This window comes from Ceratotherium simum, chromosome 7 (genome assembly GCF_057802395.1).
Source record: "Ceratotherium simum simum isolate JZ-2026a chromosome 7, ASM5780239v1, whole genome shotgun sequence".
Classification (NCBI taxonomy): domain Eukaryota; kingdom Metazoa; phylum Chordata; class Mammalia; order Perissodactyla; family Rhinocerotidae; genus Ceratotherium; species Ceratotherium simum.
The window spans coordinates 22575783-22647871 of NC_141906.1; the positions used below are offsets into that span (position 1 = coordinate 22575783).

General features: G+C 38.1%; 2 protein-coding genes across 7 annotated transcripts in view; one reads left to right on the plus strand and one right to left on the minus strand.

Moving 5' to 3' along the window:
• Positions 1–5194: 5194 nt before the first annotated feature.
• NLRP14 (NLR family pyrin domain containing 14) lies at positions 5195–36994 on the minus strand. 2 transcript variants are annotated; one of them, XM_014792139.2, is made up of 11 exons: positions 36639–36994; positions 35547–35618; positions 32238–33828; positions 28634–28804; positions 25987–26154; positions 18162–18332; positions 17567–17737; positions 15684–15854; positions 13204–13374; positions 6774–6944; positions 5195–6072 (listed from the first exon to the last, which is right to left on the minus strand). In XM_014792139.2, the coding sequence occupies exons 1-11, from the start codon at positions 36928–36930 to the stop codon at positions 5937–5939; spliced, it is 3285 nt and encodes a 1094-aa protein (XP_014647625.2). In that variant the 5' UTR covers positions 36931–36994; the 3' UTR covers positions 5195–5936. The 2 variants fall into 2 exon arrangements, with proteins under 2 accessions (XP_014647625.2, XP_087290118.1); XM_087433992.1 differs by lacking the exon at positions 18162–18332.
• A 13062-nt stretch (positions 36995–50056) lies between these two features.
• Positions 50057–72089, plus strand: part of ZNF214 (zinc finger protein 214) — a 25849-nt gene continuing 3816 nt past the window's right edge. Inside the window, exons 1-6 of one of the 5 annotated variants that reach the window (XM_087433277.1) lie at positions 50700–50724; positions 51409–51497; positions 52499–52538; positions 53495–53532; positions 67357–67518; positions 69162–72089. The exon at positions 69162–72089 is cut by the window's right edge and continues 3816 nt beyond it. In XM_087433277.1, coding sequence (XP_087289403.1) covers positions 67392–67518; positions 69162–70855 — 1821 coding nt within the window. In that variant the 5' untranslated portion in view covers positions 50700–50724; positions 51409–51497; positions 52499–52538; positions 53495–53532; positions 67357–67391 and the 3' untranslated portion in view covers positions 70856–72089. Of the gene's footprint in view, positions 50323–50665; positions 50725–51408; positions 51498–52498; positions 52539–53494; positions 53533–67356; positions 67519–69161 lie in introns of those variants that run through there. The other 4 variants (XM_087433274.1, XM_087433275.1, XM_087433276.1 and 1 more) reach the window with 4 other exon arrangements.

Genomic DNA, 72089 nt, shown 5'->3' on the forward strand with positions numbered 1-72089 from the left:
GCACTCTGACCCACTGGCTATATATAAATAGGTTCCCATGACCCTCTCCTCAGGTTTGATTAATTTGCTAAAGGGCCTCACAGAACTCAGGGAACCGGTTTACTTACTAGATTACTAGTTTATTAAATGATATTAATGGATCCAAATGAACAGCCAGATGAAGAGATACATAGGGTGAGGTCTGGAAGAACGGGAGCTTCTGTTCTCATGGAGTTTGGAGCCTGGCAGGTGAATGCACTCTAGTTCACCATCCTGGAAGCATTCAGAACCTCCTCCATTTTTATGGAGGCTCTGTTACATAAGCATGATTGATTAAATCTTTGGCCATTGGTGATGATTGAACCTCCAGCCCCCACCCCCCAGGACAGGGGAGTATGACTGAAAGTTCCAACCCTCAAATCAAGGTTGGTTCTGGCATCCAGCCCAGCCCCCCCACCCCCGCCCCAGTCCTTAAGGGATTTTCAAAGGTCACCTCATTAACATAAATTCAGTTGTGGTTGAAAGGGATTTATTATGAATAACAAGACACCCATTTCACCTTTATGGCTCTGAAGCAATTTCAGGAACTGAGGACAAGGGACTAAATATTTAACAGAAGATGCTCCAGTTGCTCTTATTGCTTAGGAAATTCTAAGGGTTTTAGGAGCTGTGAGCCAGAAATCTTGAATGAAGACCAAAATATATATTTACTACAGTCACTACATCACAGTAGGATATAGATGGTTGTCCTGACTTCTCCTTCCTCTTTCACCTTAAAGTTCATTTTCTCCCAGACTAAGAATCAAAGATATTATTAGTGAGACATAATTTTTCAGTCTCCATTTTATAGATAACTCAATTGAAGTATGAAAATACTAAATATTTGCCAACGTCACAGAGCTTGTAACCTGTAGTAACAGGACTAAATCCCAAATCTTTTGATTCCAGGTTCACTTGATGTGTGGAAAACCACTTGATGTCAGTTGCAATCCTCAGTTGTGACAACCAAAAATGATCCCTTGGCCAAATCACCAACCAGAGTTGAGATCCACCGTTCTAAGAGGTGAGCACTGTTAAGAAAAATTATCCAAAACTTAAAATAGGCAAAAGGGATTAGTGGGTGTCATTTTATTGTAGTGCTAGGCATTGTCTAGCAGGCTGGAGATAATCTGATTGTCTAGGGGTGTGTATCTTTATGTTAAATTAATTAAACAAGGAGACCATTAGACTGAGGTGATTCTAATACCTTAGCAGCCTGTGTAAGCAAACCAAAACGTAAGCCTATAAATGCCTCAAGGTTAAGAAATTGAAACCTAAGGTCAAGCAATCAAACACAGCCACCTAGGCTTTCCCAAATAAGGCAAATGCTTAAGCTATAGCCAATCAAAAAATTTTCTTGCTTTGTTTCCGCATCTTCACTATAAAAGTCTTTCCCCAGCTCTTGTTGGTGGAGCACTGCTAACCACTTCCCATGTGGTGCTGCACGATTGAGTCAATTTTTGCTCAAATAAATTCTTAAAATTTTTAATATGCCTCAGTTTATCTTTCAACAGTTCTTTGACTCTCAATTTGCTATTGATCGGGAAATTCACAGCTGTCTAAGGGTAGAGATTATCTTGTAGGAACCAGATAGCAGTGAAAATAATTCTTGTCAGCTAGCAGTACAAATTATTTCTGTATGATTGAAAAGATAATCAATCCCAAAAGTTATAATTTATTGCCTTGTAGGACATTAACCAGTTTTGTATTTACCTCAAAATGTTATTCTATTCTTTTTAAATGCCTTTTCTGATGGATATATAAACCCTTGTTCCTCAAATGCTTTTTTTTTTTTTTTTAAAGATTTTATTTATTCATTTTTCTGCCCCCCAAAGCCACAGTAGATAGTTGTATGTCATAGGTTCACATCCTTCTAGTTGCTGTACGTGGGACTCGGCCTCGCGTTGGACGGAGAAGTGGTGCCTCGGGGCGTGCCCGGGATCCGAACCCGGGCCGCCAGCATCAGAGCGCGTGCACTTAACCGCTAAGCCACGGAGCCGGCCCTCAAATGCTTTTTAAACCAGCATCTCACTGGTTCCCTTACTAGTGGATTGATAATCTTTGACAAGTGTTCTGCATTTGTATAAGAGCTATGATTTAAAATCTTTGAAAATCACATTTTACTATATCATTGGATCCACACTGGGCCAACTAGTCTTTGGAAGACATTTTAAACCAAAGCAGGGGAATAAAAGACATCTTTTCTCCGTGCTTCCTAAGCTGAAAGCAGGCGAGTTCAGGCCGCCCGGGACCTATTTCTACCACATTTACCCAATATCATAGGTTCAAAATAGCTAAAGCAAGAATTTAAAGTACAGGAAAAAAGAGTAAATTTCTCCATATTACAAGATTTAAAGAAAATCTTCTAAATAAATGATAGATTAAGCAGCAGAAATTATTACAAGAAGATTTGAACTCCATAATTAAAAAGCTTGATTTAATAGAGAGAGAGGGATATATGTTAGCACTCAGTAATGGAAAAGTACATATTCTTTTCAAGCACACAGAAAACTGATTATATACTAGGTCATAAAGTTTATTTTAACTAATTTCAAAAAATATTTCCATACAGAGTACATTATCTAATCATAACTCAATTAGGTTAAAAATCAATAACAAAAAGATAATTTAAAAGAAACCTTAAGTTTGGAGATTTACAAACATACTTCTATGTGACATATGGGTCACAGAAAAAAATATTCCAATGTAAATCAGCAACTATTTGAACATGAATGCTAATGAAAATACTCCCTATTCAAGCATGGGAATTCAGCTAAAATGTAAACAAAGGGAAATTTAAAGCCTTAATGCTTAAATAAAAGAGAGAGAGGGCTGGAAATCAATAAGGATCTAACTGAAGAAGTCAGCATGCCTATGGAACAAATTCGAAGATAATAGATATAAGAATTTACAGAATAAATTTATAAAAATGAAAACAGATAAAATGTAAAGAATCAGCAAAGCTCAAGTTTCTTTTGAGCACCCTATTTGAGTCTGAGTATCCTATTTGACTCCTTAACTACACTATTTGAAATTGCAATGCCTTCCCAACCTAAGGCTGGGTTTAGGATGAGGGGAGTGATTTGCCTGATGCCCAAAATTTAAGGAGATGACTAAAACTTCAGTAGTCAAGATAAATAATATTTTAATGGAATATTTTTAAAAATCAAAATTAATGCAAAAATATCCACATTAACCAAATACCAAAAATTTACATAGACAGTATCCAACCCGGCACTTGCACAACCCCCGAGAGTAAGTGCCTCACCGGCCACACTCTAATTCTGGCCCATGGATTATTTGATAGCAGTGATACCAGACATGTGTTCAAAATTTAAATGGCAATGCTTCTAGTATAATTTTAGTTTAGGATAAATATTCTTTATCACGTTATGGAAGTACCTCACAAAAAAGACTGAATTTTATTAAATGCCTTTTCAACATATATCAAGGTGATTATTTGCTCTTTCTCCATCAACCAACTGATGTCATAAATTATAACATTCCTTCTAATACTTGTCCTCTCTTACACTTCAGTTATAAATTATAATAGTAATGGTATATTTTAATTGAACGCTGGAATTAATTTTCAAATATAAATATTTGGTCTTTGCCTATGTATTCATAAGTGACATTCAAATTTCTCTATAGTGCTATCTTTGTGAGGTTCTGTTATCTGAGTTTTTCTAGCTTTATAAATGAAATGGTAAAGTTACCTTCCTCTATAATCCTTGAATGGTTTCAAAAACACCAGAATTCTCTTTGGTCTGAAAGTTTGGTAGAAATCACCTTGATAAGAAGCATCTATCAACTCCTTGGTTGGAGTTTTACTTGGGCAGCTTGGAAACCCTGTTGTCTGTGACGGAAAAGATGCTCACTACAGTCCGAGGCTGCCATGTGCAAGGAATGCCACTTCTCTGCTGCATACTTTCTTTTCCGCTAGCTTTCTCTAGCCAGCATGACTGTCATCCTGGGCATCAACCTCAGTAATGACCCCTCTCGAGGTATCATCTATGTCAAAAGTCAGCCCTTATCAACAATGATAAGATATCAGCTCCAGTAACATTACCTGTAAATTTTCACATGACTGCCATCTGCCCCCCTCTGCCCCCTTCTAACTGCCATGGTCCACTTTTTTTTTTTTTTTTTTTGGTGAGGAAGATTGACCCTGAGCTAACATCTGTGGCAATCTTCCTCTATTTTGTATATGGGACACCACCACAGCATGGCTTGTTGAGCAGTGTACAGGTCCGCACCTGGAATCTGAACCCACAAACCCCAGGCCACTGAAGCAGAGCATGTGAACTGAACCACTACACCACTGGGCTGGCCCCTGCCATGGTCCACTCTTATCTCTAGTCCTGCCACCCTGACTCAGGCTTTATTATACCAGCTAAGAGGCTTTTTTTTTTTTTTTTTTTTGTGAAGAAGATCAGCCCTGTGCTAACATCCATGCCAATCCTCCTTTTTGCTGAGGAAGACTGGCTCTGGGCTAACATCCATGCCCATTTTCCTCCACTTTATGTGGGATGCAGCCACAGCATGGCTTTACAAGCGGTGTACGCCCAGGATCCGAACCCAGGCCGCCAGCAGCGGAGCACACGCATTTAACTGCTACGTCACAGGGGCCGGCCCCGCTAAGAGGCTTTCTTATCACCTATAGACAGGGAGAAAAAATTGATAGAGTTTGTGGTGGACTACGGAAGGCCACAAAGTCTTTCATACTACTCTCATCAAGAGGTGACTGATGTTGAATCTGGACTGGCCTAGACTGTTTTGACCCATGGAGTATGACAGAAATGATTTTATGCCAGTTCTGGGCCAGCTTTTAAGAGAAATGGCAACTCCCACTTGGCCTCTTCAAGTCCCCCATCAAAGAACTCTACCTTCCCTGCTGGATAGAGCATGTGGAGAGGCCTTAAGACTAGAGGGAGGAGGGGCTCAGTCCAACCCACCCTTCCAGCCATCTTGCCAAGGCACCAGGCATGTGAGTCAAGTCATCCTGGAGCCTCCAGAGCAATGTGGCTGCCAGTTGAATACCATCAAGGGACTCCAAGGATGTCATGTGGAGCATAAGAAACACTTAGCTGAGACTTTTCTGAATTGTAATCTACCAAGTCATATGATATAATAAAGTGGTTATTGTTTTAAGCCACTAAATTTTGGAATGGTTTGTTACATAGCAATAAATAACTAAAACAGTCTCACAGAAAGTGTTATTGTGTCATGCTTGTGTCAAAGGGAGCAACTGTTTTTTTAGCTCTAACCCCAATAATCTTATATCTCCGTATTTTTTCACAATAGGCTATAGAAAATGTTCACTGCAGAAGTGGACTCCCATTTCTGTTGAGACTAGTGATTCTTAAATATTAATGCACCTAAGACTTGCCTGGGAAATTATTAAAAATGCCAGTTCCTAGGACCCTCACCCAGATATTCGAATTCAGTAAGTCTGATACAGGGCTCAGGAATCTTCATTTTAAGAAACACCCAATGGTTTTTACACTAGTGGTCCCAAGGGCATACACAGAGAAGCATTCAATAAAACGTGCCCGAGATGGTGAGGCTGTGAACTAAGCCATGCAGTGGGAATGGCAAGAGAGGAAAACAAGGAGCTTTAACATAATCTTCTCTGGCCCCATCCCCTAGTCTCATTTCTAGGCTTCTCTCATCTGAATTCTTAAGCTCTGCATTCAATTAAAAAACATCATGTATATGTTTTTCATTTTATTTTAGCGTCTCAACTCCCATGTGAAATAGAACAGACATTTTACAGAGAAGTGACTAACCTATATCTAACAGACATCAAATGCAACAAGTCTGAGCATAGAGTATCTAATGCTAAGAATCCCAGGCCTTGTCGCTCTGAGGTCTTTATTTTATTTTACTTTTTAAAAGAATATCAGAGGTTCTTCAAATCAGAAACACCGCCACCAGGACCCATCTTCTTCATTATGATCATCACAATCATGCTTAATGACTAGGTGTGGATTGCCACCTCCCACAGCTTCCAGCAGCTTCTGGGCTTCCTCATCAAATGCCTCTTTGCACAACCTGAGGAAACAAGGAAACATCTCTGCTTGCACTGTTTTCCCACAGCCCTTTACTTTCTGCAGAGAATTTATCTCAGGGGGAAAAAACTGATAAAGTAGAGAGAGAATGTTATTAATGCGGCCAGGGAGTGGGAAAGGAAACTATGAGGGATACACTGAGGGAGATACAGCAGTTGAAGGAAAATGGAATATAGAAGAGAAAGAGAGAAACAGATTAAAATTTAAGAAGATCCTCCAAGAGCCTTTTTCTATACAAGCAAAATAGTACTACTAATGATGATGAGGAAAAGAGCTAACACATACATTGTTTATGTGCTAGGCACTGTTCTAAATACTGCCTATACTAAGTCAGGTGATGGATCCTCATGATAACCCTATGGGTAGATATTATCATTTCACCCATTTTACAGCTAAGGAAGCCAAAACACAGAGAGATTGGGGACTAGCACAAGTTCAAATATCTAGTAAGTGGCAGGGCCAGAATTCAAACTCTGGTAGTCTAGCTCTAGAGTTCTCGGCTCTTAACCACCATGCTACGTTATGTCTCTCAAAATTCAGTGTTCCATGGGAGAAAAACAAACAAGGGTCTTGAAAATACCCAAGGATACACAATCAGGTTGATCCTGAGGCCTGCAATAAATGAGTGCTCCCCAAATCCCTCATTACAGGGAACTTTCCCCCCTGAAGCCAATGAAGACTTACCCTAGAACTTGTAGTTTACATTCAGGAGACTTCAAGACTTCACATAACTTCCCAATTCCTTCATACCCTAAGGTATTCTGTGTCAAGTTTATTTTTATCAGTCTTTGGTTGCTGCTAAGCATAGAGGAGAGATCCTGACAACAGAGAGAGGTCAGACCACAATATTCCAACCTGCAGGGAAGAGAGACTAAAGCTAAAATTAACTTTATGCCATGAGAGAGAGCAAGCACACAAGAGATCTGTGAGTATAACTCCAGAAGCTATTAAAACAAAAAAAAAGAGCACAATTAGGGTAAATTTAAGGAACATAAGTACTTATGATATTACTAGACACTTACAGGCTGAATATATCCCTTCCTATATTATGAATCACAAATTCACAATTATAGTTCAGGGAATAAATAAAATATGGAAGCACACTAAGGAAAGCTATGAAGCAGCTGGATCCTTGAACAGCATTAAAAATATAGCAAGAATAAGTAGATTTTAGAAATATGGTATTGAGTATTTAAAAAGCAAGGTATATAATGAGGCTTCTAGCACCACACCACTTAACACAAATAAAAAGGCATACACCAAAAAACATTACATCTTTTACAAGGATACTCACAATTCTATGGCATATTTCAAACACATTAGGTCATTTGCCTATAAGTGGGAAGGAGAATGGTTAATGGAGATAAATTAACCAACTAACCAATCAACCAACAACAGTCACTCAAGGGCCCTTTCATAGACCAATGATAATATAATATCATGAACTGAGGAAGTATGTTACACTCAACCTTCTACACCAGGTGACCCCTCAAACCAACTAATTTTAATTTAATTTTCACCTTATGTTTACCTAGTCATTCAACAATTGAGTGCCTATACAGGTGCTGAGTATACAAAACTTTTTAAAGTTGCTGCCCACATGGAACTCACATTAATGTGGTGGAGCAATAATCCCACTAATATGACACAAGATAAACAAATATCACACAAAATAAACCTTAGGATAAAAAGCATTATAAGATATAAAAAGTTATCAAGAATTCATCAGCTGTTGGGTATTTATCCAAAGAACTTGAAAACACCAATTTGCAAAGGTACATGCACCCCTGTGTTCATTGCAGCGTTACTCACAATAGCCAAGACTTGGAAGCAACCTAAGTGCCCATCAAGGGACGAGTGGATAAAGAAGATGTGGTATATATACACAATGGAATACTACTCAGCCATAAGAAACGATGAAATCCAGCCATTTGTGACAACATGGATGGACATTGAGGGTATAATGCAAAGTGAAATAAGTCAGAGGGAGAAGGTCAAATACCGTATGATTTCCTTCATTAAGTAGTAGATAATAACAACAATAAACAAACATAGGGACAGAGATTGGATTGGTGGTTACCAGAGGGGAAGGGGGGAGGGAGGAGGGTGAAAGGGATAATTCGGTACATGTGTATGGTGATGGGTTGTAATTAGTATCTTGGTGGTGAACATGATGTAATCTATGCAGAAATAGAAGTACAATGATGTACACCAGAAATTTTTACAATGTTATAAACCAATAAAAAAAAAAAAAAAGAATTCATCAGGCTACATAATCATTCTAAACTAGTAACAGTCTTAAAATACAGAAAAAAATGAACAGAACTACAAAGTGAAAGACACAAATCATTATCATCTCCAATTAAAATGGAGATCTTAATGTATTTTTCACAGTAATTAACTGAATTATCTGGAAAAAAATCTCTAAAAATATAGATGATTTGAACAACAGAATTAACAATCTTAACTGATATAAAATGCTACTACCAACAACTCTTCATATTCTTTTCAAGTGCACCATGAAACACCTATCAAAAGTGACTGTGCTGGGCTATGAAGCAAATGTCAACAAATTTCAAAGAATTAAAATCCTGCACAGTATGTTCTCAGAACATACTAGAGATTAAATATAAAAAGATAAGAAATTCCTCTTACATTTGAAAATTAAGGCGTACACTTTAAAATAACCCATGGATTGAAGAAATAATCATAAGGGAAGTAAAATATTTTAGACTGAAAAATAACAAAACACTGCATATACTATCAAAACTTGTAGGATGAAGTTAATGGAGTGATTGAAGGAAAATCATAACCTTAAGTATGTGTTGGAAAAGAAGAAAGGAAATATTTATGAGCTAAGCATCCAACTCAAGAATTTAGAAAAAGATCAGTAAACTCAAGGAAAGTAGAAGAAAAGAAATAAGATAAAGACAGTAATTAAACATCATTAGATCTCTAAATCACTAGAGATGATTTAGAAATTAAGCAGATTTTAAAATCTTAGACACTTGCCAATAATTTTTAAAATTTAGATGAATTGGATAAAATCATAGGAGCAATATTACTTACCAAAAATTATTCAATAAGAGAAAACCTACATAAATTCATAATTATTTTGAAAATTGAATCAGAAGTCAAAAAAACTCCACACAAAGGAAACTCCAGATCCTATAGCTTCACTAGAAATTTCTAAAGTTCAAGGAAGAAATAATTCAAGTCTTACACAATCATATGCCAAAAACACACACCTGATTCGCTAAAATTTTAAAAATTAAGTCTGACAAAATTGGCAAGAACAGAGAACAATAGGAACTATTACACACTAGAATAAATTGGTACAATCCTTTTGACAATATCTGGTAAATCTGAAGACATATTCCCCATGATATAACAATTTCACTCCTAATTATTTACCTTAGATAAATGTATACACATATGCCTCAGATTTCATGTATTAAAATATTCATAGCAGCACTACTCATAAAAGAAAAGAAATGAAAAAACTCAAAAGTCCACCTACAATAGAATGGTTATATAGTTTATGGTATTGTCATTTGTTGAAACTTTTACAGCAATAAAAATGAATTAACTACAGCTACATGAAACAACTGGATCTCTTACAATTGCCACATTGAGCAAAAATATCATAACAGAAGAATACATCAAGTACGATTCTCTGTATATAAAGTTCAAAATCAGGCAAAATTCAACTATATTGTTTAGGATTACATATACTCATGGTTCACCATACAGGAAAACAAATAAATGACTGCCATAAACATCAGGATAATGGTTAATTCTTGGGGAGGAGGGAAGAAGTTGTGATTTGGAAGGGATGATTGAAGGGAATTTAGTTTATGGGGAAATTCAATTTCCTGACCAGGGTGTGGTAACACACATTTGATTTTTAAAATATTATTCACTTTTCTGTATGTATTTTACATATAATAATGAAAATATTTATTTTATTTTTTTTTTATAATTTTTATTTTATTTATTTTTCCCCCCCAAAGCCCCAGTAGATAGCTGTATGTCATAGTTGCACATCCTTCTAGTTGCTGTATGTGGGACGCGGCCTCAGTATGGCCGGAGAAGCGGTGCGTCGGTGCGCGCCCAGGATCCGAACCCGGGCCGCCAGCAGCGGAGTGTGCGCACTTAACCGCTAACCCATGGGGCCGGCCCTGAAAATATTTAAAATATGATTTGGCAGAGCTTAAAAATAACAGAAAATAAAAATAAAAATTATAAAATGAAGGTCACATAAGAAGCAAAAAGGAGATCACAGCGGCTGAAAATACACATAGGAATAGGTAGGATGGGTTAGGAAAAAAAATCAAGCAAAAGAAGAATGAGCTTTAAAAGATTAAAGAAAATTTCAGATAAGACAGACCGACAAAAGAGATCCAATATAAGCATAATTAGTGATTCTGAAAAAACCATTCAACAAATAGATAAGCAGACATTAAAGATAGGAAACCCTACCAAAAAAGAGCAAAATTACAGATTAAAATGGCATACCATTTCTCCAGAAAAATAATAATAAAATTCAACAGGACAAATTCTTGCACCTAAGGAGCAATTGTATGAACATCCAGGCCAAAAAAAAACCAGAAAGGTATTTTTAACCAATAAGTACACTGAAGGGGAAGAATCAGCTGATTTCAGACTTTTCTACAACTAGATTCAATGCTAGCGGGCAGTGTACTCTCTGTGAAACTCTCAGAAGGATGACCAAAATATTATGAACACAGCCAACCTATCATTCAAGTTCATAGAAAACTAAGATATTTTCAGATATGCAAAAAATCAAGGAGAAGTATAGTATCCATGTCCCCCATTTTGAAGAAACAATGGGCCAACAGTCAAGGTATTCAATGAACATTCCACGGTCCCTACCATCCACAGGCATCTAGTATTGCCAAGCTCTGGTATGGCCCCTCAAAATTAAATCAAAAAGATTTCTGACTACCTCCCTCACCAGCTCTGGTCAACATACCTTAGCAGGGGAATTTGGTCACTAAATGTGGCTATCCCTTGAAATGGCTATCCCACATCCTGGGTAATGGGGGTGGAAAGTAGCAACACCAATACCTGGGAAAAGAACATCTTAGAACTGGGGAGGTATAGGGAATGGGGAAAACAATTAAGACTCTCTTTTTTCCCCTAGAGCCAACACTGCCACCTGGCAAAATAATGACGTGGTCTGCTTGAGCCAAGCAGCAGCTGCAGCTGGCAGTCTGACCCACTGCCCAGTTGTCATGATGTCCACATGCTATGAAAACAGAAAATCTCATGTGGACAGGGCAGGCCTTGAACTATTCTGCTGTGCCTGAGGCCATCAATGGCAGCCCCCAAATGTGGACCCCTCTCACATGTGTACAAACAGAACAAGTGGTACAACCTTGTTTCAGTCTGATACAAATTCATTAAGCTTCTCTTGATGCTGGAACAGCCTTGGGTTATGCCATGTATGGCAAACAAGGCAGCTGTAACTATTCAGTTACACTTCTCACCTGATATAACCAAACCACTGTAATGGTGACCTAAATCAAATATAACAACAAATTCCACACTGGAATGACCTGTGCTCCTTTCGGTTATATGTTTGTATGTGGGCAAGTGTGGACCACTGAATGTCTCTTTATTGGGGATGAGGTTGCTTTTGGCCAATTTTTTTGACCCCTATATTTATTACCAGTGACACCAAGATCAGCAGGTCATTCTAAACTCCCTTTCATGAGTTGTAATGGATAACAAGACCTATTGGTCCCTGGGTCTTATCTTCAGCCCAGGCCGCTGGGGCACAGTTGAAATCAGTATTGCACTTTGACCTCATCCTGTGCTTGGAGTCCTGTTGATAGTGGCCTTAATTAAAAGATGTATGAGAAAAATTGAAAAGATTTGGGCCCAACCTCTGCTGATCAGATTGATCAGAGTGGCCATGGAGTGGCATATCCATGTGAATATTCACCAGAAGCCATGACTGTATTGTGTAGGAAAAAGGAGTGGATATTGTTGGGAGACATCCTTCCATGGGTCTTTTGCTCTCCTACATGTTTTGCTGACAAAAATGCAAGACCCTGACAACTCTTTACCTGGGACATTTCCTAGGGTGTGTATACAATGAGCAACCTTGAGGGATGAAGTAATGTCTCTCTCCAGGGCAAAGAGCAGGCCTGTTTACTGCTTGCTATAAAATGGTGGGTCCCCCAAGCTCAATGTTCCTCTCTTGGGATGCAACCCACTGTATGTACAGACATCCATCTAGGCCTTCCACACTGACCCTTTGGAACTTGGGAGATAAGGGAAATTGACACAAACATGCTAATATTTATGCTGATTTGCTATATGAGTAATAAAGTCCTCTGTCCTGATAGGATTCTGCCAGCATCGATGAAACAATATTAGGCTAACTTATTAGGTTATAAGCAGGATAAAATTAAATTTCAGACCCAAGAGTTACAACATCATCACTGTTGTGATCAAGATATATAAACAGTCAATGGAAACACAGGAAAAGCAGTACTTTCTTGGAAGAGTTGGGGAGACAAATTTCTAAAGGATGAGACATATAGTGTCAGGGATTCCCACATATAGAGCAAAATTCTTGACCCAGAGGTCAACAATTCATGCTATAATATCAGTTCAAGATTTAAAAAGAAAATAAAAATCTAAACAATATATTATTGAATATAGAAAGTACTCAGAATATAGGACAAGATTTCATTACATTACAAACTCCTTGAAAGCATAAATAGCATTTTTCCAGATAGAAGGTTGTTAGTAAAATATTTGATTTAATAAGAAAAATTAATTCAAGGACAGAGGGAATATCTGAAGGATGACAGAATATGGAAGACCTAAATCAAGTACCATTTACTTAATATATACCCTGTCCAAGGCACTAAGGAGGACTAAAGAAATGTGAAATATGGCTTTTATATTAACAACATGCAATACATTGATCCACATATTTGAGATTCAGATTCTTATTTCTGAGAGTAACTTACCTTCTAGTCCCATTTATTTTTCATCCTCTCTCCATATACTAAATTTCTTCTAGGTATAACAGTCATCAAATGGGTATCATTTTCCTAATAAAAACTGAACTCACCCAAGCCTCTGAATATTACAGTTTGGATGTCTCAAAGCCTCCAACAGGATTTTTACTCCATCATCCTGCAAGTCATTGTTCCCAAGGTCCAGGCTCCGCAGGTTTCGGTTGTTCAAAACAGCAGAAGACAGATCCAGACAACACGCACTAGTGAGAACACAGCCCATCAATCTACAAGAAATACACAAGGGAAGTGAGGTCTTCAGTTGTGAGGCTTAATTAGGCTTAATTCTTCCTAGGAGAGATGTCCAGGCATTTGACCCTTTTTTCTGGCCCCTCCCTATCTACTATCCAGGACACACATGGGAAGGTCTAACATCACCAGTAGAAACAGATGGGATTTCTTAATGAGCAGAAAAAACCAGCAGGTAAAACTTCTTTTTCCCACAAACAGGTTGTTATCCATCAAGCTTCCCATCAAGGGTATAAACACTTATCTCTACCAATAATTAAAAAAAAAAAAAAAAAGGGTGGGGGGGGCAGGTCCTAAGTTTTCCCAAGGGACCCACAGATGTCTAAGCTTTCAGTTTCTAATATATTTTTAAAATAAAAATGCTTCCCAGGAATCTATCTCAAAGTGTTATCTCCAAAGAAGAAAGAAGCAAGCTACACAGATTTTTTTTTTTTTTTTTTTTTGCTGAGAGAGTTGCCCTGAGCTAACATCTGTTGCCAATCTTCCTTTTTTTTTTTTTCTTTCTTTTTTGACATGAGGAAGATTAGCCCTGAGCTAACATCTGTGCCAATCTTCCTCTATTTTGTATGTGGGTCCCTGCCACAGCATAGCTGACGAGTGGTGTAGATCCATGCCCAGGACCCAAACCTGTCCCACCAAAGCAGAGTGTGCCAACCTTAACCACTAGGGCATGGGACAAGTCCCACAAAAGAGATTTCTTTTAGGTCCTTTGTACAGTGTTCAAGAGCATTCATAATCTGTCTTCAAGCGCTCTCTTTCCATACTCTGTCACCCTATCCTCCAACCACACACATCCATTTTTTACCAAATATACCAGATCAGTCTTCATTCCTCTTCTTTTCTCTCTCCTTTCCTTCTGTCTAGGATATCTGCACATAACAAAATCCTCTTTATCTTTCAAGCCTAAAGTAACTCAGTCTCCTCTGTCCCACTCATTGCTCCCTGGAACTTTTGCCATATCCTTATAACAACATATGGAATATATTATAGCTGGCTTTCTATTTATTTCCCTGTCATCTGCATTTTGTGAATTACCTGAGGACAGGAGCATCGCCTTAGCAATAACCTTTATTGTCTAGTGTCTAGCTCTCAGTGTCTAGCTCATATTTGTTGTAAATACTGGTTGAGAGAACTGGCATGGCCTGCATAGAGGCTATGAAGGTAGCTAAGAAAGCACAAATGTGGCTACATGTTTACAGCAATGCTAAGGAGAGAAAGTGGGCTAAATAAATATCTTGTGTGTATACGTCACTTAGAAATTATATCTCTGTAGCTGAAATGAAGGCATTGGATTTAACGATAATGTTTTCCAATTGAATAATAATCAAGGAAACATCAGATACCCATATTATATATGTTTCCCTAAAGGAAGTACAGGTGACTATTGGAACCAAGAGTTCAATCACCTTAGTGTTTAATCACTATTAAACTCATTTGGAAATTCCGTTATCATGAGTCAGCCCAGACAAGCCAAATACCTCTGGGTATACTAATGATTTTGAGTTTATAGTTCTAAAAAAAACAATGCTGTGTTAGACCCCTAATGATTCACCCAGGCTACTAGTCCCATGGGAGGCTTAGTGGGAAAAAGAGCTGAGATGCTAAGTGATACCTCTACCTTGCTTCACTCTAGCCACAATATTTATATAATGAAATATTAAATATCATGTAGCCATTATAATAATCAATAAGATGACTGTATATAAGTATTAAATGTGTTTCTGAAATACTATTACATGAAAAGGAAACCTCAAAGTCATGTCTATACAGTAATCACAATTACATATCCACGTATCATGCCTGTGTACGTATACCCACCCACACACAGAGTAAGAGAGAACATGACAGGAACACAATTGGTTGCTGTTTAAGAATGACGGGATTGTAGGATGTTTTTAAAAATTCCCTTCTCAGTTTCTTTAAAAGTTGACCTAATTATAAGCCCGAATTTAAAAAAGAAAAACTAGTAGAGCACAATTTCAGCTTCATGAATGTAAGGTGGAGGACACACAGTAGCCTCACTGGGGCAAAACCAAGGAAAAATAAAATGGCTACTGTTCAGCCTGATGCCTCTGGTCCTCCGTCCCTGAGGGAAGTTAACTGTAATAATTGTGTAAGGAAAATCGGATGAACAGACTTCTCCAGCTTGTCTGAGGCAGAATGAGAGAGCGGGAATCAGCTGTATATTTTTTTTCTGACAGATACTCATCTCTCAGCCTTTATTCCCACATCTCCCTGCCCTCAGAGTAGTTAAAGCTACACAAAAGTGAGGTCACAGAAAACCTACTCCAGGTCCTGAAGGTTACAGCTTGGATGCCGAAAGACATCACACAGAAGCTTTACTCCGTCGTCTTGTACCCGATTTGACCCCAGATCCAGATGCGTCAGGCTCTTGTTGCACAGGAGAGAAGATGAGAGATGTTCACTGCTAAGTGAAGTGAAATGGCAACGCCTCAGCCTATAGGAAGGACAATGTGAGGAAAGATGGAATCATTACTGACCAGAGATTTACACCTTTTAAAGGTTTCATGGTACGATCACATATCTACTTGTCAACTCTCCATCTCAGGTCAAATACCCTCTTCCCTCATTGCCTTTTTGGCTGTCTCACTTGGGATTCTTAGGTTTGCACCAAATTGGGCTACAAACTAGATACATGTTCTTCAGAATCTTTCTTACTGCAGTCATGCTCTGCATGATGATATTTCAGTCATATGATGGACCGCATATACGACAGTGGTCCCATAAGATGAGTACCATAAAGCCTAGGTGTGTCGTAGGCTATACCACCTAGGTTTGTATAAGTATACTCTATGATGTTCTCACAATGACGAAATCACCTAATGATGCATTTCTTAGAATGTATCCCTGTTGTTAGGTGACACATGACTGTATAAATAAACTGTTAACCTCTTTCCATTGTACACAGATATAGTACCCTACTGCAGAAGCAGCTGCATGGAGCAGAGGAGCAGGCAGATGGAGTAGATAGGGAGTGCTCATAATCAAGTCAGTACTTTTTGTACATAATAAAAGTGGCATTTCTGATCAGTAGGGAAAAGCTATGCCATCAATGATTCTGGGACAACAGACCTGACATATGGGGAAAATAAACTTAAGCCTTATAACAAAGTTAATTTGGAATAATTTAACATTTAAATGTTAAAAATTAAACCATAAAGAGTATGAAAAAGATGACATAAGTGGAGTTTTTTTTAAAAGAAAGGTATTTCCAATTAGGACAAAACTTCTCGAAGTCAGGAGGGGGAAGATAATTTGACTTCACAAAAATTTTCAACTTCTATATTCTAAAAATGAGCACAAAGAAAGTTAGAAATACAGCAACATGCTAGGTAAATTATTTATAATAAATTAAAAATAATAGTAATAATGTAGATGTGATATTAATAACCATAATATATAACATATACAATAGAAAACATCTAGAGGAAAACTTAGCCTATGAAGAGGCAACTCCTGGAATATTAAAGGCCAACAACATTTGAAAAGATGCTCAACATCAAATAATTTTTAAAGTTATTTAACTGTCTAATTAATGTTGATCAAGAAGATTATAGATACTCAGTGAGGGTAGGCTAGACACCCTGACTGCTGAGGGACTACAATCAATTTGGAGGCGAATCATATCTGACAAAAGGAAAATTTTGGCTCATCAATTCCACATCTAGGAAATCATCTAACAGCAATGAACAGAATAATCACACTGTGATCCAGCCATACCATGGAATGCTATATTTCTGTTGAATGGTATTCATATATATTTACCTGTTCTGAGCTCAGAATATGGAATTAGATAGGTGGACTTTAGTCCTGAATCCATCATTTTCTTGTAAGCATTAAGCAAATTGCATAATCTTTCTAAGCCTCACATTCTTCACCTGTACAATGAGGCACTTAGAACTCAGGTGGCCAATTTGACACCAACAGATACCTTTGTGCAAATTAAACAAATTTAGCACAGGACCCAGCACAGAGTAAGGACACAATAAATGGCAGTTATCAATATCATCATCTTTGTCGTCATCATTATCAGTAAGGATAACAGTAGGGAAAAAGCAAGGGACAGAATATGTTCATAATACTTTCCCATTTCAAATATATTTCAAAATGTATATTGTATTGGAAGGTTTAAAACTAGCAGACACTTACACAAGGCTCTGTAGAGTGCACTGTGGATGTTTCAAGGCATCACTCATAAGCTTTACTCCACCATCTCCCAAGATGTTGTCTGCCAAGCACAAATGTGTCAGTCTTTTATTGCTGATGAGGGCCAAAGAAAGATCCTCACAACCAGCTACTGTGAGGCCACAGCTTTCTAAACTGAAGGAGAAACACAGATAGGAAGGGATCAGCCAACTCCCCAAGTTCATGCTTCTCTTCTCCTTCCCAGGAAAATTAGCTGGTACTTACAACCCCCATACCTCTACCATAGAATCAACCTCAGTAAACCTACTTAAATTATGAATTTCAGTGCAGCTATGTACAGGGTATGATGAAACAAAACATAGGAAGGGAGAGGAGAAGCCCGGAAAAGAATGAAAATAAGAAGTCAACCATAAAGAAAAGAAGTATCTAAAAGTCAAGTAGAAGAGGAAGGGCAGTAGAGGAAGAAAAGGAGAAGCTCACCAGGACTGACAAATGAGCCAATTGGTATCAAGACCCAAGCAGTTTCCCCATTCAGATCATAATTAAGCTACACAAGACTGAACACAAAGACTCTATAGGAAACAAAACAAAGACTCACGACAGTCTCTCTAGGTAACACTTTGGATGTCTTAAGGCCTCGCACAACAGCTTCACTCCATCATCCAAAAGACTATTGGTCGACAGATTCAGAAATACCAGGCTCTGGCTTTTTATGAGAGCCTCAGAGATATTTAGACAACAAAGTGTAGTTAGGTCACAGGATTCCAAGCTGGAAAACAATACATAAAAATAGGAATGACCACTCCTCCGAGAAGAATTATAACCACCACTCACACAGCCAGATGGTGTGGTCTCCCATTCATTGGGACCCATTCTGAAAATCAGCTTCCCTGCACAGAATGATAGTTATTTAACCAAAGCACAAGGCTCTGATAGAGAGTTAGGAGGAAAAGCTGGGGAGCTTGTCTCATCGACCCTCACCTCTCCAGTTCCCTATGAAAATATGTATGAAAGCATTCAAAAATATTTTTAAATGATGATCTCTTTTTATTCTGGGAAGACTGTCCTCTAACTACAACATGGAAGAAGGTGGATTGAAGGATGGCTGTATCCTTGCTCTCTCTGACTTCTGAAACAGATGGGCAGGAAGTCAGGAGCAACAGCTGTGATTCCCACAACTGTCTTGCCAAGGGCTCATTTATTCATGGGAGTCAACCCATGTTTTCTGAGGAACCTAGTCCTTAAGAGCAAAAGCAAGAAGTAAATCAGAAATAAAATCGTTTCTAAAAATAAGTAAAAGAAGAAGGGAAGAAGAAAAGAAGTGCATGTAGAGTCCATATTTTAGAAACTCATATTTATATGAGGCAGCTTGTGCTTTGGACATGGCTGAGCCTGATACCAGCTGTTTGTAAGAAGAGTCAGGCAGGGGCCGGCCCCATGGCTTAGCGGTTAAGTGCACACGCTCCACTGCTGGCGGCCCGGGTTCGGATCCCGGGCGTGCACCGACGCACCACTTCTCCGGCCATGCTGAGGCCGCATCCCACATACAGCAACTAGAGGGATGTGCAGCTGTGACATACAACTATCTACTGGGGCTTTGGGGGGAAAAAAATAAATAAATAAAATCTTAAAAAAAAAAGAGTCAGGCAGCAGCAGCGTTCCTGGAACTTGGAGTTGTTCTAGTCATTCCATGTAATCAAGAACTTATCAACTCAAGTCCCTCAGGAATTGGTTCTCTTCATCAAAACCAGGGTATATAGAGGTAGGACAGGAGAAGCTCCCTCCTCAGTCCAGAATTAGACCTCAATGGATGGCCTAGAACATGGCCTATGGCTGAAAACCTCAACTTGCCCTGAAAAAGTGTTATGGACTGAATTGTAGTCCCCAAATTCATATGTTGAAGCCCTAACTCCCAATGTGACTGTATTTGGAGATGGGGCCTTTAAGGAGGTATTAAGAATAAATGAGGTCCTAAAAGTGGACCCCTAATCCAATAGGACTGGTGTCCTTGTAAGCAGAGGAAGAGACACCAAGAGTGCATGCACACATAGAAAAGGCCACATGAGGACACAGTGAGAAGGCAGCCATCTACAAACCAAGGAGAGAAGCCTCACCAGAAACCAACCCAGCCAGCACCCTGATCTTGACGTTCCAGCCTCCAGAACTGTGAGAAATAAACTTCTGTTGTTTAAGCCACCTAACCAGTGATATTTTGTTACGGCAGCCCAAGTAGACTAATACAAAAGGGTATTGTATCAGCAGCCAAGCAGGCAGATAGGGAAGCAAGGAACATCTTACACATTGTGTTTGGATAGAGCTCTTTTAGACAAAAAAAGATTCCAATATTATAAGACTTGTGGATAAAATATTCAGGTTTACGAGAAAGAGAACATTACACCAAGGGATAGAAAATAAGCACATATATACAAAACAGAAAACTAGGAAACAGAAGAAGATGTTTAGAAAGGCTTGCTTTACATTTTAAAAGTACATATAGGAAAATGCAGACTACGAAACAAGAACAGCACATCATAAGTGGAGATCAGATTGAGAAAGGGAGCAGGTTTAAGAAAAAAGAGTGCAACGAAATTAAAAACAGTAGAAAACTGAAATCTGCGTTTGAAAAAATAAACAGCAAAACCAATGAGAATAAATTTGAGAAACTCCCCAAGAAGGAAGGGGAAAAAAGATTAAAATGACAAAAGATAAGTAAGATTTATATCAGAAAAGAGCTACAGCCAATGACTAAAGGCTGTTGAAAAACAGAGAGAGAGTGAGAGAGAGCGAGAGCGCGAGCCCTGAAACCATTTTAAAAATCTAATTTAAAGAAATCATTTCTGAGCAGAAAAGAAAAAAGGCTGCCAGCAGATCAAAAGTAATAAAATGCAAAAGTAATTAAAAAAATATCCTGACAATACTAATGAGAAAAAAGAACCCATATACTGGGAAGGTGAGAGGGAGTTGAGGGGCTGAAGTGTCAGGTTGTCCTCACTTCTCTTCAGAACACTGCATGTTAGCAAGTCATAGAGCAAAGTCAAAGTGCTGAGAATAAAGTGGGGACCTAAGACCCAGATAAGTTGTCATTCATCTACGAAGGCAATTGAAGGATATAAAGGAAGTTGTAAAATATATCATTCATATACATTTCATGAAAATGTTAGTTTAAAATTGTACCAGCCAATAACGCAATGAATCCAAATTAAGATTTTGTAAGTGGGAAAGGTGAGTTTAAGAAAACAAAACCTAGCAGTATACATTGATAAATATCAACTATATACAATTAAGTCTAAATAATTGTTGTATTCCTGTGCCTTGCAATGATAAGAAGTCAGAAAAGTTTTGAAAGCGTTCAAAGTGTAAAATATCTAGTCCCTGTAATCCTAGATTAAACTAACATACTGGAAATTGTATGATAGAGGTATACACTAAATGTGTTGCCTCAAACAAGGGTTTTTTTAAATGTTTTAATCCTTTTGAGTTTGATCAAGCATATATGCGGCAAAAAAAAAAAACCCTGAAGGGTAATAACTAATAGTCACCAATTAAAATAAAAACTGGCACTATAACTTGCAAATTTCTGGACACACATGTACACAGAACAAAAATGAAACAAAATGTAGCTCATTTGTGCAGCAAAAAATAGAAATATTACTGAAAATAAAAAATGTTTTTAACTGGAGATATAAATATTACATGCCCCAAAGTCCTTTTGTTCCTAATCTATTTTGCTCTTATCCTTTCCATATTATAAGTTTGAGTTTCTCAGGCTTTCTTCTTTTTTTCTTAGTGCTAATTAATAGAATTTTAGCTATGGACCTCCTAATTCTTGATGAATGAAATTGCAGCCTCATAAAAAGAAAATGTTTCCTCTTTTCCTTGCAGCTGCAAAGAAAAGTAGATGATATTACAAATCAGAAAATATTTTATATGAATAGTTTTGCTTTGTTTTATTTTTGTTTTACCAGAACAAGTGACTCTTACAAGATACCAGCACTTTAGATTATCGCTGTGTCTTATGAAAACAACCCTTAAGTCTGTACTTTTGATTGACTATCTTATTTAATAATGTGTCACTCTTGTAATATTCAAATTGGTATTTCTAAATTGCTAAATGTCACAAATATTGAAAAGATTTTGTCAAATCCGAACAAGGATCATTGGCACTCTCCTCTGCTCTCACGTGCGTAAGGTAATAAAAAATACAGCTGTTTCTTGTTTTTCTAGAGTTTGAAGGTCTTGTCTCATTTATATTAATATATAACATCAATCACCAGTGATCTATCAAAAGGGAAGCTGAGAGCTGAGGTTTGTAGCTTCAAATTGACCCCTAAATATGAGCCAGAAAATGGAGGAGATACATTAACTTACGTCTGGGTCCTGCTGGGGAACTGGCCCAACTCTCTCTTAATAGTGTCACTAAAATGAGGCCCTTGACTGAAAATTTCCAAAGGCCCTTAAAAGTCAGCACATTATACTTTTGTGGTGGTTGTTCTTTTGATTGCTGTCTGTGGCTCTGACCAGCTGTCATGGGGTACAGGGCCACAAGGCAGTCCTCACTGCAGCTGACTCAGAGGAGGGAATCCACGTTCCTAGAATAAGCATCTCTTGGGTTGAGAGTTGGTCAGGGAAGAACTTGATCTGATGCAAGATGCCAGAGTCTTCTTTATGAGCTGAGGCCCAGTGGAGTAAGCTCTCCTGTGCTGCTAGCAGATTAGGATCAGAATCACCTGAGAAAGCTGCCACTCCTCAGTCAGGAGGAACTATCCCCGAGGACGAGCTCTCCAGGGGCTCAGAACAGCTGTGTGAATGAATGTATTTTTCTTTTCTGAAAATGTCTGCTGTATAATTTCCAAGTTGCCCAAGGATTTTGTAATTTTGTTGTTGTTGTTGTTGTTATTTAAGTGTGAGATTGTTTTTCTGATGTGAGTTACAAATTGAGAGTTGGCAGAAGAGAGTTCTTGCTAGAGCAGTAAGGTTGCAGAAGTTGTCTGTTCCCTGCATAGCCTATGAACGCACCACAGGTGACAGAGGAACGGCGCTCACAAGAGAAAGAGCCTTTCGATTAACAGGATAGGCTTCATGGGCCTATTATAAATCTAGGTAAATTATCAGATAAATTAATCTGTTTTGCAATTTGAGGCTTAAAAGAGGGCTAGCGCATTTCTCCCTGATTTTACTACAGTGAGAAATCAAAATGTAAACACAAGGCTTTGTATTTCTTTAACAACAAGTCTAAATTAAAGAATTTCCTAAATCTCTTACAGTTCCCTTGTAGGTCAAATGATTATTACTTATATTAATATTTAAAAGCATATAATACTGGGCATATAATTGAGTTAAATAAATGATCAACATCCTTATAAACTAGAACCTTGTAAATGGTAGAATCAGACAATATTGCAAATATTATGCCATCTGGGTGAAGTTTTGAGCTGTCTTACTGTTTTACTATCTTCTTAGTTATTAACAGCGGTTATATTATCCTTAATGTTAACTTAAATATAGTTTCCGAACTTATTGATTTTGGAAACTTGGAGTGATATTTTAAAAATTAGTTAGTAATTTGTATTTATCTAAAGATTTCTAAAGAAGTCAAACTTCAAAGAGAAAATAAATTACACTCTTCCCACACAATTTATTACCATTTGTTCTTCATACTATTTAAATTAAGATAGAAAAATCAATGTATTGTCTTATATTTCATATTATTTGTGTTTAAAAAGTTAGAGCATAAACCTTTGTGATATTTCACTTAAACCTTGTTTGGTTTAAATGAACTGTGGATAGATACATATCAGTTTATTAAAGTTAATGAATAAAAGAGACATTTTTGTAATAGACAATAGAGGACCGGTATTTCCGTTTTAACTCAAGTCTCTGTCTACTGGGTAATCTGTGCAGGAGGCAGAACTTCTGATTTCAAGGTGTGTATCCTCGCTTTTCCAAAGCCCATTCATATTGTGATAACTCATTATGCTTTTGAGCCCTTCATGATTGTAAACAATTGTAATAAACCACAAGGGTTCCTCCCTCCCAGAAGAGCAAAAATTTCTACTGGTCCACATGCTATCTACCTGTTACACACTTTTTTATTTTTGTTAATAATACAGTCAAGGCTGTAGGTATCTGTCGTTCCCAGGCACCTTCTCTTATCTTTATCAACTCATCAGTTTCTTCTGGCAACTATTTTAGATGCTCCCTTCTTAAATCTTAGTCCTCTAATTCCAAATCTTGGAAGCTGTAGGGAGTGTTGTGCATTTATACCATTTTGGCACTCTTCAAGTGGCTGTTTGGTGGAACCAACGATGGTTCTCTCACCTTGCTTGTAAACCCCAATGGCAACAGGCAAACTAAGAGAAGTTCTGGGCACAATGAACCATTACTAGTATGCCCAAGGTTTTGTTTTGTTTTTTTCCCCCTATTTGCTCAACATATTTTAAGAGCTACCTTATTATCAGGCCCACAATGTGGAAAAAGTTATCAAGACACGGAGAGTAGATCCTTCTCCCCTTCTTGACGGGAACTTTTAGTAAATATTATAGTGAAATATTCACATGAAAATTAGTGATTGTGTGTACCTTTCCAGGATGCTCATGTATAAAGGCTGATAGGAGTCTCTCAGCAATTTAAAGTTTTCTATACAAAATACTGTATTTCTAAATTTGCAAAGTTCCCACATTAACTGGGGATCATATTTTGTGAGGCAGACTGGCAAAAGCCTACTAATTTATCAACACTTTCACTGCCCACATCATCTAGAATCAGTAGGGAGAGGAAGACATCAAAATGCAATTCTACAGTGTTACACTCAGCATGATCTATGCACAAACCAGACTGACGTGGCCAGTCAACTGTCCATAGCTCTTATAACATGAAGTCTAAAGCAAACATAAAACTGGAACTTTCCACATGAAAGGTTAATAGGAGGTCTACGAGACTATTGATTACTCCCCAGTGGCTACCCACACTGGGAGAACATCCAGTCCTACATAATGTAGTGTTGGATTATTATAAAGCTCTGATGACTTCTGCCGCCAAAACATTCTATTCACTGCTGCCAGGAGCCCTACTAGTTGACCCAGAGAGATGGTTTCCTATTTGAAAGCCTAGTAACTTGGGGCTACCTCAAAGTTTATCAGTGGAACACATTGTTCAAACCTCAACTCATGAAAGGGATCTTATCAAGTCTTGCTGGTCTGTCAAGTGCCAAGGCATTTTGTCTTGGATCCATGGCTCCCACTGTAAGCATCTTTCCCTCCATTTAACAGCTTTTTGCTACTAATATGTTTTATTATTAGATAGAGGAACCAACGACCCACTTCTCACCTGGTTTCCAGACCAGAGAGAGGCTCCAGGTTACAGAAAATTTCTCAAAATGTCCTACAACTACTTCATAAGCAGGTAAAACCAATACTCCAAACTGGCCTGCTAATAATTGAACTCAACACATGTTCAAGAATTATCAAACACCTTTCAAAACATACAAGTGAATTTTATTCTGTAAAAACTGGTGAGACAAAAAAAAAAATTCCCAATGATAACAAAATTCATCTTCCTAGTGTCAAAAAGAAGGTCTTGTTTCAGATTTTACTTGTTTTTTCTACACATAGATTATAATTTGCTTCCCACAAATACAGACCTACCTTGACCCTTCATGCATCAAGGTTTAGTCTTGCCCACTCCCACCCCACTGCCAAATGAGTCCAGGGATAACAAAAACTTGTAAGGTACAACTTACTGTAATGATTTTTTGTTTTGCTTTTGTTTTTGTTTTATTTTGTCAGAAACTGAATTAAATACCTTTCATTGGAAAATAAGATCTTTCTTGAAACCTGTCACACAATGGGGAGAACAAGTATGATTGCTGATCCACTCACTTTCACGGAGAAAGAAAATCAGGCCCACCACTAGGGTCAACAGTGTGTGATAGCGGGCGAGCACCTTGACAACTGACAGCTGCTACACTGTTCCTCCTCAACTTTCTGTACTCATCACTGAGTTGCGATTATAAGCAGAGGGGGATTTGCTATCAAAAATTAAGTAAAACTGAGCCTGCCTCAGCACTGCCCCCAGTTACCATTAGTGCATTCTTTTCTGTGCGAGTTTAAGGATATAATGAATATACATATTTCTGCATTTAAATATGAAAATTTTTAAGTGTTTATAAATGTGGGTCTGTTCTCATTTTTTGTTTCAGATTGAGGAGATGGAGACACAGAGAACTTACAACGAGGGGTCTTCAGTCGGGGAATGGGAGGAGTTAGAAGTCCTATCAGGAGGAAAATCAGCCTGAATCTCCTGATCCCTGCTATACCATACCATAAAAACAGATTTAAGCTAGCCCTATGAATAACAAGTCCAGGCTGTAAGAGTCTACTTAGGCAGACAAAAGTCTCAATTATAATAAAAATCTCATGATTTACCTCAGATTCTGTAGTTTACACTCTGGGTGTTTCAAGGCTTCACATAATGACTTTACTCCGTTGTCCCCTATATCGCTCCCTTTCAGGTTGAGATGCATCAGATTCCGGTTATGAGTCAAAGAATGAGAGATATCCTGACAACCATCAGGGAAAGAAATAAACCTCAACCTTTGGAAGAAAAATACACAGGAGAGGTCACAAAATCATCTCTGTCTCTGGTTACAGCATCCCTTTCTTTTCAAACTCAGCTCTTAGATATTATCTAAATAGTCCTGCCTCTCTCATCTTACTCTGGGTATCTCATATTCCAGGTCAGGTCATAAATCCAAGTTTCAGGATGTGGCTTAGGAAAATAACTGGGTTATACCTTAGATGCCCGTTATATCCTGATAACTGATACTCTCAACTTTTTTTGACCTTGAAGGAAAAGAAGTAATAACATCAGGAAAAGCAGAAGACAAGTTTGTGAACTCTTAATCCCAGGAACGACTACCAAAAATTATTGGGGCTATTCCAAATACTGCAATTATACCATTAATTCACAATATTTAATCCTTTAAATAACCCTATGGTGAGTTCATAGTTAATATCAACTATTTGATGTGCATCATTAGCAAAACCCATTGTTGCAAAATATGCCTTGTCATCTTGTGGACTTTGTTAGGTGTACAGAGACAGCCCAAAGCAAAACATGAAGTTAAATCTGCCAATTTTTCTTCCTATTTTCCATCTCCTAACTCAGTCACTGTTAGCTATATCTGATTCTTCTGTAGTGCCTCTGCTAGTCCCAATTGCCCTATGTTCACACTGCTCAACAACTGTTCAAAACCTCTCTGTGTAATATCACCTCCCCTCCCTTTTGCCCACCACTCACCCTTCATCCTCACCCCCCTTCCAGCCAAGCACATTCAAGAAAATTAAGCTTTTACCCATTTTGAACGCTAACTATCATCATCTAGTAAAAGTGTCTAATGCACTCATTAAATATAAATTGAAAGCACAATCTCACTTGTTAGGGAAAAGGGACCTGAGTAAGGCCACATTAAGGTGGGAAAGACCGAGAGCCATCTTCATGGTGTCATCCCCCTCAAGGAACCCTTGCAGTCTAAAAGAGGAAGCCATTTAACTCAAAAGAAGGCATTAACTATTGTTAGGACTTAGATTGGTGACATGCAGTGAAGGGACAATGTGGGGGAGATGTTTGGGGGTGAGTGAAAAGGACTTCCAGGAACCCCTTAATCATAACATATATGCAATTGCCTACCACATCTATATGCGAAAGCCTATCTAGTTACTTGAAATCTAAAGCCAGATCTCACTAAAAACACTGAGATTCTAAGGGAAATATTTAGAGGAAAGCCTGTTGCCCCCAAAAAAGAAGATTAATCTTCAATGCTAATGCAAACAAGCACTTATCATTGTTCAGTATTCAGTATGTATTACTGAGCACCAATTAGGCCTTGGGCGCGTTGATGGGCACTGAATACAGAAGAAAATAGGATCAGTCCCAGATCTTAGTAGGGCCAAGAGACAAGAGGGAGAGAGACATGTAAATAAGCAAAAAAAGTGATAGGGTATCTAGAATCAAATTAAGAACTAATAAAATAAAAGACTGAAATAGCAAATGTTGGCAAGGATGAGGAGCAGCTGGAACTTGCATATATTGCTGGTGGGACTATAAAATGGTACAACCACTCTGAAGAACTGGTTGGCAATTTCTTTAAAAGTTAAACATACATCTATGAACTAGCAATTCCATTCCTATGTATTAGCCCAAGAGAGGAAGACATATGTCACAAAAAAGATTTGTACAAGAATATTCATAGCAGCCTTATTCATAATAGCCTCAACTTGGAACCAACCCAGAGGTCTATTAACAAGAGAATGAATAAACAAATTGTAGGATATCATACAGTGGAATGCTAATCAGCAGTAACAAGAAACAAACTATTGAAACATGTGACATGGATAAATTTTTAAAAACATTTTGTTGAGCAAAAGAAGATGGACACAAAAAATACATACTGTATGAATCAATCTAAATGATTTCCAAGAACAGACAAAGCTAATCTATAGAGAGGTTAGCAAGTGACTGCCTTGGGATTGGACAGGGTGCGAGGACTGAATAGAAAGGAGCACAAGGAAACTTTCTGAGGTGATGGAGTTATTTTCTGTCTTGTTTTCTATGTCTATGTTTCTGTCTGTGTCTTATTTTCTGACTATTCGCAATAGTCAAAACTCAATGAACTAAACACTTAGTATTTGTGCATTTTATTGAATGTAAATTATTCCTCAATAGAAAAAAAAATTCAAAAGAAAAGATAGTATGTTCCAGAACTTGTCTTTGAAAATGCTTTGCTGACCTGCCTAGAATGCCCTAGCTCTGTGCTCTTCTTCATTCGGAAAATTCCTAATCAAGCCTCAAAAACCCATGTCAACAGCTACTACGCTCTGTGTAATCTTTCCCAGAACAAGTTAGTTATGCTCCCACGTCCCCAGGTTTCCACAGTGCATGTTCTTAAAGTTTTTTACACAGCGGATTTTAAGTATTTGTTTACTATTGGTTCCTTCCAATAAATAGGAGTAGGGGGTGGGATAAAGAAAGAAATTGGAATAACTCCATTAAATTTTCTCATGCCAGACTTACAGTAGTTTTTGTAGTTTACAATTTGGGTGCCTTAGTTCTTGATAAAAAGTCTTCATTGCTAATTTATCAAGGTTGCTATGACACAGGTCCAATTCTCTCAAGTGTTCGTTTGTATGAAGCACAGAACAGAGATCTTGCCAGCAATGAGTAATGCGACCACCATCCCTTTGCCTAAATAATTGGAAAAAGAAAAGATCAATAAATGTATTTGAGCCCAGGCAACTCTCAGAACATGGTACCAGGTGAAAGTAAGTATACTTTGGAAATGGCGAGAGCATCCAGTGCAGCTCTGGCTTGGGCACAGTCTACCAGGAGGCCCTCGTCTTGGCACTACAGAGGTTTCATTTGCCCAATAACTCCCCCACCCCACACTCCCTCAATACACACAAAATAAAAACTTCCTTACTTTGGAGGAAGAGACTAAGGAAGGACAAGAGAGAAGTCTTCAAATACCCAAAGATCCAATACCAAGAAGAAAAATGATATATGACCACAAAGAGTAAGATTAGGAATAGTGGGTAGACATTAGGCAACTGTGCTATAGATTAAGAACCACAGACTTTGAGCCAGCCCCAGTCACGTCTGTTCCACGCACTCTGAAGTTTTCTTCATCTGCAAAAGGGAAATGCCATCTCCCTTTAGAGGGTTGTGAGGATTTAATAGTCAATTTTGGTGAGTATACAAAAGCACTCTGTAAATTTTAAAATGCTGTATAATTTAATTATTAGGCATATTATCAATGGACTCATTACAAACAAATAAACGGTAATAATGAATGAAACAGAGGATAGCCTAGTGATTATAAGCATAGACTCTAGAATGGAACAGTCCTGAGTCCCAACTCTGCCCTTCACTAAACTGGGTGATTGTGGCACCATTACTAACCTGTGTGAGCCTCAGCTTTTTCATCTTAAAAAAATGAAGATACGAGTAACTATTTCTTAGGATTACTGTGAAGATTTGGTAGACAATCTATAGAAAATGCTTAGCAAATGTTTCACATTGTAAATGCTCCTAGAAATTGATAGCTCCTATTATTTACATTAAAATATATAAAAGTATAGCATGTTGCCTGATACATAATAGCTACTATCGGGGAGGAAAAAAATATCTTTTTCCCTCCGCTCTCCTAGGTTCTCTGGCTGGGGCCCTGTAAATTAGACTGAAAAAAGGCAGATTAACAAAGAAAAGCATACACATTTTATTAGCATGTGCATCATGGATACAAATGGGAAGAACTCAGTTATGAGTAACTCAAAGGAGTGGTTCGAATTTGGGGTCTATATACCTAAATTAGTAGGGGAAAGGCAAGAGGAGAAAGGACACTTGGGGAAAAAGAAATGACTTTTTGGAAAGATAAATGGGTCCCTGGGGTGAGGGATGGGAGATATGAGAGTTTGTCACAATGTCTCTCTGGGTGTGGTGCCAACTTCTGTCTCCAAGAAAAGAAGATTAGAGTTGCTCCCAGGGAGGAGTTGAATTCTTTTGGGAAGCTCTACTTTTAGGCAGATAAGGGATTTCAGGAACTCAAATGCCTTCAGCTCAAACTAATTCTTATACAAAAGCTGCATATTTTTGAGTGGCATATCCTGATCACCTTCACTACTCAATAAATTTTGGTTCCCCCATACCTTACACTTAAATTGGAATGAATGACAGTGGTCTCTACATCACCTGAGGTCTTAACTTTGAGAAAACTAGGCAATAAATCATTCAAGCATTCAAGTGCTTGCTATATACAAATACTATGGATAAAATGGTGAACAAGACAGGGGGCATAGTTGTTAAGTTCACATGGTCCGTCTTGGTGGCCCGGAGTTCGTGGGTTCAGATCCCAGGCGCAGACCTACACACCGCTCATCAAGCCATGCTGTGGTGGCGACCCACATACAAAAAGTAGAGGAAGACTGGCACAGATGTTGACTCAGGGACCATCTTCCTCAAGCAAAAAGAGGAAGATTGGCAATGGATGTTAGCTCAAGGTCAATCTTCCTCACCAAAAAAAAAAAAAAAAAAATGATGAACAAGACAGAGATCCTGCACTTGTGAAGTTTATCACAGTGTTGTAGAAGAGATTAAGGTCACCTATATGTTGTAGAAGAGATTAAGGTCACCTATATGTTGTAGAAGAGATTAAGGTCACCTATAATATCCCTTTTAAAACACTGGGTTCTCAGACTCTTTTTTTTTATTTTAGCAACAATGCCAACTCTACCATTAGAAAACACTGCAACATAGGTGAGGAGAAGGTAGCGTGAAGACTGGCAATATAGTGCCTAGAATGCCTTCCTAACATTTATCATTAGGCATAAAATACATTCTAATGGCCTAGGTTCAATCATGTCTTCTATAAATAGAACTATTAAGTCAGAATTAAGAAAACTGACTGAAGATTACTCACGACTCCACAAGGACAATAAAGGTCATAGGACCCAGCTTACAATTCCTACTCCCAGAGTTCAGAGAGAAATGAAGTATATGTTCTTAAGAGGAATGTTTCTACAATATATGTAATGGCCATGAGACAGCCTGGGGAAAGGTGAAAAACCAAGGACTTATCAGATGTGTGACCTCAGTCTAGTTATATACTTCCTTGGTACCTCAGTTTTTTAATAAGTAAAATGGAAATAATAGCATCTACCTAGGATTCTTGGGAGACTAAATGAGTTGGGACTTAGAAGGCAGTCAGGTATGTGTCAAGCAAATGTTAGCTATTATCCGATGGGTGTTTGAATCAATAATTGTACACTTATTTTCTAGGTGAACTTCTCTGAATATCATTTTGTTAATCTTAAAAATAAATTGTTTTGACCAGCATTAAACTGGATAACGTTAAATATCCTGTGCACTATATAACTGTATACCACATACCAAGTCCTCAATTTTAGTTAAATCTGGAACTAATTTCGTAGTTCATTTCTCCCCCTAGACTTAGATGGGTAGTCAGAAAAGGCAAGTTGAGGAAGGGGAGAGGGTAAAATAACATGCATAAAATGCTGAAGGTCCATTTATTCTTTCAAAACATTCATTCAGCACCTACTATTTCTTACCCACATCTGACTCTCTCCAGTTAGGTGTTAAAGGGCTGAGACCTTTAACCTTGAACTGTGTCAAGGTAATGGGCAAGGTGAGCTAGGTCAGCAGAGTACAGTGGAACAGAGTCCAGAGAGATGACCTACATACACTAAGTTCAGCAAGAAATTCCTGCTCCCTAATCTTCTGGAGGCCATTTTAAAAATTAAATATCTGTACTATAGTGGAGTAAGTTTGCGCTATGCCACATCCCTCCTTGAGGACTGAAGCACTCATTCCCTAGTTGTTGTGAGTGTTGACAGCTGACAGCTTTCAGCCAAGTCCCTCTCTTGGGATTGCCCTCAGGCCAACAGAGCCAGTTCAGGCAAGTTTTTGCCACTCCTCACCAGCAGCCATGACTAGTCAATAAGATGTTTCAGTGCCTAGCCTTCTTGCCTCAAGGTGGGACAACTCTGAAAAGTTATCCCGGCTCTAGGCCCTCAGCTAACCAACTGCTCCCCTCCCTCTGACAAAATCTACTTCCTTCACTCCCTCACAGGGCACTTCCAGGGAACTGACCTAACACCCTTACCAAGTTTCAGCTGAGGGGCTTGAGTTGAACATCTTCTTCTCATATTCCACCGTCACAGACAGTTTAATGGTCCGTAAACACCGGCAATGCTTGAGGCAGAATGAAGACACAAGCAAATGGACTTTCCCACAAATATTAATGACAACCTTTTGGAAGTATCTCATTGCCTGGCTTATAAATGCTTCATCTTGAGTCTCATACAGATAGTGAAACAACTCTAGAAATCCCAGCCGTGATGGAAAATAGTCACTGTTTCCTAATATTTCCATCCACTGAAGTATCTTCTGTTTTATCTCCAGTGACATTTTACAGTTAAAAGTTCCCTCCAGTTGTTTTACTAGACCTTCATTCAAAAGGCCAAACAAAAAGCATTTCATCTGCGTCAAATGGGGGTCTGTATAACTGCTGCTTTCAAGTAACAGCTTCAGGTCTTCAAAAGACTGAAAAAAATGGTTCCCGGTTTCCCCACTGTCTTTCAACATATAGAACATAGCTGCAAAAAACTCCTGAATATGTAAGTGGGTAAACACATAGCAGTTTTCATATTCTGTGTCCTTTTGAAGAATATTCAAGTCCAGGAAAATCGAGACATCAGATTTAGTTAACCCATGCTTTCTAAGATTTTCCCTGTAAAACACATATGTCATAGTCCATACTGCTTTGGCAGCCAAGTGGCACAGGCTCCTCAGTTGGGTTTGACTGGGCAGACTAGGACAGCTTCCATCTACCGGTGTGCACAAGCTAGAGATATAGCAGGTAAACAGAGCCGTGGTGGTTTTGCAAGTCAATGTGACACCCTTCTCCATTTGCTGCTCCAGACCAGTACAAATGACTCGGCACACTAGTGGGACTCTGCACATACTAAAAACCATCTCACTGTTTCTTAGTGAACCGAATGCTTGTACAGCCCGCTTCTTGTCTTCAAAGCACTGGTAAATATACTCCTCTCTTGCATCGTCAGACATACCTAGTAGCTCTACAGAACGCTGACTCTTCAACAAAGGCTTTAGTTTCTTAGATGCTGTGAGTCTCGTTGTCACCAGTAAGGACGACTCAGGGAGCATCACTTTCCTCAGCAAACTACTCATGAGGAAGGACACTGGGTGCACCTGGGTCCAGTCTTCGCACAGCGCAAACTCAGGTTCCTCAAAAGCAAAGTTCAGTTCATCAAAACTATCAACAATAAAAAGGAGGCTACTGGGCTGGGACATAATCCTTTCAATGGGGCCTTCTGTGCTCGGCCAGTCCTTTGATATCATTTGAACAAAGCTTCTCTCTCTCAACTGGTTAATTTCTCTCGCATTGAGATAAAAAACACAGGTAAATCTCTGCTGATAGAGGTTGCCCTGTGCCCACTCGAACATTGCCTTTCTCACCAAGGTTGTTTTCCCAACCCCAGGAGCCCCCTGAAGCACCACCGTCTGTGGCTGCTCCCCGGTTTTAACATCCACATCAAACAAATGTTCCAACAGTTCTCGACCTTTCTGAGCAATTTCATGACAGAAATCTTGAGGTTCTCCAAGCAAACACTTCTTATCCCACATGATGCAAAATTTTTCCTTTATTCGAATTCTATATTCTGTTCCGTCACCTAAGTCAGTTAGAATGGAGCAGGAAAAAAAGAGGCACATGATCAAAACAAATTCTATGATTTCAATGTTAAGAATAGTGGACTTGTAGTTAGGAACAAGAAGTGATATAGGCTGAAATCAAAGTGCAGCTGCCTTAGGTAAGAAAAGAATGTAAGTAAAACAAAAATATCCCTGTAAATTTAAAACCTATATTAGAAATTGTGGAAAAACAGAACCGACAATGCAGAAAAATGAATTTATGACGGAAAATAAAAATTTGGTTCGTTCTCAAAATATTTTCTTTGTACGTTTCCTCTACAGAGAAAAAAAGATGATGTATGTGATCAACAGTCATCATCTAGATAAGAAAAGAACACAGGTAATAATTAACAATAATAGCCAGAGAAGATCTGAAGGCAGATCTGAATCTACAGATCAAAACAACCCACTTTATACGGGTAAAACAGTAATAGAAATGAATACTGAGGCATAGCCTGAAGACTATTTTAAAGAAAAAAATTCTCAAGTGTCCAAGTAGAATGCAAGTATAGTTTCATCTTTACCTAGTTCAGTCTGATTCCTTCTTATGTCTCAATTTAAATGTCACTATCTCATAGAAACCTTCTCTGAACCCCAACGCTAGAATAGTTCTCCCCCATATTCTCAAAACACAGTATATTTTTCATTCACATCACATATCCCAAGTTGTAATTACTTTATTTAATTTTTAAAGCAAATAACTGTTTTCTTTGTTCTACTAGGGCATTCTATACAAACATCTAACACAGTTCATATCACACTAAATTATGCTTAGTTCTCCCCCAGGGGAAGGTATGATATTAAAGGCAGGAACTCTTTCTCTTTATGGTATAATATCTAGTACAGTCCAGCACTTAAAAGAAAATTGAGATTATAAGGATTTTTACTTTCTTCATTAAACTTTTGCCTATCTTCCAAATTTTCTAACAGTAAATTTCTATGGAGGTGGAATGCTGGTTTCCTAAATTTATGGCCCGTTATACCACAAGAATAAACTTCCTTATATTGAATCAGAAATTAAGGTCAGAGTGGGAAGTTATCTTCAAGATCATTTAATACAATAAGCTAAATTTATTTATTAGTGCCTAGAATGAAGTACATTCTCAATTATTTCGTGAATGAAATAATGTGGCCCATTAGAAAGCAGCATAGTTAAGAATAAGGTTTCTTACCTGGTCCAGTTTTCTTTCTACTGTAATTCCATTTATATAAACTGGAATTCATCTACATAGAATTTAAAACAAAGTAGGGGAAATAGAAATGGTATTGAATTAAGACTTAAAGCCCTGGTTCTAGAAATTACATTTTATATGGACTAGTTGGTCACCACCCCTGGAACTCAATTACAGCATCATTTCTAAAGGAAGGGAATGGATGCGAGAAACCAAATAGTCCTTGCCAACTCAGGGACTCTTTAGTCCATAAAACACAGACATGAATATACCTTTGTTTGTTAGACTGTCAACTTTTGATTGGCATTTCCAAATACTGCTCTCTCGAGGTGCTGAATTAACATGGCCCTGATTCTGACTTTGGCCAGAGAGCCAGAGTTGTTGACTCTTTTTGAATGAAAGATAGAGGACAGGTAGGATATTAGAAGTTATGAAGAGCTGAACAAAGGTCCCCAGGGAGATGAAACCCCGTCATGCTTCAAAAGGTCAAACTCTTCCCAAATCTGACAAAAAGCCCATCTACTCACCCAGCACTGCCTCCTGATCACCTTGTGCCTCTCCGGCCCTGGTGGCCTCTGGTCCCATGGTCTGGGTTGTCCCTGCAACGGGTTCCAACAGGATCATGAGATTTACCAAAAACACGGAGAGCTTTGGTGATGGCCAGAACTCTCCTCAGTGGTCCAATTCTATGACCATCTGGGTTTAATAAAACTAGAGCCAACAGAGGCTCAGACTCCACCAGCTTAGCTGTGGGAGAAGTGATGTGGTATGAACAACACTGAAGTAAGAGACCTCTGGCCATGTGCCCCGCCCTCTAACTCTAGGCAAGTGGTCTAGTCTAAGCCTAAGTTACCTTATCTGTACTGACCCCACAGGGATATGGTGAGGCTGAAAGGAAATAATGGATATACACTTAGTAGCTGTAAAGCCTTGAATATGAGTAAGGAATTTTATAATTTTATTTATTTATTTATTTTTTCCCCCAAAGCCCCAGTAGATAGTCGTATGTCATAGCTGCACATGCTTCTAGTTGCTGTATGTGGGATGCAGCCTCAGCATGGCCAGAGAAGCGGTGCGTCGGTGCGCACCCAGGATCCGAACCCGGGCCGCCAGCAGCGGAGCGCGAGCACTTAACAGCTAAGCCACGGGGCCAGCCTGGAATTTTAGATGTCTACAATATTTTACCTGGGAATGACTCAAAATACTGGCTTGGCTTATGTCCTTTAATAATTTTTTGTCCATTCCTCATATTTCAGCAAAGATTTTAAATCATATTTGAGAGTACTTCAAATTTAGCCTGACCTATGACTTTGTTGTTTAGGCAAAGGAACACTAGATGGGACAATTCGTATCACTCAATTCCTTTAATTATTCTAATTGGAACAAGATGGATGAATTACCCCCAATTAAGGAGCTAGGCTGAATAATAGTATTCAGAACGCTCCTGCCTCTTCACTGTTCCTCAAATGATCCAACAAGCTTCCAATGTACTTGACCACCATGGAGCTTGTGTCCCACAGAACGGTTTAATCCCTAAGTCCCTTTCGTAGAATCATTCCAACGGGCTCCAGGAAGCACTTCCTTCTCCCTATCCCAGATACGTCCCTAGCATCACTCACAGTTGATCTCTGCTTTTGCTCTCTCACACAGATCCTTCAGGTTCATCTTGCCAAAGATTTTGAAAGCCACATCCCAGGCCTGCTCTCCTGGATAATATTTGCTCATCAAGTTAGCCAGATCCTCCCGCTTGGCCTTCTTCACTGCAGCCCAGGGTATCCGGCAGTACTCAGGTTCCATGGTCTCATTCCTCAGGAGTAACTTGAATTTATTTAATTCCTCTTTGTTTAGCTCCTCCAAATACAATAGTAGCCCAAAATCAGGAAAGAAGGAAGACGACAAAGGATCTGTCATCTTGTCCACAGATCAATATACAGGCTTCAGTGAGGAAAAATAATCAAAAGAATGTGGAATAAATGGGACCTATGGAAAAGTAAGATTAGAAAATGAAATACCTTTAAAAAATATAAATTAATTCAACAAACATTGTTGAAGCCCACTGTATTAGGCTCAGTACTGACCTAGTGTCCTCTGTAATACATTTTCTATCATAAAGGCATTCCTCTAATAAAGACCCCTGTATACTTCTTCCACCCTCCCAAGAGTTACTCCCAGTCCCACTACTTATGAGCTGTAAGAAATAAAGGCAATTCACCTTTCTGAACCTCAGTTTGCTCTTCTGCAAAGTGAGGATATCAGAATCAACCTCAGAGGACTGTGGTAAGGATTGAATGAGGTAGAGTTCATATATCACCTAGCACAGAACAGGCTCCTACTAAACGTTGGCAACTTTCCTCATCCCTTCTCTCCCCCACCGATACCCAACATATATCTCAGCCTGTAAAACATTGTTATTGTACCCTTACCAATAATCATTACTCTTGAAGCACATGCAATTGGAATATGCCTCGATTTACCTCTTCTTGTCATGTCATCTCTGTCACAAATCCATACAGTCACTGAGGGTCTACATTCCTAGCTCACAAGCTCCTTTCACATCCACTCCCTAACACACAATTATTCTGGGTGAGTTCAAAATTAAAGCCCATCCAAAACAGCATCCTCTCACATCCTTGACCTCAACTCCCATGACCTTATTTCACTCCTGCGTTTCACTCTGATGCCTTCTGATGCCCTTTGTCAGCAACGACCTCTCAAACTCTTAAACTGCAAAGTCCCATAACCCACTCTCTACTAATACCTTCCAGTTAATTGAGCAGTTTCATGCCCTCAATCCCACTGTGATAGTTCTTCAAACTCTATCAAATCCTAGTCTTTGAGTCCTGTGTTTTCCTCCTATTTATCAGCCATCTTAAAGAGGCTTATTCAATTTCTTATTCAACATGGGCACTCCAGTTAATCACTTAAACCATTTCTTCAAGTTCCTCATCTCCTCTTCAGTGATTTGTCTCAAGACAGAGCTAGTAAGTGGTACAGCTGGAACTCGACCTAGATCTTTCTCTAAACCCTCCCCTTTCCAATCTTTCATAATGCCTCCCCCTATTCTTGCCAATGGGATTGGAAAAGATGGATGGGGGAAATAAAAATGTACCGAAGGGAGATTTCACTTCTTAAACAGACAGTGAATTATCTCAAAATTACATAGCAAATCAGGACTTTATCCTACAGTAATTGGTGAGCTATCAGCTATGTTAGGGTTTTTTGTTTTAACTGCACTGCAGAAATATTCTAGATTACAGATTAGAATGTGACCAAAACAGATTCCATAGTAATTTTTTAAAAAGAAGCAAAAAGGAATAAATTTGAGGAAACTTAAAAGGAACAGTGAAATTTCTCCAGGACATACAGACTATGGTAGGTGAGGGAAAATGAGGCATAGGACACAATACCCTCAACTTTCCACCTAGAAATGGATATCACTGCATATGGGCCAATCTTTTTCTTCTTCTTTCCTGTAACAAAGGAAGGGAGCTCTCTCCCTTTTTCTATTGTTCATCCCTCCACCTGTGATCTGAATTTCATGAGCACCCAATTATTAAGGGACTTAATCCATGAGTGATCTCTCTTCTCTATTTTCAACTCCTCCCTGTCCTCTAACTCCTTCTCATTAACACTTAAACACGCCCAGGTCTACTATTGTCTTTTACAAATGTTCCCTTTACTCCACGTCCCCTTCATCTTCACAGTCAAACCTCTTCAGAGTCTTCTCTACTTTACCTATTATATCTCCTCAATCCTCTGCAATCTAACTTTTGCCACCACACTTCTGCTGAGATAACTCATACCAATTACCACCATGTTGCAAAACTCAATAGGTATTTTTGGATTCAATTTTAGTATCAGTAAGCAGGAAAATAACAGTACCTACCTCTGCAAAGATTAGAAGCTAACGCATGCACCTAACTTACAGAGTGCCATACGTATGAGAGTCGTTATTTTAACCATGACTTAATTCTTGATATTCTCTCTCCCCTTTGCTCTCATAATCCTCTACTTTCTCATTTCCCTCTTGCTTTTCTGGGTGCCCCTTTGAGCCAAGATCTATATGGTTCTGAATCCTACCGGGTCTCTACTCAATGATGTCTATAATTCTGATAGAAAGTACAATATACTCTGGTCTCCTTCCTAAAAGTTTTATGCTGTTCTTTGAAGGAATTGTTTTTTGTTTTGTTTCGTGGTCTTCCTTTGTTCATATTTTTGGGAAGAAAAAAACAGATGTTGTCTGCTGTTGCTCCTCTTATGTGAAGGCATTCATCAATTCCAAAATGTTCTGAACTAAAATGGGAACCTGTGGTTGAAGAAGATTTATTTCAATTTGCAAATTTATTGATATGCCACTTATAATAATGAAAGCACACGTGTTTAAAGTACATTATTCATTCAGCACATATTAATAATGGCCATATTTGTTGAGGATCTACTATGTATAGGTTCTTGATGAAAATTTTCTCTAGTCTTAAAAGTAGTCCTGAAAGTTTAGTCTTATCCACATTTTACAGACACAAGGACTCGGAAATCACGAAACTTGCCCAGGTTACAGAGTTGACAGGTAGCCTATCAGACGACAAAGCTCACTCTCTTCCTACTAGGTACCGCTGCCTTTAAATTTCACTTCATTTTTCAAGGCACTGGGAATTAAAGGTTAAATGAAATCTGTGTGGCCATGTTCTGTGATATCTGACCCTGTGCTGAACACTGGGCTAGGGCAAGAGGAAGCCCTCTAAATATATAATGGCAATCTTCTGAGCGATGGTAGTTCTAAGAGAACACAAAGGAAGGAAGGATTCTCTTCTGTAGAGGGTAGAGATGAGAAGGTCTTGGGGAAGTGACATTTTATCTAGGAAATAGGATATTCCCACCCTTTTCATACACTTCTGCCTGATTTCCTTTCTTGGTTGGTCTAATGGAATCTCCTATAGCAGTTTTTTTGCCAGATAATTCTTTATTTGGGGGACACTGTAAGTGCACTGGATGATGTTTAACAGCTTTCCTGGCCTCTACCAACTAGACACCATTAGAACCCTCAATCTCCCACAGCTGTGACAAACAAAATGTCTTCAGACATTGCCAAATGTCCCCAGAGCAGCAAATTGCCCACAAATGAAACCACTTCCAAAGCCATACCCTCTACCGCTGAGTGTACAACTCATCAATCCTTCTCTATGATATGACCATAATAAACAAATCAAAGAAACAGAGTAGATATCTCAGAGAAAGACATTTCCATGAGATTATAATGTATGATAGAAGAAATACTGTAATTGGGAAGGGAAGCACTCAGTGCAGATTATTAGGACAACTTGTAAACCATTCACACAAAAATTAATTAGTATCCTCACAGAATAAATCTCAGATATAGTAAATCAGTAAACCATTAATACTTCAAACCAGAGGGGAAAAACAGCAGAGAATATTCATCAAACCTTAGGAAAGGAGGGACCTACCAGCTGGGGCACATTAAGGGAAATGATCAAAAATCAGGATGAATATTAGGAGATATCTTGTTAACTATGTTGAAATTAAAACCTCTTGTCCATCAGAATTCAAACACAAAAGGAAACCACAAACAGCAAAAATGTTTATAGGAAATTTGACAAAGAGTTGAAGTATAAATTAGTAAAAACATTTTAGAACTGTCGGCATTAACTACCAAAACCGGAGACAGGCACCCAGACCCAGATTTCATTTCTAATACCATTCTCCAATAAGAGGAGTCAGGGTTCTATGGAGAAATGGCTGATTCTAGGACTGGGGCTGGGAATATATAAGATGAGCCTAAGCTTCTTGTAGTGCCAGAAATTAAGGAAAAGAAAAGGATGGAGTATGTCAAAAAGACACAGAAGCCAACCCAAAAGAGCTCCCAATGGCCAAAATGAATAAGGCAGTATTGGATTATAACCCAAAGTATAAAGCAAATATCCATGAGTCCATACTGATATAGATAAATGACTGAATGAATGAATAAATAAGTGGGGAGAAAGAGACAAATGTTTCTCGCAGAATAATTCCAAATACTTTATGTCGATATTTCCTCCTCCGGGAGATGGATCTTAAGCCCAACCTCACGCCCCCCCATTTGTTAGTGCTTTGTGCTTAGTGACTTGTTAAGTGGAGAAACCTGACAAACCCCGCTTTAGCCTGGTGATCAAGGCTAATATCATCAGTCACAAGTCATTGTTGATAGTATGTACCATTGATATGATGTGATGAGAATGGCATGTCACGACTGTGATATTTCTCTTCAAAACCCATAATTCCAGTATAACCATGAGGAAAACACTGGACAAACCCAAAAGGACAGGCTACAAAATACCTGACCAGTACTTCTCAAAACTGTGGAAGTCATCAAAAACAAAGACAAAGAAACTATCACAGACCAGAGAAGACTAAGGAGACAAGATGATACTTTGGAAAGGATCCAAGAATAGAAAAGAACTAGGAAAAAACTACTGAAATCTGAATTAAGCGTGACGCAATAGTCTTAATTGCTTGCCTTAGTTCTAACAAATATACTATAGTAACTCAAGATGTTAAAAACAGGGAAAACTGGGTGAGGGGTATATGAGGACTCTTTCTGTAAATCTAAAACTATTCTAAAATAAAATGGTTACTTTTTAATTGGAGATATGCATACCCTATGGCCTAACAATTACATTCCTCAGAATAAAACCAACAGAAATGTGTGTGGAGGTATACCAAGAAACATACAAGAATAGCCACAGCAGCATTGTCTGTAATTCCTAAGCGCTGGAAAAGATCCAAGAGTCCGTCTATAGTAGAACCAATAAATAAACTGTGGTAAATTCATACAATGAAATCCTATGCAGAAACGAGAATACATGATCTGCAACTACATGCTACTAGATGAATCTCACAAACACAATCAGTGAGAGAAGCCAAACCCCAAAAGATTATGTACCATATAATTCCATTCATAAAAAGATCAAAATTAAAAAATTAAAAAATAAACTATATTGTTTATGGATGCATATACAGATTTTATTTTTATTTATTTATTTTTTAGTTTTTAATTTTTTGTTTATTGCAGTAACATTGGTTTATAACATTGAAATTTGTACAGGTTTTAAAGCCATATTTTTTAAATGGGCTAGGGGTAAGGAAGTAACTACCATATAAGTCAGTTTAGTGTTACCTCTGCAGGGAGGGAGGCATTTATGATCACGGAGGTGCCCCTGGGGCTCTCCGGCACTGGTTATGTTCTCTTTCTTGACCTGGTGATGGTTTACGTGGATGAGCACTTGGTAATCATTCACTAAGCTGCACATTTATGTTTAATGCACTCTTCTATATGAATTATAGTCACACTGAAATATGGTTTTAAAAAGGTTCATATCACCAGAAAGACATAATACAAATAGACTGAAAAGCACTAAAGGCAAATTATTGCTAATAACCTATCCATAGAGGGGAAAAAAAGGTAAACGACTAACAAGTATTTCAGAAAATGTCGAAACTTAGGCAGATACCGAAACTAATACAAACCAGGTGATATCATTTCACAATTATCAAAATGGCAAAAATAAGCTTTAAAAAACAAGAGAATGGAATGGAGCAGATATTAGTATAAATCTTAATTGCTACACATTGGAAAGCTGCATGTCCACAACTATGAACAACTTGAAAACCATGCATGACTTTTCAATCAGTAACCTCTCTCAGGGAAACTATCCACTGGAAAGAATCCTAAATACAGGAAAGAAAGTTTTGTGCATACAGGTGTTTATTTAGGGTAAAAAATAATTGTCGACAAATTAAAATTCAAGTATGACTCATGAAATAAATGCATAAAATAAGGCACACTTGATTTCAGTCATTAAAATGACCTCTTCATGCAGCAATATGCAACACGTGCAGGTTTAAAAGCACATAGTAAGAATGAGGACTACAACTAAGGAATTAAAACAAAATCTCTGCATAAAAAAAAGAAAATATACCAAAATATTAACCATGGTCATGTTTTGGGTTTAGGACAATTTGTGACAACTTGAATCAGAATACATTCCTTAAATAAGTGGAGAAATAAAAAGGTAAAACGAAGGCAATGTCAATTTGTCAAATCCCAGAGAGAGAAAGACACGAATGCCTGCCAAGTGTACTTGAATTTGGGGAGTGGGAGCTCATTGGTATCCTCCGTGGAGAAGGCAATTTTAGGTCACTGCTGGGGGAGTGGGCGTGGGAGTTATAAAGCCTCACTACTATGAGAGGAGGTGACCGATGCAGGGAGCAAGCATGAGCTATTCTTTCTAGAACTTTGCTAGGAAGAGGAAGAAAGAGAAACTGGTAGCGTGGAGCACAGGGTCTGTAAAGTTTTAGGCTGTTTCGTCTTCAGTCGGAAGACAGGCTTAGAGGAGATACAAAGCGGAGGACGGCGGAGCACAGGGGGAAGGAATATCCTTGGACTGAAGGACGAACACCTGCTCCCGTGCAGGGAGGAGAGAGGCGCGCCCGAACTCATCAGGACTGATGAAAGTGGGGATAATCATACCACTTAACCTCACGAGAGTTAAGAAGCAGGCACCGCACGCGAGCTCACGGCCACACTAGGTTTCCGCCCGAAGTGGACTCCTTACCCACGTGCGCACCCCAGTCCCGGGCTCCCCGCCTCCCCAGCTGACCAGGGACTCGCATGGGGCAAGGGGCCCCTCCCGCCCCATCTTCGCCCGCGCCCGCTAGCCATTGCGTTCCCCACCCTGGGGGTCCTGGCAGCTCCTCCTCTCGGGCCTCGGCCGGGGGTCCGCATCCTTCCTTGTCTTCCACACAGAATATGGGCGCTGGAAAGACTCTCACGGGATCTAATTTCCTATTTTAGCGCGGGCAAAACACCCCCACAGAAGGGGAGGGTCATTCCATACCTTGGTCACAGTAGCCTCAAGGGGGAAGGTAAATCCCAGCGCTGAAAGCCAGGAACCAAAGGGAAAGGAAAAGGTGAAAGGAACAGCTCAACAGGTATTGCTGTTTGACGCGAAAGGGGGAACTCACCGTTTTTCCTTTTACGCCTCACCTCCCTCCTCTGCTGCGAGCCCAGCAAACGCACGCAGAGCTGCGTGGGCAGCCAGGCGCGGTTGGACCCTCCCAGCCCGGCCCGGAGAGGCTCTCTTCCCATTGGCTGGCAGGACAAGAGGCACTGCTCCCACGCTCGGCCTCGGAGCCTCTGACTCGCACTACCGCGCACTGCTGCTGGGAGAAGATACTTTGTTTAATATAGGATCCTCTGCGTGCAGCATAGCTGGGGGCACACAGCCTCCTTCCTTTCCTGATCACCAGTAGCATATAGGGAAGAGGGGGTCTGGGAGTTGGACTCTGGCTTTCGAAGGCATTTCCCAGACTGGCTGACTCCCAATAAGCAGCATCCCTTTAGTCATCCATCCAATAATCCATATAATTATTGAGCACCTGCTTCGTGCCTGGCAGTTTTCTGGGCCCTCTCTAGCAGTGAATAAACATCCAAAGTCTCGCTCCCCTGCCTTCCGTGGAGCTTAACATTCTACTGAAGGAACACAGATAATGAAGTATAGTGTATCAGATGGTGATCATTGCTGTGGAGAAAACAGTGGGGTAAGAGACCTTGTGCTGGGGGTGGGGGATAGGGGGTGGGTCCTATTTCTCTTTGGATGGAAAGGGAAGACACTCAGCTAGGTGACATTTGCAGAAAGTGAGGGCATGAGCCATACAGATATCTGGGAGACGGAGCATTCCAAGAGGAGGAAATAGTAAGTGGAGAGGCCCTCAGACAAGACCCTGCTTGATATATTTGAGGAACATGTGAGTCAAATCAAGCGTCAGGGTCACCATGACTTTGTGTTGATATATGGATAGTGCAATTTCATCCAAATCCCACATGACTAGAACTGCTCTTTTGTGGATATATGGCCTTGGCCACTGAAAACAGGGCTCTCAAAGTTGGCTTAGACCACAATAGGTCCAGCAGCTTCAGGAATTAGAATTGTCTAACTTGCAGATGACAGGCCTCTAGATCAAATAGGCAAATGTGTGTCCTCTTAGGATGGCTTCCTTTTTCTCAGAATTACCCATTCTAAAGACCTATTCCTATTGACATAGCAGCAAGATTTGGGAGATTCTCGAGTTGTCCACAACCTTGTTTAAAGTAGCATTTCTCCAGCTGAATCTTCATGGAGAGCTTTAAACTTTATTGACAAAGCAGGAGCCAGTATTCATTGGTATTAAGCAAATTACACTCTAGGCAACTGATACGAAGGGCTCAGGCATGCTAGTTAGCAAGATGGATCCAACAACCTCAATCACAGAAATCAGAGCCCTAGATTATAAAGATTCATATAAAAACTAACTCAAAAGGATAAGCAACAGAATAGAGGTGAGAGAAAACAAGATAAACTCTCTTGGTTTGGTTCCAGCCTACTATATTAATTGGTTATATGATAGCTATTCAGGTAATGTGCTGAATATTTTATTCACAAGTACATCTTAAGAGAAGCCAAGAATGTTACAGGTTTTAGTTCTAAAACCATTTCTAACATGCTTATAAAACCATGAAATAGAACATATTTATTCCATGAAAAATAAACTGAGGAGATTGTTAAAGTAACAAAGTTTTAGAACCTGAGGGTCCCAAATTGTACCTTAATAAAAATAAATTAGACATCTTTTTCATTTTAATTTAATTTACATATACCTGACCATATTTAATTTTACATTTATAATATCATACATTTTAGTACAGTTTTTTTCTTTTGATTTAGCTCTCCTGTGGAAAGCAACCCTTGTGAGGAAGAACATTGCTTGCCCCTTATTGCATTATTATTTTAAAAATTCCATTTTGTCTTTTCTCTGTTACTTTTACTAAAATTTAGTTTTTCAGGCTTTCTTTTTCTTAAAATGCTAAATAATAAAATGGAAAATGCAAGTCTTCTTAATTAACAACTATTAACAAAACGGCATCAAAAAAATTTTTAAGATGTCTCTTCACGCCCCTGCAGCTGGAAGGAGAGACACCATTCTTCATAAAACTACACTAATAAGGTGTGAAGTTAATAAGGGCAATTAAAAGCACATTCATCAGCTGGGGATGAGGATGGCAAAGCTCATAATTACTTTTTGTTTATTTTCTATGGACATTTTTTATCAATATATAAACTCTATCTCTTTGATTCTTAACTTTCGGTTAGTTTTCTGCAATATTGAAATTTCTGTTCTTTTTGTTTGCCTGGTAGCTGTTTCACCAACTGCACAGGTGTTTCTTGTAAACAGCATATGGATGGATTTGGTTGCTTGACCCAGTCTGACAGTCTCTGCCTTTAAATAAGAAAATTCAATCCATTCACCTTTCCAACATGCAGTGACAATTTATTGCATTGTTTGTATGTTACTTTAGGTTTATTATTTATTTTACATCATAGTGTTGTTTCTTTTTCCATAATTTTTCTGAGTTATCTCTGTTTTTTAGTTTATTCGCTATTTGAGTCCTTTCTTGATTGTTTCTTTCAGATGGGAAAGACCTGAGTGATACAGACTCTGCATTCTTGCAAATCCTCAAATATTTATTTCACCAGCACAGGTGACTATATTTTGGCTGATGGATTGCAGCCCCTTTATTTTACCAGTCTATAGCTGCTATCTAACCATTTTCTAGCTTCAAACATTACAAATGATAAGACTAATATCATTTTTCTTTTTAGATAACTTGCCCTTTCTGCCTGAAAGCTTATGAGTTTTCTTTTTATTCTTAGCATGTAGGAATGATATCTGTATATGCCTAGTGTGAGTCTTTACTTATTAATCCAGACTGGAATGTTGTGAGTTCTTTAGATCTGTTGATTTAGGCCTTTAAAAAATTTTTCAGCCCAGAGAAATTTTCTATGATTTTGTTATTCATTTATTTCTTCACTTCTGTCCACTCCTTTTTCTCCTTCTGGAACTTTTGTGTCTGCATATTAGGTCTCACAGATTTATCCATTAAGCCTATTATCTTTTCTCTTCATGATTTCCATCTCTATCTTTTTTCCTCTGTGCTTTGACATATTTCTTTAAGTCCTCTAGGCAACCTCTTGGGTCGCAAAAGTGACCATCTCTAATTCAATTGCTAAATTGCTTGATTAGAAAGAGATAGGGACAGATATAGATATCTTGTCTTAAATTTTAATTTAAATTTTAAAAGTATTATATATACTTTTTTAAATTCCAAAAAGTCCTTATGCTGTACTTGATGCTCTTTTTTGTTATTCATATTGTCATCTGCTGTTCTAGTAGTTATATTTCCCAAGATGCACATTCTGTTTGTTTCTACCCATCATTCTCTGGCAACTGGATCCCCTTGAGTTTTTGTTTTGGGGATTTTTTTTTTTTGGTCAGTTCATTGAGGTTCAGATCTGGTTAATGGAGTATTTTAAGTGTTAGCAGTCCCACAGATAGGGAAAGACAAAGAGGCAAGGAGGTCTTTACTGCTGCTGGCTGTTAAATAGAAGCATGAAGCCTGCTGTTTTCCTACTGAGGCACCTGGATAAAACCCTCTTATTCGCTAGTCTCCTTATAATCTCTCAGACTCAGCATAGGGGACAGTCAATCTACATGTTCAGCTTCTTCTTGGCCTCTTGGGAGTCAAAGAACCCTAGTATATTTATACAGGTCTCCTAAGGGGGCCACGGATCTGAGGTCCAGGCTCTTTTCAAGAAACACCACGTTCAAGTCTCTTACCTAGGCTTTGATGCTGTTCTCCACAATTTTATCCAGCACATTAGCAAGGAGGTGGAGAGAGGTCCAACATCAGGTCTCTAAACCACTGCTCTAAGCTCAAGGTTTCTCTCCATAAGCCCCAGTTCTCTGATTTAGGAGAAGCAGACAGGTAGAGCAGGGAATAGAAGAGCTCATTAAGCAGCCGTTTCTCAGAGTCTCCCCCATGATCCACATCTAACTTTAACAGAGAGCTACTGCGAATGACCTTATGAAATGGGAGATGTATTCACTTTTTTTTGTGTGTGAGGAAGATCAGCCCTGAGCTAACATCCATGCCAATCCTCCTCTTTTTTTGATGAGGAAGATTGGCCCTGGGTTAATATCTGTGCCGAACTTCCTTCACTTTATATGGGACGGCGCCACAGCATGGCCTGACAGTCTATCTGTGCCCGCCAGGATCCGAACCCTGGCCGCCAGCAGGGGAGCGTGCGCACTTAACCGCTATGCCATGGGCCGCCCCGTACTTACTTTCTTTTATATGAAAAAGCCCTGATTTTTCCCAGTATTCTCCAACCTTGACATGGAGAAGTACTGTGTCTGAGGTGAAAGGCCTTAGGGATTAGTGTTCTTAATTAATTAATTCACAAACAATCGGTTGTTTGAAACAAAACCCTGGGTTCCACTTCCCTCTCAAAATTAGTTCAAAAAAGCTCAAAATGCAGGAGACCTAGTTACACCCCTGTTTAACTAACACCATAGTTTAGTCTTAAAGCACTCTTTAAAAATGAGACTATAAGTTAAATAATGACATCAACAGCTAACATTTGATGTTTTTGTGTGCTAGGAATGCTGAAAAGCAAATTACATGGATTATCCCACTTATTCCTTAACAATCAGCACTAATATTCTACTGGTTGGAAGCAGCATGGCAGAGCATCCCACCTCCAGTGCTCCTTCTTACTGGTCAATGTCTGCATTCAGGATTTTGACTATCAACTATAACTATTTAACCATATTAAAATCTTCATCTTACAGATGAGAAAACTGGGGGTGAAAGATTAAATAACTTGCCCAACATCACCTAATGGGTAACAATAACAGGGTTTTAAAGTCAGTTCTGTCAGATAGCAAAGCCCAAGCTCTTAAATGCTATGCCATATTGTCTCTGATGTTTAAGCCAGGGCGAAGTCTACGCACTATGACTTTCAAAATGTAGTCTTGGGAGTTGTAAGAAATTCAGGTGCCCATTTCGTGGTGGGAACCACAGACATAGGCCCTGGACCACTCACCCCTGCTAAACATTGGCCTGTAAATGCATAGTTAATATTGATAGAGTACTTCCTATGTGCCAGGGACCGGTTTAAGCATTTTGACTACACTAACTCAGTTAATTCTGACAACAAGCCTGTAAAATAGTTATTATTATGCCTATTTTAAAGGTGGGGAAACGAACACAAAAAGGTTAAGTCATTCCGCCAAGATCACATCACCGATAAGTGGTATAGTCAGATTAGAATCCAGGGAGTCCCTTGCTTTTCAAGACTACCCTAACAAAGGTTCCTTGCCTAATAAATTGTTGAATACTACTGATCCAGCTCAAGTTTGAGAGAAAGTGCTTAAGGAATTGAAAATATTTTCCTAAGACAACACACTCTACTAGATAATAGGAGCAGGTGCTTGGATCTCTTTCTGCTGTTCCCAGGACACCTAGAAGGGGCAGCTTGCCACGGCTCCACCTCGGTCCCCCCTTGCCTTTCCCGTCTCTGCCTCAGTCTCCAGAGGAGCCCAGGACTGGGCAGGGAGAAGGGAGGGAGGAAAGCCCGAGCGAGCCGACAAGCGCATTGGCAGGAGCGAAGCGGGTCCCCGGCAACCATAAACCGGAATTTGCAAGGTCCTCTTCGCGGCTGCGTGACTCCAACCTCGAGTTTAGGGACGATGCTAGAGCCGAGCTAGTGCGGTGCCCATTCCGCCGAGGGCGGGGTACAGCAGCGCAACCACCCAGCGCAAAGGCGACCTGACAGCAAAGGTTTTCCCCAGGTTCCCGCTGAGGGGTTCCGCGCTCGCGGGTTGTGAGGGACCCCAAATTCTCCGATGCCGCCCCCTCATTTCCCTGAACTCCCCCGCCCCGCCCCCTTCCCAGGAGGCCTAAAAACGCCTAGAATACTCCTATTTCCTTAGTCTCGGGGGTGGTTCGGCCCCATCCTCGGTTCAGAGCGCCCGGAACGCTGGTGGCTGAGCGCCGTGCTGCGCCCCCATCTTCCCGGCCAATCAGGAGCCACGTTCTCCGGCGCTCTCCTTTCCCGCCCCGCCTCTCCCGTCTCCATGGAAACACTCCGAGTGTCTACTCCGTGGCCTGGGGCTTCCGTTTCGGTCTAGCCGGGCAGAGGCCATTGTTTGTGTAGACGGAGGGTTTGGGCCGGTGTCCCTCCCGCTTCAGAGGCTCCGTAAGTGCCGCTGACTCTCGGGAGCACCGAGCCCGAAGCGGACAAGGGCGGGGAGAGCTGTGGCTGAAGAAAGGGTGGCAGAAAAGGGAGGGTCAGGGGCCGAGAAGCGGTTCCGGCGGAGAAATCCCGGAGACACCAGTGTAGGTGCGTCCTTCCCAGTCGGCCTCCCCAGGTTAGAACTGGAGAAGGGGAAGGAGAGGGCAGGGCGGAGGCAGCTTGGGCCCCGGGGCCCGGGTGCTCGGAGTGGGAGGTGTCGGGGTGGAGCGCGAGTCGGGAGTCTGGACGCGGAACGGAGGAGGCCACGCGCGTCTTGGCTGCAGGAGCCGAGGCCGCGCAGATTGGCCCTGAGAGCTTCAGATCCCGCTCTTCAAGAACTATTTGTGCTTCTGAATTCGGACACTCGGGGAGCCCGTGGCGCGTTGGGGCAGCCCAAACCTGTCCTGCTCTTGGAACACTCATGAATCGTTTTTCTCTCTAGAGAAAGAGGGCTCTTAACTGTTGATCATTTTCCGCAGGGACCTGTGATCTGCAAGGCAGGACCGGGGTGGCAAAGGCTCATGCCCGCATTTTACAGGTGAGGAAAGTGAGGCCCTGGGAGGTCTAGAAGTTTGGTCTTTTTCAAAGTTCTACAAGTGGTTGGTGACAGAGTTGAGACTATGATCAGGTTCTGGGAGCCCTAGATCTGGGATCCTTCTTTAAGACTCTAGGTACCCTGATAATGAATCCAGTATTTCTTTTGTAACAAGTAAAGGAGGGCAATGGAATTATCTTTCTACTTAACTGATCGCACAAAATAAGAAAATACTTTGAGTAGAAAGAACTCCAACTATTTAGAACCCGGCCCGGTGGTGTAGTGGTTAGTTCGCGCGTTCTGCTTAAGTGTCCTGCTATTATATTTATTATTTTTATTGTTATTGTTAATAATAAACTAGGAAAGCCTTGATGCTCAGAAAGGTTAAATTACATAGAGAACACCTGCATTCCCGGAGGGACTATGTGAGATCAAATGCTGTGTTTTCATGCCCAAACTAGAATTGTACCTTTGAAGTTTCTAGAGAGTCAGAAATAAGGTCCTGGGTGCCAGTCCTCATAACTGTCCTATCTAGTCCTTGAAAGGGAACAGAAATGTTCTTGGGTTCTTTCTGACCTCTTTCTAGGAGATTTGGGGGACACACCCAGTTTGTATGTGGAGATTGTAGTGAGTTTGGGAATTTCAGGGCATGCCCAGCCTTTTCATTCCTTCTTTCGTCTTCCTCAGCTCAGCCTCCTCAGCACTCCACCCTTCCCCAAAAGAGGAGCACCAAGGAGGAAGGAATGTTCAGTGTTTTCCTCATAGCCTGATCACAGGTGAGTAGGATTGTCTTTTCTCATTTATAAATTGCCGGTGATTATAAATTGCCGGTGAATTCTCTGTGGGTAGTGGGAGTTGTGGAAGTGGCAATGGGGATTGATGGACCAGATTGAATAGAAAATGTTCCTCACTTGCCTGAGAAGCTTCTAAGCTTCCTCTGTAGCGTGGTGCTGCCTCCCACCCAGTGTCTTTCCCAACGTTTACTCATTCGTTCAACCAGTCAAGTCTACTATATAATTTGTACTGTTCTTGAAGCTCGGAGATAAATATAAAAATGTCTTTCGTTAACATTGGGGAGATAAACCATATGAGGTTAATAATAATTTCTCAAGGTATCTCATGTTAAACAGTGCCAGAATGAGTGGCATTTAAAAGACAGGAACACGAACTCAGATTTGAATAATCATTATGAATAGGAAGATATCATTCCAGACAGGAAGACCGTCATTTAGTCTTAGGCACAATTTGAGGGGACAAATAAGGAAACTGGGCTAGTTGCAGTAGAGCATATACGTATGAATGTATAAGGTGAGGCCACATTGTATAGGGCTATTCGTGTTTAATTGGTTACTTCTTGTGTACCACTCGGTCCCCTGCACATCAGCAGAGGCAGCCATTATTCACATTTGGATAGATTTACTTATAGGCTTTTATTTAATACTTCATATACATGCCTACTCACTAATCTGTACAAACACTAATATGTATGCATACATATATGTATGTACAAGTGTACACCCATAGGTTTATCTAAGGTACATGTATATAGAGAGATTAGTATATATAGAAAAATTGAATCATGACGAATAGGCTCCATGAGGGCAGGGAATGTTCCCAGTATATAGACCTGTACCTGGCATGTAATAAGCACTCAATGAATATTTGTTGAATGTATGATGGCTGTTCTATGTATAACTTTTTCATTTAACATACAATGAACATTTTTCCAGGTTTTTTTGGTAGCATGTTTTAATGACTATATGGTGTTCCATTCTAGGTATATATGCTTTATTCCAGGTGTATATATTCCATTCCAGGTATATATTGCTTTATTTAAATTTTCTTTTATTGGGAAAAACTTAGGTAATTCCCAATATTTTGCTATTATAAACAACTTTTTTTTGTGTGTGTGAGGAAGATCAGCTCTGAGCTAACATCCGTGCTAATCCTCCTCTTTTTGTTGAGGAAGACGGGCTCTGACCTAACATCTATTGCCAATCCTCCTCCTTTGTTTTCCCCAAAGCTCTAGTAGATAGTTGTATGTCAGTTGCAGATCCTTCTAGTTGCTGTATGTGGGATGCGGCCTCAGCATGGCCGGAGAAGCGGTGCGTCGGTGCGCGCCAGGAGTGGAGCGCAGGCACTTAACCACTAAGCCACGGGTCGGCCCTAAACAACTTCTAATAAATATTCTTATGTATAATTTGTTAAGTGTATCTCTCCTTATTTCCTCAAGATATACTTTGGGAAATAGGATATAAACAGGTTTTAGGCTTTTGAAAAAGTTTTTTAGAAATATTACATGAACTAACTTCTACAACCATCTGATGAAAGATCCTATCTTGCTGAACCTTTACCAGCATTGAGTATTATCTTTAAAATTTGGTTTCAGGGCCGGCCTTTTCAAATTGCATCCCTTTAGACCTTAGTAAGATTGGCCATTTTTTACATGTATTTATTGGTCATTTGCATTCCTTCTTTGACATACATAATGTATACCTCTTGACATACGTTATCTTTTTTCCTACTGAATTTTTTCATTTGATAAAAGGTACCCTTGTATGTAAAAGATATAAATCATTTGTTGAATGCTATATTTCTCCTACTTTATCATTTGCCTTTTATTTATAAGGACTTCTTTGTTTATTATATTTTAAATTTGCATGAAGTGAAATCTTATTTCTTCTTATTTATGTAGTTTTATGCTTTGAAAGCTCTTCTTTGTCCCCAAATCTAATACATAATTACTTTCGTTTTCCTCAATTATTTTTTATAGTTTCAAGTATTTAAAAGTTTCACTGTGAAACCAATCAGGTATGTATTTTGGTGCGAGAAATGACAGGAGAACTTAAACATTCTTTTTTCTTCCCACTTAGTTATTTTATTTTTCTAGTAACATTTGCTTTCTCCATTGATTGTATTGCTACCTTTTCATATACCAAATTACAAAATTCTTTACACGCACATACACATACACAAATATACACACATCGATTTTGGGGCTGTCCTGTTTCATGGACCCATTTCTCAATTCTTATAGTGTTATCAAGGTATATTTAATTTCCTTCCTTTACATGTAGGGCATTTAGTGGGCAATGAAGAGGAAGTTCACCTTTCTTTTTCACCAAATGAGGATAAGCAAAAGAAGGAAGATAGTTCATATATTGGGAATATTCCACAGAATAACATTATAATGATTTCCATTTTGGAAAAAAGGGAGTAAAAGTTAATTATAATTTTAGATATTGAATATATTAACCTTTCAGTATGTTTTATTAGTATAGCATATTGGTCAAAAACAGGCTTAGGTCTACTACCTAAGCTTGTTTTCATGCCTCTACCACTTCTTAGTTATGTGAACTAGATTGAATTATTCAACCAGTTTCTCACCTCTGAAGTGGGGAAGTAGAACTTACTATATAGGGTTGTTAAGAAGGTTAAATAAGATCATACATGTAAAAAACTTAGCACAGTGCTTGACAAATAGAAAGAACTCACTAACAGTTGGTTGCTATGATGTTAGTTATTATTTAAAATATAATGCATATCTGATATAACTCTTCCTAGTCACTAACACATAAGAATTGAGGCTTAAAATTTTTTTGCCAAGTGACTAGTCAACTGTCCCAGCATCATTAATTAAATAAACCGACTTTTCCCCACATATTTGATATCACCTTTATCATGTTTAGAATTCACTGCTGTATTTGGGTCCATTTCCAGATTCCTAGTCTTTTCCATTGATTTTCTTCTCTATTCCTGTGTCAACCTCATAGTATTATAATTAGAGAGGCCTTATTAATGTTTTAATATGCCATTGGGTATTTTCCCCTTATTATTCCTTTTTTCACAAAATCACTTGAAAATCAGTCTGTCAGATCCCCCCCAAACTTGTTAGTATCATTGAAAATATAGATAAGTTTAGTGAGAACAAAATTATATTTATTTCTCCTACCTAAGATTGAGGAATATTTTCTAAATTTTAAAGCTTTCTTTATGTAGGTTCTAAGTATTTTTGTTAAGTTTATTTTTAGGATTTTATACTTTCTAATTGCTATTGTAAATGTCATTTTAAAAATAACTTTTAATGATTATTATTTATATATCTGATCTCCTAAATTATGTAATTGGATTTTATATGTTAATTAATTTGAACTTTCATTGTAATGTATTACATACATACAAAAGAATATATATATATATATTTAATTTTATTTATTTTTTCCCCCAAAGCCCCAGTAGATAGTTGTATGTCATAGCTGCACTTCCTTCTAGTTGCTGTATGTGGGACACGGCCTCAGCATGGCCGGAGAAGCAGTGCGTCGGTACGCGCCCGGGATCCGAACCCGGGCTGCCATCAGTGGAGCGCGTGCACTTAACCGCTAAGCCACGGGGCCGGCCCTACAAAAGAATATATTAAAAGATATGTACTATTTAAAATACAATAATAACATGAACACCCACCATTTAGACCAGCAACACTTTTAAAAGCCCCCTACGACCCCACAGTTTCATCCCTCCCTCTCCTAGAGAGGGAACTGCTATCTTAAATGTTGTGTTTATTGTTCTTTAGTTGTTGTTTTTTTTTTGTAGTTTTAACTACCTATGTCTGCATGTCTAAACAAAATTGTTTAGTTTTGCCTATTTTTGAACATTATAGAAATGGAATCCTGTGTATATTCTTCTATGAGTGGCTTCTTTAGCATGATGTTAGATTTTTACAGTGCATCCATGTTGATTCGTACAGCTTTGGTTCATTTTCACTGCTGTGTACTATTTCACAGTATGAAAAACAAGTTATTTATCCATCCTATTGTTGTTGGGCTTTTTGGAGTGTTTCCAGCTTTTTGCTGTTATAGCCATTGTACTCTAATGTTCTTGTACATATCTTTTGATATATATGTGTAAGTTTCTCTAGGGTAAAAACCTAGTATTGGAATTTCTGGGACATTGAATTCCTTTATAATTGCTAATAATTTTCAGTTGATTTTCTTGGATTTCCCAGATATAGTCATACCCTCTACAGATAATTTTGTTTACATGCATTGGCAAGTGCTTTCACATCAGTAGTTTAAAAAGAGTGAGTTTGCAGTATTCTGGTTGAGTTTCCAATTTCAATGGGAATGCCTTTAATTAATGCTTTACCTTTGGATTTGAGGTATATTTGTGTCTTTATTTTTGTTTTGCTAACTTGCTTTGTTTGTAGTTTTAAATGAAGGATCCATGTTGAATTTTAAGAAGTACCATTTTGGCATCGATTAAAATATATGGCTTATTTTATTTGACGTTATTATGACAGCTTATAGTTAATAGATTTCCTCATTTGAACCTTCCTTTACCTTTTGGAATAAACCACCACCCTATCATGCTATAATACACTTTGGTATTGTAGCAGATTTAGCAGATTGCATTTTCCAAAGATGGCCACGCCAATAATTTATTCTGTCCTTCATACTTTTCATACAATGTGACTTACACTCCTGCCACCCAAAGATGGGATCTGTGTCCCCTCCTCTCAAATCTAGCTGGAGCTTGTGATTGCCTCAACCAATGGAGTATAGCAGAAGTGATGCTATGTGACTTTCAAAACTCTCATAAAAAGGATGCAACTTTGGCTTGCCTCCATGTTTAGAGGTTGCCCAGGCTGCGTGACCAAGTACACAGAAACTGAGACCTTCCATCAGTAGTTACAACCAACCTGCCAGCCATGTAGTGAGCCACCCTGGAAGTGAATCCTCCAGCCCAGTCAAGCCTTCAGATAACTGCAGCTCTAGCCAACAACTCAGCAGCAATCTCATGAGAGATCCGAGCTAGAACTACCCAGCTAAGCCACTCCTGAATTTCTGACCCAGAGAAACCATGACAGATAATAATTATTGTTGTTTTAAGCCACTAAGTTTTGCAATAACTAGTTCTGTGGCAGTATATTATAAATATAGGTGTTGCTGCGTTTTATTGACTTTATATTTTACTTTATTTCTTAAGTTCATATCAATATTCATTAGTAATGTAGATCTATAGTTTTCTTACTTGTACTGTCTCAGTTTTTTCCTGAATTTCTTAAAATTTTTCATAGTTTTTCTGTATGCCTTGGAGAGATTTAATAACTTCAAATAATCTGTTCTTTGAAAATTCGAAAGAATTCATTTGAGAAAACTTTTGGGTCAGTTGTTTTTGAAGGTCATAGTTCTTTGATAACTTAAGCAATTTCTTTCATACTATCTGATCTTTTAGGTTTTTTCTTTTTTTAGGGCCATACTGAATAGTTTTCTAGGAAAAAATATATTTTCCATTCAGATTTTCAAATTTATTTATTTATTTATTTATTTTTTAAGATTTTATTTATTTATTTCCACCCCCCCCCAAGCCCCAGCAGATAGTCGCATGTCACAGCTGCACATCCCTCCAGCCGCTGCACGTGGGACACGGCCCCAGCACGGCCGGAGAAGCGGCGCGTCGGCGCACGCCCGGGATCCGAACCCGAGCCGCCAGCAGCGGAGCGCGCGCACCCAACCACCAAGCCACGGGGCCGGCCCCAAATTTATTTTTAAAGAGTTGTAGAAAGTGCCCACCTAACATTCAGTTAAATTTTTACCTGTTGCCATATCCCCAATCTCATTTCTAACTTTTTTCTATTTGTATTCACTCCATTTTTTCCGCTTTGGTTAGCTAGCTTGTGATTTATCTATTTTATTGTTAATATTTTTCCTCCAAAGAACTGGCTCTTGGATTCATTTAACAATGGTAAATGTTGTTCAATTCCAGCATTTTCTTTTACTAACTTTATAGTTTTCCCTTTAACATTTAAGTGTTTAACCCATCTAATGTCCCCAATGTATATGATATTAAGTTGGAATCCAGTTTGATTGTTTCTTATATAGTTAATGTTTTCACAACACCATTTAGTCAATAATCTATTCTTTCTTCTTTGATTTTTAATGCTGTCTCTATTGTTAATGTGTTTTCATATATAAACAGGCACATTGGTTAATCTCTGAGTCCTCTATTCTGTTCTACTGGTCTATTTGTTCTAATTTTACTATTGTAGTTTGGTGGTGTGTCAGTAGCTGGTAGGGCAAGTCTTCCTGCTTGGTTTACTTAAGTCTTTATAGACTTCTTTTCCTTCCCTGTACATTTTAGGGAAAAAAGTATATTTTGTTTCTCAAAAAATCCAGCTGGAAATTTGACTGGAGGTGTATTGAATTTAAGTCATCTCATCCAAGAACATAGAGACATGATTCTCCTTTTATTCCGATAATCTTCTTTCTGTTTTATTGGAATTTGAAAATTGTCTTCAAAGAGTTTTTTATATTCTTGGTTAAGATATGTTTTTTTTGCTTTTGTGAATGGTATCTTATTTTCCAATAGTTGATTGCTGATACAGTTACACTGTTGCCTTATTGTATCTGGTAATTTTGCTGAGCTCTCTTGCTAGTTTATGGTTTACCTGTATGCTCTTGATTTTTCTAAGTAGATTGCCATAACATATGCAAATAATGACATTTTACATTTTTTATTCTAATTTTTATGCTTCTTATTTCTTTTTCTTCTTTTACAGTATTCATTAGAACATTTACTACTGTGTTGAAAGCACTGGTGATGGTGGTCATTCTTATCTTGTTCCACTGTAAAAGGAATACATATAAAATATGCTTTAAGCATTTTTTTTTTAAGCTTTTTTTCCATTAAGCTTAATGTTTGATGTAGGTTCTTAATATATAACCTCTACCAATTTAGGGAATGTCTTTTTATTCCTACTTTGCTAAAAGTTTTTTAAGACCATAGATAGGTGTTGAACATTATGAACTTGATTATGATTTTTCTGCATCAGTTGAGATAATCATGGTTTCTTCTGTAGTCTATTAATATAGTGAATTATGTTGATAGATTTTTTTCATGTTGAACTGTCCTTCATTCCTGTAATAAACCATACTTGATGCATATTTTTAATACCTTACTGAATTCAATTAGCTAATATTTTATGTAGGATTTTTGCTTATTTATAAAATTTACAAATGGGCCTGAAATTTTATTTTTTTGTATTGTCCTTATCTGGTCTTGGAATTAAGATTACACTAGCCACATAATGAGCTAGCAATTTTCACTTTATATTTTCTAAAACAATTTAATTGTAATAGTAATAATTGAATGTTTGGTAGAACTCAACTGTAAAACTCTCTGGGCCTTGGATTTTGGGGGAGGGAGGAAGAACCTTGGCTACCATTTCAGTTTCTTTACTATTTACTGGTTTATTATTTTATATTACATTTTCATCTATTTGGCATTTTGTACTTTGCTAGGAATTTGTTCTTTTATATATATGTTCAAGTGCCTTTGCATATCATTTATAATGCCCTTGTATATATAGTTCATAATACCGTTGTATTATTTTAAAATCTTATGTCTGTAGTTATTTACTCATTTTGCCCTGTATTTTGTTTATAATAATCTTTTTTAAAGAAACAGATTCACAGAGATCTGACTTATTAAATTTTTAAGAGAGTCTTTTGGATTTATGTATTTTCTCAATCATTTATTTGTTTCTTTTAGCTTTGACTTTCAACTTTATCCTTCTTTTTTAAAACTTGCCCTGTTTTTTTGAGGGGGAAGGGAGGGTTTCTCTTTTCTAAGTTCCTGAGTGGAATGCTTAGTTTGTTTATTTCTAGCCATTCTTATTTAAGTACTTTTTTATTTGGGTCTTGAAAATTTTGATATGTAATTATTATTATTCAATTCAAATTTGTCTTAATTATCATTATATTTTACTTTTTAATCCAAGGGCTAATACTATGTTACGTGGGTTCCAGAAGTGTGGACTTTTTAAATTCCATTGTTAATAGTTCTAATTTTGTTACATAGTAGTTAGAGAATGTATTCTGTATTATGTTGATCCTTTGGAATTTATTGAAGTTTCTTTAATGGATTAATACATGGTCTATCTCATAACAGTATTGTGCGTTCATGAAAATAATGTGTTTTTTGTGTTTTGGGGATATAGACTTCAACACAGATAAAAGAACTCAAGCTTATTAATTGTGGTGTTTAGTCTCTGTATTGTTGGGTTTTTCAGTTTGATCTTTCATTTTCTGAGAGTAATATCTATACTTACAGTTGATGGTGTATGTATATTTCTCCTTGCACTTGTGATAGTTGTTACTTGATACATTTTGAAATTTTATTTGTGGGTACAATTTAATTTGGATATATTTTTGTCTTACTATTCATTTACTAATATATAAAAATCATACTTTTTTATCCCTTATCTTTTTGCCATAAATTTTATCTCAGCAAGTTAAGTTTGCTATTACATCTTTCTTTTGGTTCATATTCATGTGGTATATCTTTTTCTATCCTTTTATTTCTATATATTTTTCTTTTTAGTGTATCTCTTCTAAACCACGTTGAATCTTATTTTTTTAATCTGAGTCTGTCTTTTAATCTGTGAGATTAAGCCATTTACATTTATTATAATTACTGTCATATTATTTTTACCATCTTATTGTTTTTTTTTTTCCACCCTCATTTTCTGTTTTCCTTTGGAGCGGGTTATCTTCTGTTGTTTTTTATAGATTCTATTCTGGTTCTTATGGTGGTTGCCCTTAACTTGAAACTCACATTGACTTTTATTTACCCCTATTGACTTCCTAAACTTGTTAATATCTAGCTCATTTCTCTAAAAAGACAACTACTTTAGCACACTCTCATGTGCCTTTCCTCAGTCTCCCCCTCATGTTTGTATTGTTAAGAATTATAGTTCAGGATATGTATAGATATCTCTTTTTCCTTTCTTTTTTTCCCTAGGTTTTTGTTTTTGTTTTGTTTTATGAAAACAGTAAACTTTACCAAGGTACTTGATCACCTTTCCTTATCATATCTCATGCAGTCTTTCCTGGATTTGTTTCTCTTCTTAATTGATTTGTTAGAAAAATAGAGAGGTAAGTGTATATGTTTAAAACATGTTTAGGTTAACTATTAGAAGAATAGGAATTATATGTGTGAAATCAAAATCAGAGTGGAAAAAGTGGAGACGGGAGGGAATTAAAATATAAAACCGTCAATCTAAAATAAGGAAAGGATGGAAGAAGAATTTAAAAAATAAAAAGTAAGATTTTAGAAATAAGTTCAAATATATCAGTAATCACAATAAATGAACATGAATAACATGGATATCACTTACCTATTAAGAAACTGAGTCAGATTGGATAAAAAACCAAATCTTGCTCTGTGCTGTTTACAAGATGCCTACCTAATTTATCGCCACAAAAGAGGTTAGATGTATTAATCATGAACTAATATGTAGCTAAGAATGTGTTTCAAATTATATATAGCAAAACCTGACAAAATTATAGGAAGTAATCAAAATTCCAAATACATAGAAAATGATTTTAAGAGACCTTTCTTGAAAAGGACCTTAAAGAAAACTTAATAGTTGGAGAGATAACTGTGTTTATGGATGGGAATACAAAAGGGATATCAAGTTTATATAATATTGTTGGGGGGGTTCATTTATATACAAAAGAAAAAAGAGTGGAAAATTATCAAACTCCTTGGAGAAATGGTGAATCCTGGTCAGTACAGGTAATGTAACAAGAAAGAACCTAGGACATTTGTTGTGCCAGAAAGTAGGATATTCTTAAACACTAAAGAGGGCTGTGTCATAAGAACCTGGAGCCAACCTGAAAGGACTCCCACTAGTCTAAAATAAGGGAGTTTTGAACATCTAAAAGAAAAATGACTGCAATTTGATTGAAAGACATAAAATATGTAAAAATCAATCAGTTCATTGAAAACACCAACGCGTAAAGATACATGCACCCCTGTGTTCATTGCAGCGTTATTCACAATAGCCAAGACTTGGAAGCAACCTAAGTGCCCATCAAGGGACGAATGGATAAAGAAGATGTGGTATATATATACAATGGAATACTACTCAGCCATAGGAAACGATGAAATCCAGGCATTTGTAACAACATGGATGGACATTGAGGGTATTATGCAAAGTGAAATAAGTCAGAGGGAGAAGGTCAAATACTGTATGATTTCCCTCATTAAGTAGTAGATAATAACAACAACAAACAAACACATAGAGACAGAGATTGGATTGGTGGTTCCCCGGCGGGGGGAAGGGAGGAGGGGGGAGGGCGAAGGGGATAGTTCAGCACAGGTGTGTGGTGATGGGTTGTGATTAGAATTTGGGTGGTGAACATGATGTAATCTATGCAGAAATAGAAGTATAATGATGTACAACTGAAATTTATACAATGTTATAAACTAATGTTACTGCAATAAACAAATTAACAATAAAAAAAGTTCATAAAAATACTGAAAAGTAAAACAATACAAATCTCACTGCTCGTAGTTGGTGGTTGCTTTGCCTCATGTCATTACTCTGAAAATTGATTTTTAAAAGGGGATGGTTTCAGAGATAATCAATCATTTACCCTGCCTTTTTTGTTTGGACTACATTTCAGGATAACCAGAAAATTTGTGATGGAAAGTTCTTCATTGTAGAAGAATTATGTCTTGTATGTGCCCAAGGAATAGTAGAATTAGAAAACCAATTTGTAATGCCTGATGAAATAACAGATCTGAGAAATGATCATCATTTACTGCTAAAACTTTTAGTGAAAGGTTTATGGGAAACATTAGAATGGGAGGACTCGGCTGAGAGCACCTGAATCCACTGCTTAGTTTAGTTGTAACAGGAAGTGTACAGCAGGTATTCTTGTCAGAAAAAATGAATCTTAGTCTTCACTGTCCTCTGGAATAAAAGAACCAAGTAACAAGAAAGGAAAAAAGAACAAGTTAAATACCACAAGGAAACAGTTAGCCAAATCATTGATATGGGATGTTCTGTAAAAGTGCTATTCAAATTGTGGTCCCTGGACCAGCAGCATCAGCATCACATGGGAGCTTATGATAAATGAATCTTGAGTCCTACTGTGGACCTAATGAATCAGAATCTCTGGGGATGGCACCCAGGAAACTGTGTTTTAACAAGTATTCCAGGTGATTTTGATGCTCACTGAAGTTTAAGAACCAATGTTCTACAGGATAAACGTCTGAGTTTCTTTAACAAATCAATGGCATGATAAAAAAAAAAAAAAAGATAGGAGGAGACTGTTACAGATCAAGAGAGACTTAAGAAACGTACAGTAACCAAATAAAAGTTATGGACCTTTTTTAGATCCTGATTCAGACAATTCGATTGTAAAAAATATTTTTACAACAATCAGAATTAAATTTGAAGTGCTAGATGATATTAAATAAGTATTATTTTTGTTAGGCAACTAGGTTTTTTTTCAAGTATCAGTTAATGAAAAAAATATATTGAAATATTTCTGAAATAATTATATGTAAAATGACCTTATGCTTGAGATATGCTTTAAAATACTCCAGCCAATAATAATAACAACAATAATAATGGGGGAGGTAGAGGATTGAAACAAGATTGTCAAAATGTTAATAATTATTGAGTGGTTATATGGGACCTCATTATACTGTCCTGTTTACTCTTGTGAATGTTTGAAATTTTCCAAACTCAGTTGTTAATGATACAAAATCTTGAAGCAACTATGAGAAAAGCTTAATCAGTTCTGGTTGGTGGTACACAAGAGGCTGTTATTTCATTTCTCATAAAATTACTGTGCCAGTCTAGTGTAATACTTCTGCCTTTGATTTTACCTTGTCTAATATTATTATCGCAAAATCTACTTTATTTTTGTCTACATTTTTCTGTTATTGCTTAGCTTGTCTTTTCATTTTTAATCTTTCAGAATTCAGTAGTTTGGAGTGTGTCTCTTCTGAGCAGTACGCCTCTATATTTTAAAACTGTTTTAGTATCCTTTTCTCTATTAATTGGCTTACTTGTCATCTTAATTTATTCTTTATATAATTCTCTTCTTTTTTCTTCTATAGACTTAATTTTACCTACTACTAATTTTGAATGTAGGTGTCCTGCTTTTAATTTTTGTAGTGGGGGAAAATGTTTGCAACATGTTTTAAAAATATTTTCAAGGGACGTTTTATAGTGTTTTTTAGTAAACTGAAATGCACATGCCTGGCAATTTTACTTCTGGAAATTTATTTTTCTAGAAATATTATTATAAGTGAGTGTTCAGTTATATATTTAAGAGAATTGTTTACTGCTCTATTGTGATAGAGCCAGAAAATTGGAAATAATCTTCAAGTCTATCAGTATGGGACGAGTTAAATCTTGGAGCATCATAAAGTGAAATGCTATGCAACTTTCATAAATAATAGTATATTAGTTACCTATTGTTGCATAATAAATTACACTTAGCTTAAAATAACAAACATTTATTATCTCTCTCAGTTTCTAAGGATCAAGAATCTGATGAGCAGCATAGCTGTATGGTTGTGGCTCAGGGTCTCCCATGAGGTTGCAGTCAAGCTGTCAGCAGGACTGCAGCCATCAGAAGGCTTCACTGGGGCTGGAGGATCCACTTCTAAGATGGTTCACTCATATGGCTGTTGGCAGGATGCCCCATTTCTCACTGAGCACAGAAGGCCTCAGTGTCTCACCACATGGGCCTCTCCACAGGGCTGCCTCAGTATTCTCACCACATGGCAGGTAGCTTCTCCGAGAGTGATTGATCCAAGAAAAAGAGCAAGGAGGAAGCTGCAGTGCCTTTTATGAGCTAATCTTGAAAGTTGCACACCATTACTTTCCCTTCTGCTTTTTTTTTATCTGTTCAACAGAATTGAGTCCCTAAGTCCAGCCATATTTAAGGAGGTAGGCTCCACCTCTTGAAGAGAAGGGTATCAAATAATTTATGGACATATTTTAAAACCACCACAAATAAGATAGGTCTATATGTACTGAAATCGGAAGATGTATACTATATATTATGTGAGAAAAGCAAACTATAGAATTTCCATGTCATTAAGAAATAACATCAGTGGGGTATGCATGTATGTTTGTGTGTATGCATGAAGAAAGGTCAGAAAGGGCACAGTGAAAACTAGTGGTTTTTTTCTCATGTTATTTGCAGAGGGTAGGCTTTCAATTTTTACTTATTCAGTATTATTTAAAATGTTTATGAACTTATTTTCAGTACAAGAAACTAGAGTCTTAATCTCTAGTATATTTTTTTAAAAGAAATTCTTAAATCTTTGTTTAAATAACAACCAAAGCCAATAACAAACTGAGTTTTATTTTTCTGTACTTTTTACAAAATGAGGGACCAGTGAATTCATTTATTTTCCACACTGACACCAGTTTTCAGTCCTGTAGTCTGGACTTCGAGCATCCCAATTTTCTTATTTTATTTATATATTCATTTGTATGTATTAAAGTAGACTTATTCTCTTAAAAATTTTTAACATTTATTTTATAAACATTTAAAAATAAAGAGCACTGAATTTTTTCATTCTTGAATTCTATTTGTGATTGTTTCTTGTTTAGGCATGGATTTTCATGTAGTTTATTTGGAAAACAGTACCTGGGTGGCATATTTTGAATCCTTGAATTTTTCAGTACATCTTCCTTTTGCCCTTCTACATTAACTCAATATGGCTGTATGTGGAAATCTTGATTTACAACCCTTCACCAAGTTGTTTTTAACTTCTTTCACTTTCACTTACTGGTAGGCCTGGGTTTAAAAACCACTACTTTGTGGGACTGGCCCTGTTGCGTAGTGGTTAAGTTTGGCGTGTTCCACTTTGGCAGCCCAGGGTTCACAGGTTCGAATCCTGGTGTGGACCTACACCACTCATCAGCCACGCTGTGATGGCAACCCACATATAAAGTAGAGGAAGACTGGCAGCAGATATTAGCTCAGGGCTAATCTTCTTCATCAAAAAAAAAAAAGACCACTGCTTTGTAACCACATGACCTTTTACAAGTTAGTTAATCTTGCTAAATGTTAGTTTCCTCATTCCTTTGGTACTGATACTAATACCTGATAGGATTGTTGTGATAGTAAATGAGATAAAATAACCCTGTCCACATAACTGCTCTATAATATTTAGCTGCTGCTATGATTATAATATGATGATGATAATCTAGTTTCCTTCCATTTTACTATAAACTCCTTAAAAGTATTTATTTCCTTTATTATTAGTATTTACTGAACATTTTTAATTGAACTTTAGAGTTGAAAATGTGTCATCAAAGAAATAAAATGAATTTGTCACATAACCAACTCTGATTTGTTCTTTCCACTAAAAGAAATATTTTTAGGCAGTTGTAATACATGCATTTTTCTCTTTTCCTTTCTAAAACTGCATGATGATAGTAGAAACTAAAAAATTTATGAATTGGCAATGATGAAGTGAAGAGCCATCAGCAAATGAGAAATTTCAACAAAAACTTGTAAGGCAACAGAGGAATAGTGGTAAGAGCCACATAGGGCTGAAGACATTACATACTAGAATGCTTGATGGGGATACAGACAAGGAAGGAACTGATGAGCCCTGTGAACTTGAGAGAGGCTGAGGATGCATCCATACCATTTGAGGCAGAGGGCCAGGCGAAAAAGAGAATCCTAAAATATTTCCAGAGAGGAAAGAAAAAGTTGCCTACAAAAGAATTAGAGCTTAAAAAAAAATCAGTCTTAGTGGTAACACTGAAGGTTTATAAACAGTGAAGCAATTCTGAGAAAAATTCTTTTCACTCTAGAATTCTATACCCAGCCACTTGTGAGGGATAATAAAGATTTCAGGCACATAGTGATTCAAATGATGCCTGAGAATTCTTCCCAGTAACCATGCTTGGAGATTCTCTTTTAAAACATATGTGTGTCTTGAAGAAAACCTTGCCTTTTTCTTACCTTGGCTTTTTCAGTGGAGAAATTAATGGAGAAATCACAAAAGAGGAAGAATCATATGATCTTGAAAATGGAGCACTAAAGAGTAGCCATCCCAGATTGGAGCAGGAAGATGAACATTTCCAAAATAAAAGGGGGACGGGGAGTGAGACACTTGATAAAATAGATTATATAGAGCCTTTCAAAATAATTAAGAATTTGAGGACAGTAAATTTATTAAAAATAAAACAGGTAATCCTCCCAAACTGTATATAATCATAATCAAAATTATATAAGCATTGCTTATTGATTTAATTGACATAGTGATAATATTCTATGAGAATGATGAGTGGAGGTATAGGGGGGTAGGGTCTAATTCCTCATCTCATAGTAGGAAGTAAATAGATGATGTCTAAAATTAGAATTTTAGAAGCAATAATATAAGCAACATTAAGCAATATTGTTATAGCTGGCAAATGGTTCTGGTTGGAAATATGCAGACCTGGGTCCTAGCTGTGCTACCTTCTAGGTCCATCATCTTGGGAATTTACTTAAACTTTTCCAACCATTGTTTACAAATTTGTAAAATGGGGATAATAATAGTATCTACAATATAGGATTGCTTTGAGGATTACTTGAAATATACATGAGGAACTTAGCCCAGTAGTTAGCAGACAAATGCTATATAAATGTTTCTTATGGTGATGGGGTTCAATTGGATACATTATTTAGCCATTTGACTACTATTATTATGTCTCATCTTACCTTTCTTGTTTTTCTTCATTATTGAAGTTCTTTCTTTTTCTGTATGGCTTGCCATATATGTTATCTGCTGAATGTCTTTTTCTTTCTCCATCTTCTCACTTAGATTTCTTATTCCTGGAAAGCCTGTTCTCGGACCAGATGGCAGTAACATTTGAAGATGTGACTGTTATTTTTACTTGGGAGGAGTGGAGATTCCTGGATTCTTCTCAAAAAAAGCTCTACAGAGAGGTCATGTGGGAGAACTACACAAATGTCATGTCAGTAGGTAAAGTTATCCCAGCTCTTAGGGAATAGAGTTAGTTTCTTCTGGAACCAGTTTAGTTGAGTATTTTGGTTCTTTATCTGGGTGTTGTATTGAGGTGGAAGAAATAGTCTCAAAAATGAGTCTTAAATCAGATGACAAATAGAAGATAAAGCACAAGACATCTTCCAAGACACCTAGGCTATGTAATTAATAAGTATTTGTGATTATTATTCTTACTTATTTTCTGGATTACACTCAAAGCACAGATCTCCACACATAATCAATTTTGTGTGGTCCTAAATTTGTTCTTTCTTCATTTGTACAAGGTAGCTTTTGCTATATAACAAACTACCCCAAACGTAGTGACATAGAACAATCTTTATTATTTTTCATGATTCTAATTGTTTAGATGGATCTTCTGTCATGGAGTGACTTGGCTGGGGCTCGATGGTCTAAGATGAGGCTGGACAGCCTGACTCACATGTCTGTTGGTTGGTCAGTATCAGTGGAGATAATGGGGATATGCTGACCATATGCCCCTCTTCAAGCATGCTAGCACAAGCTCATTTACATGGTAGTGGTCACAGGATTTTCAAAACCAGCAAGAGAGAGGGCAAGCCCCAATGCACAAGTACTTTTCAAGTTTCTGCTTGTATCACTTTTTTTTTGAGGAAAATTCGCCCTCAGCTAACATCTGTGCTAGTCGTCCTCTATTTTGTATGTGGGTCACCACCGCAGGATGGCTGATGAGTGGTGTAAGTCCGTGCCCAGGATCCAAACCCACGAACCCAGGCCGCCGAAGTGGAGTGCGCCAAACTTAAGCACTACGCCATGGGGCCGGCCCCTGCTTGTATCATTTTTGCTATTGTCTCAGTGACCAAAGCAATTTGTATAGCCAAGCCTAAAGTCATCGTGGAAGGGGAACACCCAAAGATGTAGACAAAGTAGAGAGTTAATGCAGCCATTTTTTCCACACAATCTACCACACTATTCTAGAACAGAAAAATAGAAACAATATTTTATTTCTTATACGAATGCCCCAAAGAGAGTAAGCTAATTAAACCTCAGTCTTTAAGACTATTTCCATGAAGCAGTCAGCCTTACTCTTATTTCTAACAGTACCAGGTAAGTAGTAGATGCTCAAGATATGTTTGTGGAATAAATGAATAAGTGAGTGAATAAATAAACAAACAAAGGAATGTCAGATCCAAATATGGAGCAGGCTAAGTCATAACCCTTCTTTCCCACCCACACATATATTCCTATAATTCTGGAGGGCAATGATTGAGATAGTTGGAAATTTTTTTTTTTTTTTTTTTGTGAGGAAGATCAGCCCTGAGCTAACATCCGTGCTAATCCTCCTCTTTTGCTGAGCAAGACTGGCTCTGAGCTAACATCTATTGCCAGTCCTCCTCCTTTTTTTCCCCCAAAGCCACAGTAGATAGTTGTATGTCATAGCTGCACATCCTTCTAGTTGCTGTATGTGGGATGCGGCCTCAGCATGGCTAGAGAAGCGGTGTGTCAGTGCGTGCCCGGGATCCGAACCGGGCCACCAGCAGCGGAGCGCACACACTTAACCGCTAAGCCACGGGGCCAGCCTGATACCTGGAAATTTTTAAACACAGCCTACATCTCACCACTGGATTATCTGCTTATTCTTCTAGGAAACTGGAAAGAGAGCTACAAACCCCAAGAAGAAAGATTCAGATATTTAGAACATGAAAATCTTTCCTGCTGGCAAGGCTGGAGAAATGCGAGCACTCAGATATATGAGAATCAAAACTATGTGGAAACCATTCAAGGGATAGATTCTGAACACCTAAAGCAGCAAGACCTTTCCCACTATCAAGCATGGTTAATACTCTCCACACAAGTACCAGGGTATGGGAACTATGAAGTGACTTTTGGAGCTAAAAGTCCCACGAACTTAAAATATACAAAGTTTATACCTTGGCAGTCCTTCGAAACAAAACATACTCAAGACTATAGTGGGGAAATCTATGTGAGTGATTCACATGGTTTTCAAGGAAGCAGATACCATCTTGGCATATCCAGGAAAAATCTCTCCATGGAAAAAGAACAGAAGCTCATAGTTCAGCAGTCTTATGTACCAAATGAGGAAGCCCTTCCAGAGTACATTGGGGAGATGTGCCAAAATGACCTACTGAAAGACTCTATGGAAGAGAAATACTGTGGATGTAATAAATGTAAAGAAATTTATTATTGGAAATCACAATGTGTTCTCCACAAGAGAAATCAACTTGGAGAAAAGTTGTATCAGTGCTCCATTAGCACAGCATGCTTCTCTCAGAGATCAGACCTATACAGACATCCGAGAATCCACATAGGTAAGAAGCTGTATGGATGTGCTGAAGTTGACAGTAACTTTAGTCAGAGCGTAGGTGTTCACTTTTATCACAGAGTCCACACAGGGGAGGTTCCTTATATATGTAATGTGTGTGGTAAGAGCTTCAGTCAGATCTCTAGTCTTCACAATCATGAAAGAGTCCATACAGAAGAGAAACTCTATAAATTTGAGTGCGATAAGGACCTCAGTAGAAATTCATTACTTCACATTCACCAGAGACTTCACATAGGAGAGAAGCCTTTTAAGTGCGATCAGTGTGGTAAGAGTTTTAGTCGGAGTTCAGTACTTCATGTTCATCAGAGAGTCCACACAGGAGAGAAACCATATAAGTGTGATGAGTGTGGTAAAGGCTTCAGTCAGAGCTCAAATCTTAGAATTCATCAGTTAGTCCACACAGGAGAGAAGTCCTATAAATGTGATGACTGTGGTAAGGGCTTCACCCAGCGCTCAAATCTTCAAATTCATCAGAGAGTGCATACAGGAGAGAAGCCTTATAAATGTGATGACTGTGGGAAGGACTTTAGTCACAGCTCAGATCTTCGCATTCATCAGAGGGTCCACACAGGGGAGAAACCCTATACTTGTCATGAATGTGGGAAGGGCTTCAGCAAGAGTTCAAAGCTTCACACTCATCAACGAGTACACACTGGAGAGAAACCCTATAAATGTGAACAGTGTGGTAAGGGATTCAGTCAGCGTTCTCATCTTCTCATTCATCAGAGAGTCCATACAGGAGAAAAACCCTATAAATGTGATGATTGTGGAAAAGGCTTTAGTCACAGCTCTAATCTTCACATTCATCAGAGGGTTCACACAGGGGAGAAGCCTTATCAGTGTGCTAAGTGTGGTAAGGGTTTCAGTCATAGCTCAGCTCTTCGAATTCATCAAAGAGTCCACACAGGAGAGAAGCCTCATAAATGCCATGAGTATTATAAGGGATTTGATCAGAATTCACATATTCACAATAATCACAGAAGAGAAACCTTATAATTCTGTTCATTTAGTTAACAGCTTTAATCAAAGCTTAACCTTAAGCCCAATAAATGCTACTGGGAAGAAAATTGTATAAATAACCAAAGTAATCCCAAGTAACATTTATAGTTTCCCCTAACTCCCACTAAGAATCATGTGCTTCAAGAGGAGATGCTTAGGAGGATTCTTATATGTTTAAAATTAAAGCGTATTTTCTTTTTCTACTATAAATATTATACATAGTCATTATAAAATATATTTAAAAATTCAAGGAGAAAAAACTTCATCCTGTTTCATCCTAGTCTTTTTTTCTGTGCATTTTCATGTGCATAAACTCGTACTCTATGTTCAAGTTTGTATTTTCACTGACTTCAAAACACTTACATTTTGGTTTGAATTGAAATTGGCTACCTATCTATGGGACAGCATCTTGACTCACCTGTCAAGTCCCTCAGAAGCTACAGAAAAAAATGAAAACACATGACACTTGAAACTCAAACTGGTAGGTAGCCTATGGCTCAAATGTGGAAGAATTAACTATAGGGCCAGGGAAATTCAATTGCTTATGACAAAAGATAGGAAAATACTGTATGACCCTTTATCTGAGTTAGGACATCTTAGAGATGCTATTTCTGTCAACCAGGAAACTCAGGAACCATTATTTTGTTGCAGGGGTGCTGCTCTCTGAGGTTACCACAATGCATTCTTACCCATTTTCATCCTCAGTTTTCCGCATTTATTCATAGGGTCAGACATCAAGTAACAGGAGATACAAGATTTAGTTTCTCCAAGTAAGGTGTCAAGGATGTGGACAAAAGCTGATAGAAGTGAATGCTAAAAACTGGAGATACTCGATCAGTTCAGAATTAGAGATCCAAGCAGTAGAATTTGATTTAATCTCAGCAGAATAGAATGGTAATAGAGAAACATCTGCTAGAAACAGAATTGAACTCAGAGCTCTGTGCAGAAATGAATTCTCAAGCTAATTATGCAAGAAGAGAGAATTTGCTCATTATAAAAATGGAGTAGACTCAATGAGAATACATAAGCCCTAACTATTGATATGTGAACATGTTTAGATATCACTTCCCAAGAGAAAATAAATTAAGTGGAGCTGTTTAGGGAATTAAGAGGGAATTGCAGTACCAAAGAAAGGAATATCATTGTGTAGACTTAGAATCCTGTAGCCTGAAAATTAGCTATTTCGGTGTCCTAAATAAATTTTCAGAAAAACTGGTGTCCTCAGTAGCAT

What these genes read in the sequence shown, in the direction of transcription:
- NLRP14 (XM_014792139.2), bottom strand. Translation starts at nt 36,930, where the DNA reads ATGACAGATCCTTTGTCGTCTTCCTTCTTTCCTGATTTTGGGCTACTA. An exon ending in TGATCAGGAGGCAGTGCTGG is followed by an intron (nt 33,829 to 35,546) that starts GTGAGTAGATGG and finishes TAACTGACTTAG; the next exon opens with GTGACGGAACAGAATATAGA. An exon ending in TGTAAACTACAGAATCTGAG is followed by an intron (nt 18,333 to 25,986) that starts GTAAATCATGAG and finishes ATTGTTTTCCAG; the next exon opens with CTTGGAATCCTGTGACCTAA.